Source organism: Prosopis cineraria, unplaced genomic scaffold (genome assembly GCF_029017545.1).
Source record: "Prosopis cineraria cultivar Desert tree isolate PC_DT_omini unplaced genomic scaffold, ASM2901754v1 PC1, whole genome shotgun sequence".
Lineage (NCBI taxonomy): Eukaryota > Viridiplantae > Streptophyta > Magnoliopsida > Fabales > Fabaceae > Prosopis > Prosopis cineraria.
Genome location: NW_026555332.1, coordinates 45,120,081 through 45,191,943, shown reverse-complemented (window position 1 = coordinate 45,191,943; position 71,863 = coordinate 45,120,081). Strand labels below are relative to the sequence as shown.

The 71,863-nt window shown below is 33.0% G+C and overlaps 5 protein-coding genes and 1 pseudogene across 19 annotated transcripts in view; 1 reads left to right on the top strand and 5 right to left on the bottom strand.

The window, feature by feature from the left end:
- The window catches only part of LOC129287432 (rab GTPase-activating protein 22-like), a 7,623-nt gene extending 4,591 nt beyond the window's left edge, over positions 1-3,032 (bottom strand). For 2 of the 9 annotated variants that reach the window (XM_054923582.1, XM_054923639.1), the window contains exons 1-4: positions 2,711-3,032; positions 2,157-2,372; positions 1,762-1,857; positions 171-274 (exon numbers count right to left, since the gene is read on the bottom strand). In XM_054923582.1, coding sequence (XP_054779557.1) covers positions 171-274; positions 1,762-1,857; positions 2,157-2,261 — 305 coding nt within the window. In that variant the 5' untranslated portion in view covers positions 2,262-2,372; positions 2,711-3,032. The other 7 variants (XM_054923614.1, XM_054923632.1, XM_054923590.1 and 4 more) reach the window with 7 other exon arrangements.
- A 5,972-nt stretch (positions 3,033-9,004) lies between these two features.
- LOC129311543 (vacuolar protein sorting-associated protein 2 homolog 3) lies at positions 9,005-12,447 on the top strand. Its single transcript, XM_054953883.1, has 11 exons — positions 9,005-9,222; positions 9,525-9,569; positions 9,654-9,688; positions 9,776-9,826; positions 9,952-10,056; positions 10,142-10,213; positions 10,810-10,881; positions 10,986-11,066; positions 11,530-11,565; positions 11,664-11,719; positions 12,010-12,447. Exons 1-11 carry the CDS (start codon positions 9,189-9,191, stop codon positions 12,059-12,061), a joined length of 639 nt encoding a protein of 212 aa, XP_054809858.1. The 5' UTR covers positions 9,005-9,188; the 3' UTR covers positions 12,062-12,447.
- Positions 12,448-12,897: 450 nt separating this feature from the next.
- On the bottom strand, positions 12,898-20,875 carry LOC129311533 (casein kinase 1-like protein 7). Its single transcript, XM_054953872.1, has 14 exons — positions 20,144-20,875; positions 20,032-20,072; positions 19,333-19,402; positions 18,902-19,050; positions 18,718-18,813; positions 17,938-18,008; positions 15,540-15,601; positions 15,349-15,412; positions 15,174-15,258; positions 14,475-14,601; positions 14,309-14,382; positions 14,170-14,233; positions 13,818-13,945; positions 12,898-13,643 (listed from the first exon to the last, which is right to left on the bottom strand). The coding sequence occupies exons 1-14, from the start codon at positions 20,217-20,219 to the stop codon at positions 13,383-13,385; spliced, it is 1,368 nt and encodes a 455-aa protein (XP_054809847.1). The 5' UTR covers positions 20,220-20,875; the 3' UTR covers positions 12,898-13,382.
- Positions 20,876-35,842: 14,967 nt separating this feature from the next.
- On the bottom strand, positions 35,843-38,223 carry LOC129286457 (protein SCARECROW-like). 3 transcript variants are annotated; one of them, XM_054922420.1, is made up of 2 exons: positions 37,745-38,223; positions 35,843-37,584 (listed from the first exon to the last, which is right to left on the bottom strand). In XM_054922420.1, the coding sequence occupies exons 1-2, from the start codon at positions 37,788-37,790 to the stop codon at positions 36,005-36,007; spliced, it is 1,626 nt and encodes a 541-aa protein (XP_054778395.1). In that variant the 5' UTR covers positions 37,791-38,223; the 3' UTR covers positions 35,843-36,004. The 3 variants fall into 3 exon arrangements, with proteins under 3 accessions (XP_054778395.1, XP_054778407.1, XP_054778403.1); XM_054922432.1 differs by having other exon boundaries at positions 37,692-38,222; XM_054922428.1 differs by having other exon boundaries at positions 35,843-38,221.
- Positions 38,224-42,330: 4,107 nt separating this feature from the next.
- LOC129286421 (uncharacterized) lies at positions 42,331-52,863 on the bottom strand. Of its 5 annotated transcripts, none has more exons than XM_054922384.1 (15): positions 52,708-52,863; positions 52,070-52,403; positions 50,440-50,614; positions 49,096-49,179; positions 48,744-48,985; positions 48,322-48,538; positions 48,058-48,137; positions 47,072-47,156; positions 45,866-45,997; positions 45,659-45,772; positions 45,516-45,563; positions 44,509-44,593; positions 42,984-43,040; positions 42,830-42,892; positions 42,331-42,732 (listed from the first exon to the last, which is right to left on the bottom strand). In XM_054922384.1, exons 2-15 carry the CDS (start codon positions 52,288-52,290, stop codon positions 42,602-42,604), a joined length of 1,734 nt encoding a protein of 577 aa, XP_054778359.1. In that variant the 5' UTR covers positions 52,291-52,403; positions 52,708-52,863; the 3' UTR covers positions 42,331-42,601. The 5 variants fall into 5 exon arrangements, with proteins under 5 accessions (XP_054778359.1, XP_054778365.1, XP_054778379.1 ...); XM_054922390.1 differs by having other exon boundaries at positions 42,331-42,620; XM_054922404.1 differs by having other exon boundaries at positions 42,331-42,609.
- A 2,566-nt stretch (positions 52,864-55,429) lies between these two features.
- On the bottom strand, positions 55,430-58,779 carry LOC129286479 (uncharacterized protein At1g03900-like; annotated as a pseudogene).
- Between the last annotated feature and the right edge of the window lie 13,084 nt (positions 58,780-71,863).

Sequence of the window (71,863 nt, the reverse complement as noted above, 5' to 3'; positions counted from 1 at the left end):
AACTAGTGAGGAGAGTGGAACAGATAATTTCAAACCCTATTAAGAGAGCCAAAGAGAACACTTGTGGAAGTTGTTGATCAAGTCCTCTTAATTAATAACATTCTTAAAAGCTTGGTAAACAACAAAGCACGATAGCATTATACAATCCATGTTGTTATTGTAAGATATACCTCCTTTGCTCCTTAAGTTGATTCCGTTCTTCAAACGTGCTGTTAGGATCATAACAACCTAACAAGAACTCCCACACTACCCCTTTAATTGAAGGATGTATGCCCTGCACAATTTACAAAAATAGAAATGAACATAAATTAAAGAGCGCACATATTTGAAAGAATAAAACATGAAAAAAAGTAAAATACAAATTTTTTAACATGAAAAAAGAGCACCAGCAGTCCAGTTGCAAAATAAAATACACATCGGATTGTCATCTTAAATCACATTATTGTGTGAAAGATACAGGGGAAATGGTTCAATAAAAAACACTTAACCAAGTACACTTTGGGAATTTACAATAACCCGTTATTTTCAGTTCTTACTAACATTTCTATTCTGTTTCTCATTAACTAACAAAAGTTGTCATAGTCCTCCTAACTAACAGAACAGACTTATTATAGAAATCAACACGCAACAACTATTCTACAGTGATATTGTATCCCTATCATAGAGAACAGTATCATAACAGATAAAAAAGGTGGAAAACATTTACATTGATATGCATTCAAATTTCAAACATAGGAAAGGGTCAGCATGGAGTTGCTGGCTCGTTCACATATTTGTGGCAAAGCCACACAGATATACACATACAGAATAGCAACTATAAGAATGTCATCACATATGCAGGGATGGGTGCTAGTTCAATAAGAACCCCTGCATATTTTGAAAAAGAAAAATAACCTTCAATCAACTAACTCTTGCTTGCTTTTCACCAGTGAACTATGAGAAAGAGACTCAAGTTTAAGTGGAGTGCCCATATCAAGATATACTTAAATGCAAGCCATTGTGATGGAAACATCACTGTAAGTGAGGAAAGAGAGACATCATGAATTCAACAGTTGAGTGAAGATTGGCTGAGCGGGCAATTTCCATGGACCCACTGTAGTTTTTCAAAAGGACAACAATTAATGAGTGCATGGCACTGATTATGGTACATTTGTCCACTAAATCCCTTTCTGATGCAGAGAAATGTTCTGAAAGGGCATTTCCAAAGACATCGTCAATATATATATATATATATATCTATAATAAAATCACTAATCACTTTAAATCTGGCAAGGTTTAATGGAACCAAATTATACTGTCAACCCTGAAACTAAGATCTAAATTGCAGAGAAGAGGTAAATAAAGTAGAGATTAAATGTGTTCATGTATCAGATTCCTTACAGAAGGAAAAATGGAAGAAAAAGAGATAAATCATATTTTTTTCCTTAAAATAATGATAATAAAGTGGGACTTAACTGCAACATTAATAACCCAGCCACCCAGCACACAAGAGAGTGAGGAAGGCCGAGAACATATATAAGAGACTTATCTCTTCTAGTTTAGCTTAAGAGCAGCAATTGGGCGCCATTACTACAGACAGAATAATCAGATTCAGATCACTTCATCCAATTTTGTCTTACATAAATAATCTCATATCATGTTGAGATAATTGCAAACAAATCTACCATGACTAAACTCAAATCCAACGCATGTTCACGCATTCATAATATACAATTCCATAAGGACACAGTCGTCTAAATCTGAACAGCATTATAAGATTACCCCCCGTTGGATTCGTCTAAGCACTTTGGCAATATCCAAATGACCATCTTGAGTGAATGATGCATGCCATCTTCTTTCACTTAGAGTTTTGCCAGCCTGCGGAAATAGAGAGCACCAAAGATTGATCACGAGATAATGCTGAAAAATTAAATTAAAAAAATCAACCCACTCGTGTATATATCTGTGATAGTAATGATGAAAAATAAGCATAATTTTTCTCCGAAAATATTGCAAGGTTTTAATGAACGACTCCCTGTTGGATCTTACCAATGCATCAGTTCAGTTCGTTATCACATTGGGGAAAACCTTCCACATAGCCATAATTAATATGCTTTTTCAAACAAATAATATTGACAAGCCACGATAGAGAAAAATTAGAAAGTAGAAAAACGCACCCTTGGTTTAAAATGAGTCTTCGGAACGTCAGCTTTACATTCTGGTCGGATGGGATAGAAGGCATCCAACTCAGTTGTCCCATCTCCCTTGGAATTTCCAAACATTCCCAAACAAAAACAAGTATCAAAGTGCTGTACGCGACCGGAGGTCTGGGATTCGTCGCATCTCGCCAGTTGCTAGGACTTAATGTTTAAATCGCTGCCAAGTGAACAATCCTACCTCAATACATAAAACAAAATAACCAATCTCAATGTTAATGACATCTTTCCAGGAACACAACTCGCATAGTTTCCTTGAAGTCACTCGCAACGGAAAAAAACAAAAATCCAATGCTCCAAAAAATCATTTTCGACCACCCTTTCCCTGCAATCTACGAATTTTGTTATCAAATCTTCATCTGTTAGCGAGAATAACAGAAAATAGGTCCAGCCAATCTGAGTCTGAATATTAACCCAATGTTTAAGTACGGAGAAAAGATGACATGTTCAAGTATCCAATCAAAGGAAAAAGAAAAAAAAGAAAAAAAGAAATGGGCCGAGACAGAATTAAGTACCTTCCCAGTTCTCAGTTCTCAAACGATCATGGAAATTCATATAATTTCAGACCCAAAGCTGAGCAGATTGCAAAATTTCTAGCGGTGCACTGAATCTCTGAGTTATTGAAATGATAATTCCATAATAGTCAATGCCATCCGTCGCGTAAAGCGCTTCGGAAGGTAGGAATGTTGGAGAGTTTGTAGGAAGCAAAAAGAGCACGTCGAAAATGATGCTACGGAAGACAATCGAGGGAAATCATTTGACTGAGTTGGCCAGAGAAAATACATCATGCGGTTTATGCAAACGATTTTCTCTTCTGTTCGCCCGACGAATTGATGCAAACGATTTATTCAAGCTTCTTCGATATTTTTTACCTCATCCAATGTAAAATTAAATATTTATTGATGATTGTTGACGAACTATTTTAAATTTTAAATTTTAATTACGTTAGGTTTTGGCCCAAAAAAAAAAATCATGTGGGGTTTGTTTAGGCTAATCGGGTCAATTATTTTAGAAATTCCCCGCCCTATACTTATTTTAAAAAGTGTCCTGACCTTGAACATTTTCAAGTGAGACAATATTTTTTAAGACAATGATAATAAAAATTTTTAAAACATATAAATAATAATTAATCCCTTAAAATGTCATAATCTCTCTATAATTTTTAAAAAATTTTCTATCATTAATAAATTTATATAAATTATTAAATTATTTTTATTAAAAATAAATAATTTACAATTTTTTTTATATATTCATAATTTTTTTATATTCGTAATAATGTAAAAATAAATTATAAATTTACACGTTAAATTCTTTATTTGTTAATGTATTATTATAAATATAAAAAAAATTATAAATTATTTATTTTTTAATAAGAATAATTTAATAATTTATATAAATTTATTGATGACAGAAAAATTTTAAAAATTTTTAAAGAATTATATTATTTTAAAAAATTAATTTTTTTTTCTGTATTATTTTTTAAAAAAGCAAAATTGACCATTCATCAGTATATCATTTATTCTCCTGTTTAGTGCTGACTTGACATCAAATGTGTGAGCTTTACCCTATGATGTGGCAACCCTATGTATTTTAACATCTAGGTGTGAAAAATCTGAAGAGTCGTGTTGGCTCTTATTTTCTTTGTTCTTCGTTCTTCTTCTCCCTCGAATTCCAACGACACCCGAGTCTTGTCTTGGCTTAAACAAATCTATTTTTAAAAAAAAAATAATAAAAACCTGTCAACTTTGGAGCATTTATTTCTTGGATTTCTGACGGAAAGCTAAAGAATTATCCAGAAACTGAAAGCCAATGAGTCCTGATTTATGCTACGATGGAAATTAAAAAAAAAAATCTGAACAGGAGCTCGAATGTGTTTGATAAGGGTGGAAGTACGCTGGTTCTCCCTGGGTAATCCTTTTGATGTCTGCAAATGTACTGAGTCTTCGGCAACTACATCGCTTCGAATGATTACGATGACGATTTGAAAGTATGGGAGATGGCTCTAGCAGTTCAATAAGAGAGGATTTCTAACGCGGAGAAGATGATGATGAGGCCAGGGACGGATTTGGGGTTTAAGCAGTAAGCACCTTATGTGGCAAATTTTTTGCAAAACTTACTTAGTGTTTCACTTGTAAAAAAATGTTAAAATTAATTTTTTCCCTCCACTATTATGTAATTTTGCATTGTGGCCCCCAGACCATAGTTTCTAAATCAGCCCCTGGAGGAGGGATGAACAAATCGCCTATTTCTGCCCGGTTCGACCACCGAAAGGCTGCCAAGGCTAGTCCCCAAGGTATCTCTCTGTCTCTAAAGCCTCGTTTGATATAATGAAAGAGTTTTTGATGAAATTAGAATCGAAATTGGAATTGAAATCGGAATTGAAATCAGAATAGAATTGAGTTATAAATATATGTTTGGTATGAAGATGGAATCTGAATATAATATTAATAAATATATGTATTTAAAATAAATAAAGACTAAAATGCCCTTATAAAAAAATAAAAAACTCAGCCAACATGATGGAGTGTGTATGTGGAGCACTTATGACAATTCTATGGAATTGTGGTAATTCCATCATGATGGAGATGGAATTAAATTCTAGATATTTTGATAGAATTGAAATTCATAAAGAATTGGATTCATGCATACCAAACAATTGAAAGCATGATTTCAATTCCAATTTCATTTTTCTTGAACCCAATTCTAATGTACCAAACATGACCTAACTTCTCTTGCGTGCGGTAGAAATTGAAATGAATATAATATGCTTTTGGATTTATGCCAAAAAGTTAAAGAATTATCGATAATTAGTTCCAAGGTTGTTTATTCTGTACTAATAAAGTCTAGGACGATAAATCACAAGCTATCAGCCTTACGATTTATTTTTCCTTTACCTAGGAAGTGATTGTCAGCCGTCTTAGAGATTATTGAAATTTTGTCGCAGCAACATTCTTTAGAAAATGTGTAGCTGCACAGAGGACAATCAATATGTTTTAGTTTAGGATCAACTTTTGCGGGCTTGATGAATATCACTGGCTTCACCAAAGTACTTCATTTTTTGCTGAAGACTGCAATCTAAAATAGATTTGTTGCCCACAATTAACTCTTCGCTTGTCACTTTCTCTCCCCGTTTTCTTTAAGTCGCGTGTGTGTAATTTATTGGTGGAGACTGGAGAGCCACGCCATTACAGGGGGAAAAAAGCATAATGTATGCCGTGTCATAGAGTCAAAGAGGGTTAGAGCTTACATACTATATGCTAAGTCAGCATAAAACGAGAGAAAACGGCACATGAACATTAGGGCAATTTGTTTCATCCGAAAAATAGTTTAGCAAAAAAATTGCCACACTTAAAAATTCAAGATGCTCAATACTGCTTAAAAATAAATATAAAAGTAAAATTAAATCTTAACCCAACATAATGTAATGAATTTTGGGAGAGCAACAAATAAATCTCTTTAAAATAGAAAAATAACAATTAGGTCTTATAAAATGTAATAATAATAGTGAGGCTCCAAGGGATTGCTTTAAAATTAAATTTTTATGTGAAATTACTTCAGTGTCTCTCCCTTATTTAAAAAGCTATGATTTTTTAAATCATTTTAGTTATTGATGAAATAAAACTTATAAATATTTATATCAAACTTGTAAATAATATAAACTTGGTTGGAATCTATTAATAGAAAGTTGTGATTTCTTAAATCATTTTACTTATTGGTGGAATCAATTTTATGAATATTCATACCATGCTTATGAATAATACAAAATTAGTTGGACTTGTTTAATGAAGAAAATTGCTAATAAAAAGTCATAGTTTCCTAAATTATTTTAGTCATTAATAGTACCAAACTTGTGAATACTTATATCAAAATTGTGAACCATATAAAATTAGTTGTAGATAGATATTAAAGTAATTTCATAGAAATGTTTAATCTAAAAAAAGTACCCCAAAACCTCACATCATCATTACATTTTGTAGGATCAAATCATCATTTTTCTATTTAAAGGGATTTATTTATCATTCTCCTGTGATTTTTTTTAGTTTTGTTTTATAATTAATATGTTATCAATTCAGCTATTATTTTTAGTTTCAAAATTCAAAAATGATTATTTAATATTTTAATAGCATCGACAAAGATTAATATGGCTATATAAAGGATTGGTACCACATTGAATTTCAACCTAATCTTAAATTCGATCTCTTTTATTAAAAGGATTAAATTAGAAAATCTATAATCTAATCTTATCCAGTGATAACTTGAAAAGTAATAAAATCAGACTTGGTCTATAAGATTGAAAGATTAATTCTGTTAATCCAATACTCACTTGGCTATTTTTTTTCTCTATGAAAGGAAATAATTCATTTTAACCTAATAAACTCAATGAAGATAATAAAAATACTTATAGTCATAATAAAACTATACCAATTTTCAACAACAAAAAAAATATTTTAATTACAGTCTAAATAATTTAAATTTATAATTTCAATAAAAACAACATCCAACAGAATTCAACAACATTACATTATAACAATTTAAAAACAAATTTAATAAATTTTCATGCAATCATCCCTTTAGCGTCAATCATACTTGAAGCATTTGTCAAAAATAAAATAATTATAATTATGTTAAATAAATTACTAGGACTAGATTGGACCACATGGTTTAGATACCTAATATCTTATTCAGTCTAACCTGAAAAAGTAATTTGATTTTTTTTAGCTTTTTAGGTCTTGAAAGACTTGTGTTTATACAAATCGAACATGATAAGACCATCTCGAGTCAAATTATGTTGGATCAAAGGACTTTTGCGCAGCCCTAAAGATTAATATGCTTAGTTTTTTGGGCAAAGATAAAGATTAACATGTTTAGTAATTGTAGCATTTTGGGCCAGAAAGTTTGCAACATTCAAACCATTTGGAGTTTAGTTTGAATAATGGTAACAAACATGTATAATTGTAAGGGTAAGCTTGGATTTCAATTAAAAAAAATTGATCATAGAAAAAATTGATTAACAAAATGCTATGATGTTTGGATAATATTTTTTAAAATTGATTTTGATAATTGAAGATATTTAAATAATTTTTTAAAATCAACTACCGAGGCAAGGAAATGGAAAAATGCTCAAATGTTGAGAAATGAGAATTGATTTTCAAATAGAGAAAAAAAAACTTTTCCAAAATGAAGTATCACAAGTCAAATAAAGTTTTGAAAAATTAAAAATATTTGGATAAGTTTTAGTAAAACTATGATTTTGGTCATGGAATTGATTCCAAATGGACATCGAAACATGCTCTAAGATCGCTCAAGTATTTACATATCTGATGCATTACATTAATATTACAAAAAAAATCAAAATCCTATATCCAGGGGATATAAGATACTCCCTCGATTTTGTATATTAGACACCTTTTAAAAGCATAATTTTAATCTATTTTTAAGTTATTAGTTGATATGATTGTTTTATTTTAAGTTAAAATTTTTAAATTATCCTTAAAAAATAAAAGAGAAAGGGACAGAAAAAATCATATTATATGGTTTGTGTATTTTTTACCTAAATATTATATTTAAAATTTTACTTACTTTTATTTTTTATACTTTTGTTATATTGATATTAATGAGATTAGTAAACATAATTTATAAATAAGATTAAGAGAAGTAGGTTAAGAATATATAAACTTAGAATGTATCACACCAAATAAGCTTTATATATTTTTAATTTATGTTTTAGATATAGGACTTCTTTCTTTATCTATAATATTCACAAGCTAGGTCAAATTGCTATTTGATCCTTAAAAAAACTAGTAAATAAAAATTATAGATATAAAATTTTAAATTTTGACCGCTCAAAATAAATTTAGATAATCTATCCATATCTCACTGAACGAGCATCAAAATTGGACTCCTCATGTTTAAAGGTGACAGTGGGATTTTTATTTTTTATTTTTTTGGGTGATAGAGCGAAGCGGGATTCATTAAAAATTCTTTCAGGTTTCAGGATAAATGAGAAAAACGATTCTTACTGTTACAGTTTAATTAACTGTATCTAGTTTGTTGTCAATTAGGGATTTTTAGCATGAAATTAATATATATTATATCAATACATACACAATATCAAATTTATAAAAACTCAAGCTGTTAATTCATTTTTCTTTAATTCCATCATCAAGCATCGTAAAAATTTTGTAAGCGTTACCACCACTCATTAGACTAATCCGGATTCCAATTGTAAGTGAGATTGTTATTACAACTTCATAAGTATTTTGGATATGCCTTTCCAATTGATTCCTTGTGTACATGGGCACACAAATGTTATAGCCCTTTCTTAACATCAATTCATTCTCATGCCAATGATGAATTGAAATGCCCCATGACACAGGAATGTGTTGGACCGATCAAGCCTCACAGTAAAAAGCATGGCCTAATTCAAACACTCATTTAGGGTTGTCTTGAACAAGTCACATTCAATCATCAAGTTAGATGTGCATCTTCATTTAAGATGCATTGTAGTTCATTGCAATAGAATGATTGAAATGTATACTGTGTAATCTTACACTAATTTAATTTTTTTTTCACTAGTTAAACCAAATGTTCTTGTAGGATTTTTGTCTTTGTAGGGACTAATCAGATGAATAATCTTCGGCTGTGAGCTTTAGAAAACAAACATGATGTTTGAGTGGCCATTTGGGATTCGCAAAATCTTAAAGGGCCATCCATCACCTCAGCCAAAAGGACAAAAGGGCATCACTGAAAAGTGAAAACTGTAAAAAAGGCCACCTAAGTACCTAATAAATTGGATATTGGATGACCAACCCAAGTCCCAGCCTAATATAACAGACGCGGAAGGAAGAGAGATAAAAATACTGCGACGTGAGTTCCAGGATCCTTCTCTCCCACCTTCGGCTTCTGGTTCTCTGGAGCTTCTCTCTAAATATTTGGAATTACCATTGACGAAGACTCCGAGGAGCTCCGGAATTGACCATTCTGTTTGGCGCCATGAACATATTCACCAAGAAACCCACGGCTAAAGGTTTGTGTCCGATCTTTGGTTCTCCTTTTGTTTTGTTCGTATTCATCCCTTGAGCAAATCAACTTAGCATTGCTCGATTATCACTATCTTCTACTTTTTGTTCTTCTTTTGTTTTCTTTATTTGAATAGGTTTTTTGGTTGGTCGTTCACTTTGATGTTAGATCTTCAGATACTTTTTTGATAGCATATAATTATAATTCATTTCTTTTCTGACCCCGGCGCGGCCAAAACTGATATCTCGTGTTAAATCTTAGTGAAAAACTATGCTCTTATGTCACTTGTTCGTCTTTGATTTTATCCAGAGGCTCTTAGGGAGAGTAAGCGAGAAATGGCACACGCTACTAGAGGTAAATTTTCAGTTTCATATTACATTAACAAGCGTTGGTTCGCCCTTATGTTAACATTTTTTCTTGGCCTTCTATATACGTCAGGCATCGAGAAGGAAATTGGAGCATTGCAATTGGAAGTACGTCAAACTGTCGAACTTATTGCGAATGATGATCCTGTTTATGGACTTTTGTTGTCACAGCTAACAACGCTATTACATTGTTAGGAAAAAAAGCTTCTTGCTGAAATAAAGAGAACTGCCAAGACTGGAAACGAGGTATGATCAGCATTATCAATAATTTTGTCCCTTTCTGATTTTCTGCAGATTAACTTAAGATATCGCCATCTTGATCTATTGGTGATGTGCTTCATTTATGTTTCATTTGCCCATGCAATTTGCAGGCAGCAACTAAAGTTCTAGCTCGCCAATTGGTTAGGCTTAGGCAACAAATTGCTAATCTTCAAGGTAGTCGAGCTCAGATGAGAGGCATAGCAACTCACACACAGGTACATTGTTGAATCCTGTTTTTTGTGATATAACAAGCAGCAGGAGATGTTCTGTGCTCTCAGCTATGTTAACAATTCTCTGCAGGCGATGCATGCCCAGTCTTCTGTTGCTGTTGGCATGAAAGGTGCTAATAAGGCAATGGCAGCCATGAACAAGGTAGCATTTTCAATTATATTTGAATATCATGGCATGTCTGTGTATGTAATTGCTCCTACTCCTTTATATTGGGTCATTGTGCATTGCTTTTTGTTTGTTTTTATCATCCCTCCTAAAAATGAATTGAAGAAAGCTTTTTGTGATTTGTGAGTTGCAATGCAATTTCAATGAAGCGGACGAATGCATTTTGTTATTTATCAAAAGAGTGATATGAAAATTCTGTGCTACATTTGAGCTGGTCAGGGTAAGCTTGGAGTTGTCGCACAGGATGTGAGTTTTCATAGAGTAGGATAGGATGATCAGAATATGAATGTAGGGATCGTGCTTTCTTTTTGTCATCCCATACATAGTGGAAGATAGTGTTCCTCCGCAGCCTTCCAATCAGTTGCACACGCACAGGAAAGAAGTAGGACAAAGAAAATGGACACTTTGAGCTGTCCAATTTTGAGGAGAAAATTAAAGGCAACAGGCTGCATCTGGACAGCAGTGATGATAGAAGCTGTTCTTCCAAAGTGGAACATCGACATCAAAGTCCATAAAGTACCTTTTGGATTGCTTTTCACTTCCCATGCTAAAACTAGAATATTCTTTTGCAGCAAATGGAACCTGCAAAGCAAGCAAAAGTTATGCGGGACTTCCAGAAACAATCGGCACAGATGGATATGACTGTAAGATGACTCTTCTTCAGTAGATTCACATGCGAGGAGGAAAACATGGAAAATCATTTTTTTCATTTCTCTTGGCTTATGGACCTTAATGGTTTATCATGCAGACTGAAATGATGTCAGATGCCATAGATGATGCATTGGATGATGATGAAGCTGAAGAGGAGACTGAAGACCTGACAAATCAGGTACCTTCCTTCAAGCATTTTCTTTCATTACATGTTATTCTCTATTATATTCTGTAACTTCTGCAAGGCCTTTTACTGGAATAACTTCCCTAATCATTAAAAGGTTCATGTTATGTACACTTGAGATGGCCAATTTGTCTCACTCTCACATGAAGAAAGAAAACACACTCGTTTTCTCTCATCCTTGTGCTCCCCGCAAAATTGAGGGGGGAAAAAATGAAATAGAAATTGGCATGGCATATCTGCGTCGTGTCTTTATCTTCAGGACTTGAAATGCCAATTTCATTTCTGAAATTAGTATGAATTGTTTCTGGTTTAGTTTCAAAATGTTTAGCGGTAATGGTTGTTGGGTAGAGTCAGGCTGGGCACCAAGTTTAAGATTTTAATTTTCTTTAAGGGGTAACAATGACTTTACTAAAAAGGAAACTGATGGCAATTCTGCTCGCCTCCTCAATTTTGGCAGGTGCTTGATGAAATTGGCGTGGATGTGGCCTCGCAGGTTGGAATCAATTGTTATAAATTTCATGACTCACCTTCTGTCGCTTTCACTTTGTTACTGTGCCCAAACTGATTGGGTTGTTTTTAACTTTACGGCAGTTGTCAGCGGCTCCTAAAGGAAGAATTGCAACGAAGAGTGCTGAAAATGCTAGCAGGTATGTACCATATAACTAATATTTATTGAAGTCATTATTACTGGGTTAAAGAGATTGAGATTCTACGCATGTTGTCAAAGTCGTTAAGAATTTACGGTTGCTCCTTATTTACTAGTACAGACTAGAGTAGGCCTTGTACATCTATGTGAAATCCTATATTAGCAGCACTATTTATTGTTTGTGAATAGCATCATTTCCTACAATTTTTTCTTTTACATTGATATAATTGAACCTCTTTTGCTTGTGAATCAACAAATAATTTGCTTGACCTTGGAAATCTTATGTTTCAGCTCGGGCGTTGATGATCTAGAGAAACGTTTGGCAGCTCTAAGAAACCCATAATTTTCCGTCTTCAGTTCACTTGGTTTTCAAACGCAATGTTGTCTGCAAGAATCCTTGGACTTGATTTGTCCTTTGGGATTTGATGAGTTCAGTGTATATTCCACCTGAAATTACTCTTTTTCATTAAGGAATCTGTTCTTCTGAATGAAATTATTGTAAAGTAGTAGATGGATGTTAGTGCGATAGGCGATTGAAAGAGTAGCTCTACTTGCCAAAACTAACCAGCTGATGAATTTTGTGAAGGCAAGTGGAGACTCGATTGTTTTACGGCTGGCTAAATAAATAGCGCTTCTCGTTTGTATCTACTAAACAAAATGAAATTGTAGAATAATGTTCTAGTATGTAAATTTGTGCCTCGGTAATTGGTAATGACTCTCAATGCTGTATTTCCCCGCTTTTATTGGTAACTTCATAACAATTGGCTTGTAGTTGTATGAGACATGCTGCTTCTCCTACTCCAAGCAACGCTCAAGTTTCTATGATCCGTCAATAGTTCTATCAATCATTGCTTTGAGAAACGTGTTCCAAAAATGAATTACTCCACTTTGAACAAAAAGAATAATACTTATACTTTTCTGTATTCACCCAAAAGAAACATTACAACCAGTCAATTTTACTGATGATGTTAATTTTCTGCCCATCTTTGGGGTGAATAGAAAATATTTACATTTATATGAATCATTGGCAATTGTGATATTTTTTTTATTCCAAAATAATGTTTTATATTGAAAAATAACATATTTGAAATTTTAAATATTTAAATTTAAATCTAAACAGTTAAATTTGATCAAAAGATGAACAAGAAACACTCTTTGAAATGAGTAGAGATGAGCAGAGGATTCAAATCGATGGCATTAAATTTAGTTCGACCAAAACTTGATGGTCAGGAAAATCCATTCAAGCAGAGTCACATAATCGCATGCAGAGCAGCTCCTACTGGTGAGCGAGCCGTATATAATAACCAGTACTGGCTATAGTTCAAGTTTCATCTTCTACATGACCCAGAAAAAGAAAAAGAAAAAAGAAAAGTTCCTTCTTGTAGAAAAGTCAGAAGAAAGAATCCTGCCCGAATTCTCACTCTGACATGTTCCAAACGTTTTGCCGTGGCTGAGAAATCTTGCGAAGACAGTCCTGGGGGCGGAAAACCATTCTGGTCGTGAAATGATTTCATCAGGCAGTAATGTAAATGTGACCACGTACTTCTTCAGTAGCAACCCATGTACATGATAGATTCCACAATTCTTGAGATCTCTCAAAAAGTGATATAGCATTTCAAGTGCACCAGAATTCAGAAAATTTATATGGCAGAAAGGAAGCACTTTTACTTCCTGATAGAGAGAAGCTCAAAGCTCCTAAGAGGATCATCACGATTGCCTCTAGAAGAAGTGTTGCGTGTAAAGCTTGGTTGTTTGCTTTCATACAGAGCACGTGTGGTCGAAGGGCGGCTACTGCTTGTAGTCAGCCGACCAGTACGAGTATCACTGTGGTCAGCTGACGAACTTGGCTTGTTAGATGAGATGAGGGCTTTTCTTGAACTGCTTCCATATCGAGCAGAACTGTGTACCTTCTCTTGTTCACGGTGCTGATGACACCACAAACAAACCACGTAAAAATATGTCAATAAAAAACCTGGAATGCACTATCACGCATCGTGCTCCGCAAGCAATACAAACTAGATATTTAGGTCAATAAAACTTCTCATGGGAAAATTTCAAATGAAGATCCATCTTTTCTATTTGAAAATAAAAAAAATTACCATATCCTTGTGTTGCTGTACATCCTCAAAAATCCTTTGTTTATCATCTCGAGGACTAGAACTTGTGGGGTTTCTCCTGGAGAACGTTTCAACAGTGCCAGAAAATTTCTCTCTAGGATCTTTCCCAACTGAAAGATGCAATTGCAGGAGCAAGAGTTATGCAATTCACAATTCAGAAGAAATAAAGTACTTTCGTGAATGAGATGAACAAAAAGACAAGACAGTTTAATGCTTTCAGGTTACATTCTTTTCGCAAACCAAAAATAACTTTCAGAATTCCACCACACTCATGAATGAACTCAATAGATGTAGTAGGATAACAATATCAAGGTCAATTTGACTCAGAGCAGACCTGACATCTTTTCTGGCTTTTGCACGGATGTTCCTGCATTCATAGCTGCTTTGCCACTGGCATGCTTGATAGAGCAACAAACTACTGTAAGAGACTATTAGAAAGAAAAATCATACAAGTGACATATTAAAGTACCAACCCGTCCTCTAGAGCTAGAACCAATCTGTGGATACTTTAATATAGTCCAATCAAAAACATAGTCAAACTGATAGCCTGCAGTAACAAAGTCAATATAGACCGCACTAAATATTGCAGCAGAATAACTGAAGTACCCAAACTAGAATCACATATCAGTGTAAAAAAACCTTCTCGAATAAATAAGTCTCGAAAAAGTCTCTTTAAATATGAATAATCTGGCTTGTCCTCAAAACGCAATGACCGGCAGTAGTGGAAGTAAGATACAAACTCAGATGGGTATGATTTACAGAGAACCTGTTGACAAATGCACATAAATGACCAACATAGCAACTGGATCATAAAAATTCAGAAAGGAGACAAGAGAAGAGGGGAAAATGTACATGTAATACTCAAATAAACGCAAGGAATATAGGATGAAAACTCAATCAAAGTAAAAGAATCAACCAGAGAGATCATTCAGGTGATCTCAGTAAACTTAGTTCAAGTGCAAAAGATCCATGAAGCGTGCCAGCGTTCACAAGCAAAGGCAAAAATTATTTTATGAGTTGGATGACCCTCAAAGCTTGGCCTATCTTTGCAACCTCTAAGGAAAAGTTTATGTAGGTTCAGACAAATTGATGATGTAAATAAAATATCTAATTGAACTAATCCCATTTTAAAGATATTGGCAAAAATGTAGATAATTCCCTCTATCCTAAACCTTAAAGCAAATTACCATCTGACTTGATTTTAAATTAACTTGCTTAAAATTTAATATGCAGGAATTAGCCAACATCCAACCTAGTTCAAACTCTAATTCTAGAGGAAAATGAAACTTCTTCAGTAAGTCTATAGCAAACAGACACAGATCCAACTAGTCATGGTACCTCTATGGGGGTTGATGCCTTCTTCTCACTGATCTTATCATATTTTTGTTTTTTTGTGCCAGCCTTGAGTCCCTGCCAAGGAAGACTAAAGAAAAAAAAATTTGCACTAAATAAGCAAATAGTAAGATGGTGTAAGTAAATCCAAGGTCCAGTAGGAGGGGTAGATGAGTCCAACCTTCCTCTTAAGAAGTACATGAGAACATAACCAAGAGATTCCAGATCATCCCTTCTGCTTTGTTCTTCCATTAAAGTAAAAATGATTTGAAAAACAGAAAAGGTAAGTCATAATGAAGTAACAATTCAGTTGTATTGTAACATTGGTCATGAAAATGAAAAAGGCAAAAATCAGCAAAAGATATCACTCACCAATTCCGAGATGAGTGTTCACACTTGCATAGCGAGCTGTGCCAGTGAGGTTCTTGTTTTCCCTTCACAATAAAAACAACAGTTTCAAAGAAGAGGGAAAAAATTATAGGGCAAATTTTATGGGGGAATACATAACATGGTTTTGAACTAAAACAAAAATACTGAAGGGAAAGAACAATATAGTTAAGTGTGATATACTAATATGGTCCCAGGATAAAGATTTTGAGGGCAATAAACACTCAAAATAAAGCAATCAAGGAGGATTTGAATTGAAAGCCCAGTGCCAATATAAGGGTAGGGAGTTTAAGGTCAGAAAGAATCTTTAAGAGCCCTATTGAGCAAGAATCTTAACTCAAAACAACCCTAAAGTCTGAGAATCTCCACACAACACAAATATGTTATCAAAAGCTTTCATCAAATGTACTGCCCACCCCCATCTATACAACCAGAACGTAGCCAACATACTGACTGACATGATAACGCAAAGACTAACCATAACTGTACGTTGCTGACACAAATGAACATAAAAAGGCACAAAACACTAAGTATTTATCAATATAATTGACTCTAAACACTGAGCATAATTTGGTCCCGCAAAAAATAAAATAAAATAAAATAAGCATAATGGTGGATGTGGCAATCATGGAGACTCTTAAACAGTTTTTCCTTCATGAACGTCCCAATTTAACACTCTTTTTGCTCTTCTGTTCAGAGCTGTCCAGCATGCTCCCACATTTCCTTCTTCTGCTATACTTCCCCCAAACCATAATATAAGTCATTGTTAATTAATTTACATTTCTCAAAAAAAAGTAAGTTAAAATCTTGATCTTCTAAAAATTTTCACATCTTTCCAATTGCACCTTCAAGTAAAATAAATATAATATTTGACTTGATCAAAAACCCTCATTAATTACTTGAGCAGAATATAATAAAGGGTATAATTGGAAAAAGTATATAAAACCTACCTAAGACCCTATATTTTGGACTAAGTAGAGCTTCTAGAAAACACCCTATATTGTGGTCCAGAGGGAGTAAATCAGAATAGGACATGGTGTGATATCAGCTGAATACTAGATGTTGGCTTAGGATCTGATTTTGCTCCCCTATCGTCTTTAAAGTGTACAGTTTGAAACCTATACCATTTGAGGTTTACCATAAATGTGTGTACACTTCATAAAAACAATGTGCACAACGCTTGCTTATTTGATGATTATAGAGTTGATTATTTGATATTATTCATCTTATGTGCCAGAATCAATGAAAAAAGATAGAATGACCAATTCAAATGATGCGACTGGGTATGAGTTAAAACTAACAAAGTTAGCTAGTGGGAATTGCATGTAAAGCCCGCCAAAGAAACATATTTACACTGCAGGCCCCAATAAATTCTAAAATTCCTCTGCAGGCCCAAAAGCCTCAAGTGCAATTATTTTCAAAGGTGAAAAGACTAAGCTACCCTTAATAAGCAAGGATATTTGCGTTGCACATTAAGCAAAGAAAATTAACAACAAAAGGTCTGCAAAAAACACGAAAAGCTCAACTAGTTACAACAAAAAGTCCATACATTCGCAAGAGTTCATACGGGTTTACACATATATTTAGAAAATTTACAAGTTAACCAAATAAAATTAACAATAGAAGGTCTGTAAATAACAAGAAAAGTTCAATTATTTACAACAAGAAGTTCATTTATTCTTAAGAGTCCATATGAGTTTACACTTGTACTTGAGAAAATGTACAAGTCAACCAAATAAAATTAATAATAGAAAGTTCGTAAATAACAAGAAAAATCCCAATTATTTAAAAGTCCGTTTATTCACAATATTCTATATGTGTTTACACCTGTACCTAAGAAAATTTTCAAGTTAATCGAAAAAAATTATCAACAGAAGGTTTGTAAAACAACAAGAAAAGTCTAATTATTTATAACACGAAGTTTGTTTGTTTACAAAAATTCATGTGGTTTTACACTTTTACTTGAGAAGAATAAAAATTACAAGTTAATCAAAGAAAATTAATTAACAACAAATGATCCGTAAATAACAAGAAAAGTTCAATTATTTAAAAAAAAAAAGGTCCATTTGTTTACATGAGTCCATGTGAGTTTATTTAAGGGCAAGGCAGTTCAGTTTTTTCACCTTAAAAAATAATTGCACTCGAGGCCTTTGGGCTTGTAGAGGAATTTTAGAATCCATTGGGCCTGTAGTGTAAATATGTTCCTTAGGTGGGCTTTAGATGTGATTCTCCCAATCAGTTACCTAAACTTTTTTCTTAGCCAACAATTTGCCTGGACTTGGGGAGACACATATATGCATACATTCACATGCAGACACACACATGTTCACTCAAATACAAAGAGTACACCTTAATACCCTCTAATAAGCAAGGCAAAATTTACCTGTATGGTATGTGCTTATGAGTCTGAAGATCCCTATACTTTTTTGCAAGGCCATAGTCAATTATGTACACCTGAAATTAGATACACGGCAAGATTCCAAGATAGTTAAAACATCTAACATTTGTGTGTTTATCTAAATTTCCTTATCAGAATCTAACAATCAATTTGATTTCATTTTAGTTTTCGTTGTATTACAAAAGAAAATTACATTGAAACAGAATAAAAGGAAGAAAAATATTAAAGAAGACTCTCCTAGAACATCTAAAAGACATGAATGATAAGAAATACATTAGCTAAGAAAGAAACTATTTACAATGACCAACAAGCAGGCTAAAGCAGTCTTTCACAAGGTTTTAATCCCATAATTTGGTTGAGTAGGATGTATTTTTGAAGGATTATACCTTCCAGGCTTGTTTTCAACTCTATGGAGACAAAGGAATATCCCTTCCCCACAATTCTAACATCAGATCCTCCTCTAGTAATTTTATTTTGTTGGTAAATCAAGAATAAATCCAAGGAAAAAAAAAAGAAGGAAAAAGAAACAAGCAAAAAGCAGACGAAATATAACTTCTACCAATTAGAGTATACAATAATTAAAAAATTCTAATTCCAGCCAACCGATCATATGCATTCATCAAATGTAAATTACTATAATGTGTGATTCCTTTCCAATCATATTCCATAAATCAGCATAGCAACAATCACAATCTTTTGTAAAGTGTGAGCAGCAAAGAAAAAGGAAAGGAAGAACAAGCAAGCATCTTCACAAAAATAACATGCCTGGTTTGCTTTACGTCCTAGGCCCATAAGAAAATTGTCTGGCTTTAAATCACGGTGAAGAAAACCTCTTGAGTGCATATATTCAACTCTGTTAATCTGAAAATAAACAACAATATAAAGTAAAATTTAAATGATGGGGTTACTATGTAAGAGCACTAGGTGCACAATTGCCAACTACACTTACTAATTGATCAGCAAGCATTAACACAGTCTTCAATGTGAATTTCCGATTGCAATAGTTGAACAAATCTTCCAGACTTGGTCCAAGAAGGTCAATAACCATGACATTATAGTCTCCCTCGACTCCAAACCATTTGAGGTGGGGAATCCCCGCTTCATTAAGGAAAACAATACTGGATTATTGAAAGGAAAAATCCTATTTGATTACAGAAATTGTCCTCCTTTATTTTTCTTCAAAGGCAAGGTTTATACAAATGATTCTGAATCTGATTTCATTAACATAAGATTCAACACATCAATCAGATTAAACTCCAGAATTAAGAAGAAAAAAATTTGTTTAGAAGAAATTGTTTTCAACATATAGAATACTGAAAATTGATTCCCTTCAAACTTGTATCTTCTAACACTTTAAAGGGTACAGAGTTCCAGACTTACTTCCTCCTTGAAGAACCATATATAATTTTGACTCATAGAAAAGTTGAGGATGCCTGGTCTTCACAGGTTCCTGGAATTTTTTGAAGGAGAAAGATGCAATCAAGAACTAACAGAAGATCAATTCATGACGCATGGATATACTGATGCTAAGAACAGATATAAGAACTTTCTTCTATTGTAAAACAGCAAAAGGAAAATGGGACAAACACTGTAACCAAGATAAAAAGAAGATGCAATGTAGCATTTTGCATTTTACTTCCATCTTTATTGAGATCTCACTCATTTCTTATAAAAATTCCCTGCAATCCAACTAATAGAGAGAGAGAGAGAGAGATTTCATTTGTTTATAAATATAAAAATGAACCATATCTCCATATTTCGTGTAATATTTCAAGAGGACTTCAAATGCAACGATTGAAAAATGAGGATGCCCTTTACTAACCATAACGCCGATGTTTACAGCATCTAAATATAGCACAACAGATATCCACCGGACATGGTAACATGCAGACTAAAAATAAATGCGAGGTTCAACAAAGTAAGATAATGGTGATCTTGATCATATGTGCGCATATTCAAGATAGTCAACATACACTCACAAACAGAAAACTAGTAATCAATCCCTAGAAATTCATAACAGACTCCACTATTGAAGCATTTTTCCCCATATAATCACATAAAAGGTAAAACTTGGCGTACCAGCTTAACGGCCACCTCCTCTCCATTTTGCACATTTACTCCTGGAATATATTTAAAGCTGAATAAGAACACCAAAATAAATTACAAGTGAACAAAAATGAAATATTCATACCTAAATAAAGCTCCCCAAAAGAGCCACTTCCAATTTTCCTTCCCAGTTTAAACTTCCCACCAACCAAATGATCCATGATGAAATGATCTTCAATGCACCGTCCCCACAGCCAACAAATGTAAGGGGATTTTCTGCTCAAATTCGTCCCGAAATCAACACCTAATTGTACACAACCTCATGTAGAGCAACTCTCACTCTCATTGTCCACTGATACGCCGAATTAATGGATTATGCAGTCAAAATTCCTTGCTTTCTTAGAAAGTCCATCAAAATTCTATCAGATTTCCCAATCTAGTCATCCAAGGAGCTGTAAATTGAATTGAATTATGGCGTAAATCCAGAATAAGAGAAAATCAAAATGGACCGAGTTTATAAAAATTTAAACATCCTCCGGCAATGAGGATGAAATCTTTATTCAGAATATCACACCGTCTTCTCCTACATTCTACATCGCACATAACGCAAATCAATCAGCCCAGGCCACGGATTGAAGCCCTAACTTGCAGAGAACAGGAGCGCATTGACCCAAGAAAACAGAATGCGAAGGGTATCACAAATTCTGGAAGAATCAGGATGAAAAGACGAGATTGAGAAGCCTGTGCTCGATCAGATAGGAAGAGATTTTAATAATTCTACACAACAATAGCTGAGAGATGGACAGAGCCCGGAAACTGATGGGAAGAGAGAGAAAGACGGAGAGGGAGAATTGAGAAGCCAACAGCAGCGAGGAGATTTTTCATAATAATAACAATTTTCATAATAATAACAAATCGCCGTCTTTCTTCGGTAATTTTTAAAATTTATCCTTTTTCTAAGATGTTGTTTCTACGAACTAACAATACCAATTTCCATCCGCTTAGCCTTGGCACTTGATTTTTTTTTTTTTTGGCCAGCTTAGACTTGTAAATTAAAAACTTCTCCCCCAAAAACCGATATCCTCTCTCCGTGCCGCTCACGTTTGGGGCTGTCAAATTGCTCTCCGGACGAAATTATTTCTTGTATTTAATTTATTTTTAATTATTTTGTTTTGTTTTGTTTTATCATTACATTTTTAGCTGGAAAATAAATTATGATTTATGTTGAAAGAGAAGACAAACAAAAATATCATGTAAAAATCGTTTTTTTAGAGATACTCACGATTAAACATGATAATATTTAAATTTGACTCAGGGAGATAGCTATATAAAAAATATATTCTCTCTATTTAAAAATATAAAATATTTTTAATAGAATCTCACCCTTCAATAAAGTAATTATTTACTTTTAAACTAACTCTATCTTTTCATATTACTCCTATTAAATATCTTAAAATAAATATAAAGTCATCATCAATAGGGGCATTTAAAAAAAAGATAATGATTACACCTTAAAATAATAAAAATATTTTATATTTTTTAATATTTAACTCTTTAAAAAATGTCTTATATTTTTTAACGGAAGGAGTATTATATACCTTGTCATATATATTTGTACCAAATATATGACATTGTCGTTGGAAAAAAATTTGATATTTTTGATGATTTGTCTTTTTTCTTTGAAAAAATAACAATAAAATTTCTTTAAAATGTGTAAATAATAATTGATCTCTTGAAATATAATAATTTTTCTGAAATTTTTAAGAACTTTTTTATGATTGATGAATTTATATAAATTATCAAATTGTTCTTGGTAAAAATAAATAATTCACAAGTTTTATTTAAATATTCACAACCTTCTTTCTTATATACATAGCAATACAAAAGTAAATAAAAAATTAATATAAAAAATTATGATTTTTTGTTGCATTATTGCTCATATAAGAATGAAGATTGTGAATATTTAAATAAAACTTGTGAATAATTTATTTTCAATAAGAATAATTTAATAATTTATATAAATTTATTAATAATAAAAAAATCTCTAAAAATTTTAAAAAAATTATAATATTTTAAACGATTAAATTATCATTTATATATTTTATAAAAATTTTATTGTCTTTTTTTTTTTTGATAAAATGATTTATCATTTTATTACAAAGCTTCGTTGCTTTCCCCCGTGTGGTTTCCATATTTTGTCCGCGCGCTGTTAAATTGGGCCAATTAAGGAGATTTGGGCTTTCCATTGCCCAATTCTCAAAGCCTTGGGATTGCAGGGGGAATCTGAAGGCGGAATAACGCATGAATGTCGGATGGGAAAATTTTGGTGAGTTCTATTACCAAACTTACGATTATAGTGCTATAATTTATTGAGTGACATAAATTTACTCCCTCGAGTATCTTATATAATATAATAATAATTATTTAATTTAATTAAATGATTTTGAGCGATTTTATTATATAATATTTATTAAGTATCAAATTTCTTTTTTTTTTTGGGCAACATGTGTGAGGAGTTTTTTTATCAAAATGATTATTTTGAATTTTTTTAAAAAATGTATTTTAACAGTTTTCAAATATTAATAAAATTCAACGATTATAATTAAAACACTCATTAAGTGAATAAAATATGACTACTTATTGAATTCAAGTCTGTGTATATGCTAGGAGACCATGTGATTTACCCTATTTCTAACCTTTGATAGTTTGGTACGTGATTAATAAAAGACTCTGATTTATAAAAGGAGAAATTACACTAAGGGTCTTAAAAAATACATCATTGTACTTTGAGTTTGAAAAAGTTTGATATTATACTACAGGTTTTTCTTGAGATCAAAAATATATTTTTACCCTTTGTTTGATTTTAATTTAGAAAACTTGCACGAAATTATGCACAACACAATATTTATTATGTACAAGACAATGCTCATGTATATTTAACTAAAAATTCATGTCTTTCCAATATTTCAGTAGCCTAGGTGTGAACATTGTATTTTTTTCAGGCCTTTAGATGTAAACTAAAAATAAATGAAAATCCCAATAGAATTGAGTAAATTAAATAAATAAAATAAAAAATAAGATTTTATAAAAAAATTAAAATAAAATAATATCTTCATAATTTAAAAAGAATTTTTTTTCCTTTTTTTGGCCTCCAAATCCCTACAATTATGATTCTATCAAATTAAATGTGATAATTTGAATGTAAAATAATTAAGAAAAGTTAAACTAAAATTTGCCTTGACATGCTTGATTTTGTCTTTGAGAGAAAAAAAACTTAATTGGTGTTTATAAAAGAGATAGGAAGGAAGGGGAGAAGGGAGGAAAAATTTTTGGGGAGGAGGCATGAATTGGAGGCCATAAAGGGAGAGAAAAATTGAAGAAAAAGGTGCATGAGAGACAAGAACATTAAGATAAGAAAAGATGCGTGAATAAAAAAAGTGTGAAAGAGCATGTGTGAAATAAAAAGAGTTACCGTATCTGGCCCATAAGACTCCCGAAGAACATTTTGACATGATGTTATTTGATAGACTGTCTAATGATTGTAAGAGCCTTATGGCTTCTGACTTAACCTGATTTTGGTTTTTTTGTACGACTTTAACCGTAGCCTTACATTTTAAAAAAAAGAAAAAAGAGCTATCGTAAGCTACGAAGGGAAGGGTGATAAAATCTCACTTTTGCTTGCCTCTCACCTAATGCGAAGCCACCCCTGAAATTGCCATCCAAGTTTGACAAATTGTGGGATGATATTTTTTTATCTGTCTCCTTTCATTTTGTGATATAATGCTTGTGCTTGTGTTTATTTTTTCCATTTCTTGTTTCCCTTCTCTTTTGCATTTTTTTTCCTTTCTTCTTTTTTCTTTCAATGATTCAATTTCTTAGCCAACGATGATAACATTCTTGCCACTTACTTTCCTTTTTATTTTTTTCCTTCCTTCTTTTCACGTTCTTCTTAGCATTTTTTCATGACAGTCAGAGGCATCCCTATATTTGACTGGCCAACAAATAATTATGCTCAAAACTTATTGATGGATCTATGGTTGATCTTCCTCAATTTCCTTTATTTTATTTTATAAAACAAAACATTATTGTTTATCAGGCTTTCACGAGTGATATGAAATTACCATGGATTTATAAAAGCATTAAATGAAATATCGTGAATGACATTAAGTCATCACAAGTAAAAATAATAAAATTGTTGGCATATTTTAGGTTATATTATAAGTGATGTTAAATCACTGTGGGTCCCTGAAAAAATATCAAATGAGATGCCATGAATGACATTAAGTTATGGGTAAAAATAACAAATTTGTTGACATATTTTGGATTATGTCATGAGTGATACTAAGTCATCTTGGGTCTTTAAAATTGTCTATCAAAATTTTTTCATTGAAATATTTTATAGAAAATTATTCTTCAAAATTTCTTTTATTCCTCTAGGGTTTATCATGAGTGATATTAAATTACTGTGTACACTTAGAGTGTTCATCAGCAGACTATAAGTGATACTAAATCATCATAGGTTTCAATACTAATTATTTTTCTCTTACCTAAAATTACTTCCTTAGAACAAATTGTTATTTAAAAAAATAAGTATAATAATATAACCCAAAATATCAATCCTTTCAATAAAGAAATTAATTAAAAGAATTTAAAAAATAAAAACAATAGTATTTCAAACTATGTAGACTTTGTTCCCCATCACAGGATGTGTAAGTCCTAGACTTTGATGGTAGATTAAACCCTCCTTTGTAAATAAATTTTTTGTTTTCATTTTTATTTGTTTCCTTTTCTTATATAATTATTAAGGGTAATTAAGATATTATTAAAAGGCTGATTAATTTATGCATTCAACTTAGGGTAACCATTTTTATGAATAAATGTCATGAGGTGCCTGACACATTTCCCACATACAATATACTCCTGAACCCTTTTTACAAACCATCTTTTTTTATTATATAGGTTTTCAATGTTTCCTAGAAACTTTAGTCTAGGCGTAACACTAGGTTCAACAAAATGGACAAGCTAGGTGAATTATGCACAACACAACATCTACTATGTGTAAAACAATGCTCACATATGTTCAATTAAAAGTCCATGCCTTTATAGTATTTTCGTAGTCTAAGCTCAATAAAATAGACAAATTAGGTAGACCATGTACAAAATGACATCTATTATGTACAAGACAATGCTAATGTATGTTTAACTGAAAGTCCATGCCTTTCACAACACAACATCCACCATGTACAAAACAATGCTCACGTATACTTAATTTAAAGTCCATGCTTTTTGTAACATCCTGATTTTTATATAATAAAGAAATTGTGGAATTTAGGTTTTGAGGAAAAAAATGATAATAATAGGAATTTATATTATTTGAGGTTATTTAGAAATAATATTATGATTAGGTATTTAATTATGAATTTAAAAATTTAAATTTAAAACCACATAAGCAATATTTAGTTAAGATATAATACATAAATAATTTTTTTTTTTATGTGTGTGTTAAAAAAAGAGAGAAGGTAGAAGGAACAAAAAAAAAGGGGGGGTGGAAGGTTGTTGTTTCTAAGTCCCACATTGGTTAGATGAGGGAAGAGAAGAGGTGCCTTCATGTATAAAAAGGAGGGCTGTTACATAAAAGGCGCCTTTTATGTAACAGCCCTCCTGGGTCACCACTGCCTCTCCAGGGTCTTTTCCCAGGCGCTGGACAACACACATGTCACCACATGATTGCCGGCTTTCCCACTGGTGGTACAGTGGTTATTCCTCACCCCACCCTCACGGGGGTCTTTTGGAACCTCCCCAGACTCGAACCTCCAACCTCTACCACCTTAACAAAGTTGAGGCTAAGTCTGGTACCATTGAGTCAAGTATAAAAAGGAGGGGGTGTGTGCATTAGGAAGCATGAGAGGCTAAGATGCAATTTAGAGAAAATTATAACTTTGGGCCCAAAGGTTTGAATAATTAAATTCAAACCTATAGTTTTTTTTAATATAATTTTGGGACTCACAATCCCATTTTTATATTATTTTTCTCTCTTCCTCTCACGTTGCTCGCGTTTTCTCGCAAGGGGGGATTATTTTCTTTTTTCTTCAGGTATGTTCTAACTTTCCTGTTTAGATTAGCATTTAAAAATTTATTTAATTACAAAATTAATTTTATAGTTATTTTCTAAATAATATTAGCTTTCTAGTGATATGATTATTTTGTAGGATAGAGTAAATATTTTGATTAGGATTTTTCTATAGGATAGTTAATCTGATGATATGATGGATTAAAAATATAGGTTAAAATTCTTAGGGATATAGTAAATATTATAGAATATTTTCTTAAGATTGAAACTCATGTTTAAGAATTTTTGAGTTAAAATCTAGATCTATATGGTTGAATTTATGTGGAATCTGAGATGTAGGGATAAATCTATGATTATTAAATATTTATTTAAGTATGAATAGGTATTTTTGAGGTTATAGAAAGGTGATTTGAGGCTTCAGGATAATTCTAAAATTTTTAATTTATTTTTAGATGAATTTTTAGAATGTAGAAGGATGAAATTGCGATACTAGAAGTGAATTGAGGATAAAAAAAATAGTTCATTAGGGTACGAGAATTTTAGAAAAGAATTTGGGAAGTTAAATAAGGCATAAATCTTAAATTAGTGTTAATATGGACTATAGATTTAAGACTTTCTAACTCTTTAAATTAGAGTTATTTATTTTAATGTAAAATTAATATATAGTATTGTGAAATAATTATGTAGATTATATTGACAAAGATAGTGGTGAAAAAGGAGTTGTGAAGGGGAACTTGTTATTCAAGACACAAGGTAACCATTATTAATGTGTTGTGATGAGTGTGTTTGTGAATGGTTATGTGTTGTTTTGTTGTTTGGAAAAATTATGAATTATTGAAAATAAATACTGTATATACTTGTTTGAAATTATTGCCAAGTGGGTTAAAAATTTATTTTTGTTTATCATGATGAGATATTATTGTTCGGATATATTCCTGTTTGGATATTTGAATGATGCATGACTTGTCAGGGTATTTTAATGTATGGTGTTAATGGGAATTTCTGTTCGGTTAATTATTACCACGTGGTAAGCCCTCATTGGACCCAATGAGTGGCGTGTCGCTTGGTCCAACTCACCTTTGGCCGGGTGATTTGGCGTCCGAGCATGGTGAAAGGAGGATATAAGGTGCAGTCATGCAATTAAATACTTGTTCGGTTTGTTTGAAAATATTGTTCGGTTAAATGTTTTGTGTGCCCACTTAGCAATCGCATGATTAGTTACATCCGCATGCATCATTACATATTAATTTTTGGTTACTGAGACTTTTAAGTCTCATTCCCCGTGGTTAATATTTTTACAGGAGCGAATCCGGCCGAGAAAGCACCAGAGGTGTAATTATGGTGTATGAGACACCATCTTTTACGTTGCCTCTTATTTTGGATTATACAATGTATCTTGTGCCAACTTAGGACATATCTTGTCTATGGAGCATGTAAACTCTAATCCTTTTTATTAAATGCATTTATATGTCCAAGAGGATTATGTCTGTCCCTTTTGATTCATGACCTAATTTAAATAACATGCTATGAGGATCATGTCTGTCCCTCATGGTTCTAATTGCTTTTTGAGATATTTTAAGACCTGTGGTATATTGTCTTGGATGTATCATGGTAGAAATTTTTCTACCATGATAAGGGTATGATAAGGGTTCAATGAAAAAAAAAATGATTTCTTGAATTAATAACTTGCGAAAAATCGGTTTGTAAATTTGAGGGTGTTACATATTGGTATCAGAGCATATAGTCGGTTGGCAATATACATTGTTATGGTGCTTCTCATTGTATGGCCATGATATAGCTAGGCTAATTTTATTATTTATATCTTGTATCCTTTAGGAGGGGAGAGAAAATGCCTGTTACTCGTGGTAACTCAGGATTCCAACATGAGCACCTGCCACCGCCACTGCCAAATGAGGAGCCTGACTTGGCGGAATTAAGAATGCTTGTAAAAACATTAACAGACAAGGTTCAAGGATACGAACAAGAGTTGACGGAGCTAAAGAGGCAAAAGGTAACTGAAAATGGAGATAGGGCTCATGTTGAGAGTCATGTGGGGGAAGGCAGTTCCTCACATCCTGCCACTCTGAGAGATCATGAGTCTAGAAGGAAAGAAATTAGGCAGGAGGAACAGAGAGCCCCACCGACCATTACTGATGTGTGGGAAACTGTTAGGAAGTTTAACCCTCCTACGTTTGATGGTAACCTTAAACCATCCGTGGTAGAGGAATGGGTGAAGAGACTCGAATCCATCTTTCGAGTAGTCACATGCACCAGCAATCAAAAAGTACAAGTAGCATTAGTGCTCCTAGTGAAAGGAGCAAGAGATTGGTGGGAGACAGCAGGGCCCAGGGATGATTCTACACTCACCTGGGAGGAATTCAAGGAAAAATTATTCAGGCATTACTTTCCATCAGAGTTAAGGTCTGAGAAGGAAGCGGAATTCCATGCCTTTAAGCAAGGGAACCTCGATGAGGACACATTCATTGCTAAGTTTCAGGAGTTATCTAGATACTCCACGTACCTGCAGTATAGGGATGATTCCGAATGGAAGGCTAAGCGCTTATTGGAGAAGGCTAGACCAGAATTGAGGGAACCATTGGCTCATCTAGATATCCGAGATTATGATGAAATGTGCATAAAACTACAAGTAGTAGCTCGCAGTAAGAAGGAGGTTGAGAGAGAGAAGAGGGGTTATTCATATAGTAGACCCCCAACCTACCCTCGACCCACCGGAGGCATTATGAAGAAAAACCATCAGGGTTCGAGTAGCTCATGGAACCAAGGAAGGCAGAAGGGTCCATTTCAAAGGGGCCAAGGACAGAGGAGCTATCATAGTAGTTATTACGGGTCACAGAGGAGCCCAACAGTATCTACCCCTGCCCCGAGTACAGCGAGCTCTCAACAGTGCACTAAATGCGGGCGTCGTCATTTCGGACAGTGCTGGATCTGTTACATTTGTGGGAAACCCGGTCACATTGCAAAGTTTTGTGGGGACAACCAGGGCTCAAATATGAAGAACCCTTCCCAACATCCTACTGTCTCTGGTCGTGTGTTTGCTCTTACTCAGGACACCATGAACTCCCCAGATGCCATTAGAGGTAACATCAAAATCCTTCATCATGATATTGTTGCACTATTTGATTCGGGTGCTACACACTCTTTTATTTCTGAAACTTGTGTAAAGAACCTTGATTTGCCTGTGTGTATTTTACCGTTTGATATGAATGTGTCTACTCCTGCGGGAGAATCTGTGAGGACCGCTAAGGCATGCCTTAACCTAGTAGTCGAGTTTAAAAATAGGAAAACAACTATGGACTTAATTATCCTACCACTGAGAGGTATGGATGTAATTGTGGGAATGAATTGGATGGCTGCAAATGGTGCTATCCTAGATTGTAGAGAGAGGAGTGTGTCTTTATCTTCTTTGTCGGTGACCCCAGTCGAGACTCAAGATCATGTTTTCTTGTCGGCGGCGCAAGTTGATAGATGTATGAAGAAGGGTTGCCAGGCCTACATGGTTTTCTTCTCTATCCAAGCTGAGATTGATGAAGGCGTGAAGAATATCCCAATTGTCAAAGAATTTGCGGATGTATTTCCAGACGAAGTCTCCGGTTTACCCCAAAGCGCGAGGTAGAGTTCTCAATTGAATTGGTACCCGGTACAGGGCCAATTTCTAAGGCTCCTTATCGGATGTCCCCTTCAGAGTTAGCGGAACTGAAAAAGCAAATCGAAGAGCTACTTGAGAAGGGTTTCATCAGACCGAGTGTTTCACCTTGGGGATCTCCAGTCCTTTTTGTAAAGAAGAAGGACGGAAGCCTCCGATTGTGCATTGATTATAGACAATTGAACAAAGTAACCATCAAGAACAAATATCCACTTCCGAGAATCGATGATTTGCTGGATCAGCTTGTGGGATCCGCAGTTTTCTCAAAGATTGACTTAAGGTCAGGGTACCACCAATTGAGAGTGAGAGCAGAGGATATACCTAAGACAGCATTTCGGACGAGATATGGGCATTATGAATTCATGGTGATGCCGTTTGGACTTACGAATGCTCCTGCGGTATTCATGGATTACATGAATAGGATCTTTCGACCCTATTTAGATAAGTTTGTAGTAGTGTTTATTGATGACATTCTTATTTATTCAAAGGATGAGGAGGCTCATGGTGAACATTTAAGAATCGTCTTGCAAGTTTTGAGGGAACATAAGCTTTATGCCAAATTAAGCAAGTGTGAATTTTGGCTCCAAGAAGTAAAGTTTTTGGGCCATGTTGTGTCCAGAGATGGAGTTGCGGTGGATCCTAGTAAGATTGATGCAGTGATGAAGTGGGAACAGCCAAAATCTGTTACAGAGATACGAAGCTTTTTAGGTCTAGCAGGTTATTATCGTCGCTTTATTAAGGGATTTTCGCAAATTGCGATGCCCTTAACTAAGCTAACTAAGAAGGATGCCCCATTTATTTGGACTGACAAATGTGAAGCTGCTTTCCAAGAATTGAAAAAGAGGTTAACCACTACTCCAGTATTGACTATTCCTGACCCTGTGGTGCCGTACACTCTGTACACTGATGCTTCTTTAAAGGGTTTAGGATGTGTTTTGATGCAAAATGACCGAGTGGTTGCCTATTCCTCCAGACAGTTGAGACCACACGAGGAAAATTACCCTACTCATGATTTGGAGTTAGCTGCAGTTGTGTTTGCTCTAAAGATATGGAGACACTACTTGTATGGATCTAAGTTTCAAATCTTCAGTGACCATAAGAGCCTGAAGTATTTATTTGATCAAAAAGAGCTTAATATGAGGCAGCGACGATGGATGGAATTTCTAAAGGATTATGACTTTGAATTACATTACCATCCGGGTAAGGCTAACGTGGTAGCTGATGCCTTAAGTAGAAAGACTATTCATGCTGCACATTTGATGGTTCATGAATATCATTTATGGAACAGTTTTCATGATGTTCCAGTAGATGTGATTGAACATCAAATGGCCGCACTCCAGGTAGCAGACTTTGAGAGCAAATTCTGGGAAGATCTCAGAGTCTCACAGCAAAGTGATGACTACTTAAGGAATATAAGGAAGGAGATAGTGGTAGGTAAGGCCCCAAATTTTACCATCTCTGAGGACACAGTGATGAAGTATAAAGGTAGAGTTTGTGTACCTAATGATCCAAGATTGAGGAATATCCTTTTAGAAGAAGCTCATAGGAGCAAATATACAATTCATCCTGGTATAACTAAAATGTACCATGATTTGAAGCGAGGTTGGTGGTGGCCAGGAATGAAGAAAGATGTAACTGAATTTGTTTCTAGATGTTTAACGTGTCAGAAGATAAAGATAGAACATCAGAAGCCAGCTGGAACACTGCAACCGTTAGATATTCCAAAGTGGAAATGGGATGATATTTCTATGGATTTCATCACTGGACTGCCAAGAACACCCTCGAGTAAGGATGCTATTTGGGTGATAGTAGACCGACTCACCAAATCAGCTCACTTTTTGGCGATCAAGTTTACCTCTACATTAGAGAAATTTGCTGAGATATACATTAAGGAGATAGTTAGACTTCATGGTATACCCTCTAGAATTGTGTCAGATCGTGACCCAAGGTTCACTTCAAACTTTTGGGGTGCGCTACAGAAGGCTATGGGTACCAGACTGAGTTTTAGCACCGCATACCACCCCCAAACAGATGGACAAACAGAGAGGACGATCCAAAATTTGGAGGACATGTTGAGAGCTTGTGCCATTGAACTACCAGGTAGTTGGGATAATCATTTGCCATTAGCTGAATTTGCTTATAATAACAGCTATCATTCTAGTATTGGGATGGCGCCTTATGAGGCCTTGTATGGAAGGAAGTGTAGATCGCCTTTATGTTGGACAGAATTAAGTGAGAGGAGTATCATTGGTCCAGAAATTGTAGAGCAAACCACCCAGAAGATTGCAATGATTAAGCAAAAATTGCTAACCGCTCAGAGCCGACAGAAGAGCTATGCTGATAAGAGGAGACGGCCGTTAGAGTTTGAAGTAGGAGATCATGTATTTTTGAAGGTTTCTCCAGTGACAGGCATTGGTAGATCCATTAAGGCAAAGAAATTGACACCTAGATTTATGGGCCCGTATGAGATCTTGGAGCGAATTGGATCTACTGCATATAGAGTTGCATTACCTCCACAGATTGCAGGTATCCATAATGTGTTCCACGTATCACAGTTGAAGAAGTACAACCCGGATCCCTCCCATGTTATTGAACCTGAAGAAGTAGAATTGAGGGAGAATTTGACCTTTAGATCCGAACCGGAGCGAATTGAGGACTTTAAGGACAAACAACTACGCAATAAGACCATCCGACTCGTGAAGGTGATTTGGAAGGGTGGAGCCCTAGGTGATGCTACTTGGGAGACCGAGGAGAGTATGAGGCGAGATTATCCACATTTATTTGCTTAGGTACATAGTTTCTAAGCTTATCTATTAAATTTTGAGGACAAAATTTCTAAAAGGAGGGGAGAATTGTAACATCCTGATTTTTATATAATAAAGAAATTGTGGAATTTAGGTTTTGAGGAAAAAAATGATAATAATAGGAATTTATATTATTTGAGGTTATTTAGAAATAATATTATGATTAGGTATTTAATTATGAATTTAAAAATTTAAATTTAAAACCACATAAGCAATATTTAGTTAAGATATAATACATAAATAATTTTTTTTTATGTGTGTGTTAAAAAAAAAAAGAGAAGGTAGAAGGAACAAAAAAAAAGGGGGGGTGGAAGGTTATTGTTTCTAAGTCCCACATTGGTTAGATGAGGGAAGAGAAGAGGTGCCTTCATGTATAAAAAGGAGGGCTGTTACATAAAAGGCGCCTTTTATGTAACAGCCCTCCTGGGTCACCACTGCCTCTCCAGGGTCTTTTCCCAGGCGCTGGACAACACACATGTCACCACATGATTGCCGGCTTTCCCACTGGTGGTACAGTGGTTATTCCTCACCCCACCCTCACGGGGGTCTTTTGGAACCTCCCCAGACTCGAACCTCCAACCTCTACCACCTTAACAAAGTTGAGGCTAAGTCTGGTACCATTGAGACTCAATGGTACCAGACTTAGCCTCAACTTTGTTAAGGTGGTAGAGGTTGGAGGTTCGAGTCTGGGGAGGTTCCAAAAGACCCCCGTGAGGGTGGGGTGAGGAATAACCACTGTACCACCAGTGGGAAAGCCGGCAATCATGTGGTGACATGTGTGTTGTCCAGCGCCTGGGAAAAGACCCTGGAGAGGCAGTGGTGACCCAGGAGGGCTGTTACACTTTTTTAATATTTTAGTAATTTAGACTCAACAAAATGGATAAATTAGGCAGGTCATGCATAACACAATGTCCACTATACACAAAACAATGCTCACACATGCTCAACTAAAAGTTCATACCTTTCAATGAAATTTTAATAGATATTGTGTGCACAATACAATATTCATTATGCATAAGACGATGCATCAACACCATGAATATCACAAACGACTTCGCCAATGATGTCAAGAACAAAGACAAATCCATATTAAAGGCCTTAATTCACTTTCTTTAACGGGACGATTCAAACATAGGTCATCGAGTAAGAAATCAATCACAAGTGGCGAAGAAGCAGCACTTTCCTAGAGACAAACTAGAAGGAAAAAAAAAATATACGATTGAATGTGGATAAGCAATGTAGTTGTTGTGGGATGGTATAGCCTTTTAAGTTTGAGAACTCTATTTTGATGCGTTTTTTAGGAAATCCTCCGTGCTTGCACCTTTTTTAGTTTCCAAATCTAATACCAAGAGAGAGAAAGAGTGTGCATGCGTGAGATAGTGAGCGTGAAATATGGATTGGAAAGCGCAAAATTATATTTTTAATCTTAAAAAAATTGCAATAAGGGCCCAAGACCTGCAGTGCAACATCATATTTTTTTTTCAAGCCTAAAGTACAATAATGTGTTTTTTAGGGCTCCTAATGCGATTTTTCCTTTATAAAATTGATAAATGAGCAAATTACTTTCTAAACTTTAGATTCAATGGCACCATGTACTTTGAACTTATTTATTGTATAAATTATTTTTTCAACTTTTAAAAATGATGCATTCTAATTCTTGCCATTAACATAAGTTCACTTTAACAATTAGTTAACTAGAAAATTACATAAAAGGGCATTAAAAATTATAAAAAATGACAAAAATAATTTTGATCCTTTTTCTGTAATTTTCTAGGTCATTGTTTGTAATTTTTGATTATTTTTTATAATTTTTATGTCATTTTTTAGTTAATTGATAGTTAAAGTTAATTTTTATTAGTAGCAGGGGTCAAATTACACCGTTTTTAAAAATTAAAAAAATAATTTATAAAATAAATAAGTTTAAAATTTATAGTGCTACAATATTTTAATGAAAAGTGAAAAGAAAAATTTATAATAAAAATTTAATGATATGTGATAAAAAATATTTTTAATTTTTATAAATAAAATTAGAGAAAGTAAGGATTAAATAAAGAAGATGATTTTATGATTCAAAAAGGGGACTAATTATGAGCGGAATAAGAGGGAAACGTGCGATCCATTATTATAAATTGGACGAGACATGACCCCACCCCGCAACAATGCTTCGTCCCCTTCACGTAACAACGAAGTCTTTCATGACCATCCACCATACTATTTATTTTCACGATTGCATATTTTTTATTTAATTAAAAACATGAACTCTACGGTCATAAAAATACGAATTTAATTATCTATAAATTCCATGCTCTATAAAAATAATAGAATAAAAAATATTTAAAAAATATGTCATAAATTTATGAATCTCGAATTCATAAGATTTAATTTCCAAAAATATGTTTATACTTTTTTTTTTTTTAGAAGAGAAGAAAAAGAAGATGGTGGTATGTTGGATACTAGAGTCTGTGACGTGGAAGGAACATGGATGTGGTTTCGTAGGAGCTTTTAGAGACAGATGGGCCTCATAGTTTGATACGCTCAGATTTAGAGACACCAACTATGACGCAGAGTTGATCCCAATATATGAATCTGATCAATTATTAAGCTCAAACAAGCAAAGCCAACGTGACGTCCACGGTCCACCAGTAGTCCGCTACCATCACGTTTCTTCCCTCTCATCTGCAGATTATTTCTTCAAGTTTATCAATTCGCAAGCACATAATGTTATCAAGTTTTACATAAAATTAACATGCATGCTGTTTTACTTTTTCGCTATACCCAGATAAGATAGAAAATAAGCGGTTTTGTATTTAAAAAGTGTCTTTTATATATAATCAAATAAAAGTAATTAATATAAAAATTAGGAATATATATATATAATGCAACCGCGCCCAAAGCCAATTCATTTCCTCACCGAAATAACTGAAGAGAATGATAGAGAATGGAGAGGGATATGATCTGCTGGTCTGTTACATTAGGATATCGTTTTTTTTTTTTTTTCTAAGCCTGACGTTGGATCCATCAAATATCTATCGAGCAATATAACTTATAAAAATATTACTGATGATCTTTGTAATTCCATGATTGGTCATGTACAAGAGAGACAAGCAGAAGAATATCAAGAAGATTCCATTTTTCCATATATATCTTCTTACCCGGAAAGTTGTGGAGGAAAAAAAAAAAAAACACATGAATTATAAAGTTTCGTCCCCATGAATTCAACATCTTTATTTCTTTCTACGCACAGAAAAAAGCGCACCAGACTTCAGAGAAATCATGCATCGTCAAAAGAATCACGCAAGTGTCAACTTGCCAGCTAACCAAGTAATTCCCATTTCCATTTCCCAACCACATACAAGGCATGAAATCAAATCTCCAGCTTTTCAGTAACGTGCCAAAAAACAAGAATCTTAAACGAAGACCATATTATCTTAAAGATTACGAGCGCATACATATCAGGGCACAATTAAGCTAGTGTTTATTATTAGTGGAATTGTAACATGTCCATGCGGAAGCTGTATACAGGCCAGTGTTCTTCCATCCAAGCCTGAGAGTGCCATCGACTTGAGCAAGAGTATAGCCATGGACATGATGAGGAGGTGAGAACATGTTCAATATCAATTGAGCTTGAGCCATAGAGTTAGGGCTCATTGGAACCTGCAGAAAACCAATCCTCGCAAGCTCACTTCTCCACTGTCTGCACTTGTCTTCTCCACTTCTTGCTGGTCCTCCTATGGCCAATATGTTATTTATCTCTCTGGACAGAAGCCCGTGTTCAACCTTGTGCCTGTTAAGGTCCTCGCTGGCCATATAAGCTCCCAGAGAATCAAACACGGTGGAATAATAGTGTAAAGACCCGACAAAACGATCCAAAAACGACCCGCCGCTTGAAACATCTTGTTCCACAAGAGTTATGATTCTCGGCTCTAGTTCTTCAAGAAGTCTCAGAGTTTTCCAGTCTGGTCCTGTGGCGTCGTACAGCGAGTGTTGCAGCCAGTGGACGGCGATTGTCTCGCCGGGTCTTACTTGCACCTTAGAGACATCTTCGATTTCCCCGAACTTCCTCGCGATTGGTTGGAAATGAAACGACATTCCGAGCCTTTTTGCGAAGTTCGTGAGCTGCTTGCCTGTCTCGACGAGGATGTCCATTGAAGCTCCCATGCCTGTCATTCGAAGGCGTGGTCGTCCCTCCATTCTGTTGGCGAGGATGTGGAAGAAAGCCGGCCATTGAAGACCCTGCATGATGTCTAAGTCTATGATATGAATACTATCACAGCAATGCACTGCTTCAAGAATGGCTTGATTGGAAGTGAAATGTGCGAACTTGATGAAAGGCGAAATATTGTTGAACACCTGGAGCGAAGAGTGGATGCTTCTGTGGTCAATCAAAGGGGAAAATACTCCGAGCCACGAGTTCATTACTCTGCTAGTCATGGCTTTAGCGAAATACGCCACAATACGCTCTCCACAGGATGGCTTGTACGGTGAGGCCAGTTGGGTTAGCTCCACCAACATTCTGTGTGCCTCACTGAGGTTGTCTACTGAGATTGCCACTGCACACTCCATTAGAAGTGTTAAGAGGTGTAACACATCATTGCTTTGATCGTGATCTACTGATGATGGGTTCGTTTGAGTTTGAATTTGAATTTGCAGGTCATCATTGTTGAAGGGACCCTTATTCCTAGGGTATAGAACAGGTGAAACTACTGGTGTGGGTACGAGGTTGTCATGAGAAGTAGACCCTGTTTGGCAGTGGTTATAAGGATGAAGCAAGTTATGATCAGATGTGGTTTCAGCTGCGGGTAAGTCGTCCACAAGGTGTTTGGTAATATGCTCCACCCAATCTGAAAACTCGTTGGTTGCCAAGTTTACAGTACTGTTGGTGGTGGTGTCAATGGCTGGTGGCTTTGAAAATGGGATTAATATTGATGATGATGATGATGTTGCAGCTGACGAGGATAGCCCAACATTATTATTCGGATAGTCCCAAGATTCATGCACATGTGGTCTGATCATGTTGAAACAATCGCCATGAATAACCTTGAATCCCACTTTCATCATAGAACAAAAAGGTTAATTCATCGATCAGAGACATGTACACACACACACACACGGATAGGAAGAGGGAGGGTTTAATGCAGAGTCAGATGTTACTTACTATAAAAGAAGAAGCTAAGGAGACAACTTCAAAATAGAATTAAAAAAAAAAACCTGGGGGAATTTCTGGCTCATGGGAAGGCCGGCATAGCCAAGACATCTGGAAAAAGATGAGGAACTAGAAGCTAAGCATTACACGTCGGTCTGGTAGAGATTTTTGTTATAAATTAACGTCATTTGTTAATAGTGAATGATTTTTCAAGTGCGTGTTCGTCACATGAACATCAAGCTGGGCTTACAAGTTTGAGGGATGCTACAAAACTGGTGTTTTAATGTGAGGAGAGGGACGTTTTGTTTTGTCTTGACTACGTATGGCGACAGGGAAGGAGCAACTGCCACAATATTTATTATAATAAAATAATAATGATTGATGTCAATAATTCAAAAACTGATTGATAGGGAAATTGTTGCTTTTAATCGATCACATGAAGTCTATATGTTAATGCTCTCTGACTATGCAGCCAGGAACTTCAATAATTAAATTTTCCAGGTCATGGATTACGTTATGGTGATCGCGGACGACAATGCCGGTAAATGTTTTTGACGGTTGACGGGATCGTGATTCACCAGAATTGTACATTTTCAACTTTAATTTATTATTATTATTTTTGGCATTAACATTATTATTTTTATTTCTCCATTGATTCTCTTCGCTAAATTTTTATTGTAGTTTTGATTAATTTATGCTTTTAAAAACAATTAAGTTTTAGGACCCATTTGTCTAAGTTTCTTTTAAGGGAAAAAAAAACACTTTTTATTAAAAAGAGATCACTCATACAAAATTTTAAAGTGTTCGTTTGTATCAATTCATAATTGTAGAGGCTAAACTATTACGTTTTTGAAAATTGAAAAAATAATTTATATAATATATGAGTTTAAAATTTATAGTTCTGTTAACTTATAGCTTAGCAGTAATTTACTCATCTATTCATTTTGAAATAGAATATATCGAAATATTTTATCTATACTGTTTGTCTGTTTCAGCATTTAGATTACTTCTATTCCAAATATTCACAGTTTTTATAATATTTAGTTGATGCAAGAAATTTCATTAATATATATAGGCTTGAATATATAATTAATATCAGCTTATAATTGCATCCTACACACACACACATTTCATTAATATCTGGGTTATTATATAGTCATGGAGCTTTGACAGTTATATTTAATTATTACATCTCTGTTACCTGTAATGCAAATGCCTATCCAATATTTAATTTTTAAATCGAATCGATGTTTGTCTTGCCGTGAGTAATACATTAATTCAGTTTTTAAACACCCTTTTCACGTGAAAGTGATGTCTCCAGTATAGTTTATTCCAGTTAATGGTGGCAGATACCAGATAGCAACCCTCCAAATGGCTTTAATTAGTACCAAGCCACCACCCCAGCTTGATATATAAAACTCAATTCCTATTTTTAAAGCTAAATTTAAAGTACTAAAAACTCCACTAATTATTAAAACAATCAAAGCATTGTTGGCAAAAATAATAATAATAATAAAGCATTGACAGTTAATAGTATTTATTAAATTGATTAAAATATTAATCTATTTAACCGTTTAGATGAACTCAATTTTCAATAATATGATTAAATTACTTATAATAAATAGAGTTTAAGTATTATTAATTTGAATGAATAGTTTAGGTTTTAAGCATGCAACTAAAACTTTCTCGGCAGATTCACTCTATATCTGCCCATATTAAAGGGTATTACTTGCATACAAATGAAATTTGAAAAATAAAAAATCATCATTATTTTCTTATTATATTTCATCAATAAAATAACAGACTAATTAAATTAATAGCCTGTTTGGATTAGGCTACAAATTAATTATTGAACTAAAATAATCAATTTTTGCAAAATTTATCCAAACAGCCGCCAAAATTAATAATTAATTATTGAGCTAAAATTACTTTTTGAAATAAACTTTAAAACGTTGCTCATAAATTTAATTTTATTATTAAATAATATATTTTATTTTCTATATAAATTTTAACAAATTTAATAATATTAAATATAATTTTATCAATAATTTAATTTTAAAAAGTAATATCCTTTATAGTAATTTGTCCAACTAAAATTAATTTTAATATTTAAATGAATTGCATTATAATATAGTCAATTATAATTAAAATCAATGATATTAATTAATTGTTTTTATAATTAATTATATCTAATTAAATTGAAACGGGCCCTACATTATTTTCCTTAACAAGTAATTATCCTCATAAGCTTGCCGACAGACAATGTGGAGAGGTCAATTGTGGGTCAGGTGCTCAGTTTTCCTGCTCGCACGATGCAAGACACTGATAGAGATTTTGGAGGGCAGGGGAAAAAAATAATCTAAATATTGATATTTATTTATTTTATACTCATTTTTGTTTTGACGGCTTCAAAATCTTTGGGACTATTGATGACATTTTTTATTAACTAGCTGGTGGCGACATAATAAACGCTCATTTATGTTAAATTTACATATTTTAATTGTTTTTCTTTTTTGGAAAGCATGTGAAATAGATTTTATTGACATTTGACAGTAGACGCTAGAGACAGAGTTTTCCCAATATACTAAAGAAAAATGATAGATCCATTATACCACGTTAACATGAGTGGTAAGGATTTCATTGTTTAAACAAGTTGTTGCAGTTCCAATTATAGTCCCTGTATGTATATAGCACTTTAGTTGGGAAATGTATACCTTTTACCTTTTATATCTTGAAGGAGATAATTTCTGTCATAGGCAGAATATACTCATGCCACCAAAAAGAAAAAAAATAATAATAATAGATCCATTGTAAGACATATGAGGGTTGGAATTCAAACTCATATTTATTTTAATTTTGAACAATGAATAAAATAGTGGGACTAATTGAATCTAGAGATAGAAATAGGCTAGACTGAATTAGACTTTAGTTAAATTGGTCTGAGTTTGTGTGGTAAATGAAAAGCCTGCTGGCCTGAAGTCTATATAAAATTTTTTTCTGAAGCTATATAAGATTTTTTTCAAAACTCAAGGCTGAGTCTACTTAAAATTTGATTTGACTTAAAAACCTATTTAAAAGTAAGTCTTTTAAATAGACTTGTATTTTAGTTTTAAATGTTTCAAATATACTTTAGAACATTATAGATCTGATTTATCAATTACAATATATATATAATAATTGAAAAGATTTACCAATTACAATACAATATAATAATAAAGTAATAACATTAAAATTAATATTAAGTCCAATATGATTGAAAATATAACTAAAAATAAAAAAATAAATTGATTAAAAATCAAATGGTGAAACTTATGTATTTGTGATATATTATATTGTGTGTGTGTAAATAAGTCGGCCTGTTAAACTTATAAGTTAGGCTTTAAAAAAATAAGTTTGGCCTATTTAATTAAATAGGTTTAATTAAAAAGTTTGAATTTAACTTGAGTCTATTTAGTAAATAGATTATGCTGAACTTGAAATAGGTCAAGCTATATGTTTTTATTAGAGGCCTGATTTATTCTCACCCTAATTGAATCCCAAAGCAAATTGTTTTGTGAAGAGGGCAAGTGTTGAAAAGCAGCTTAAAAACTGCAATTTCGTCCCAGAAGAATAGCTTAAAAGACTGAAACTGGTTGTTTTTTTAGGTCCAGTCAATTACATGAAAATTTATACTCAGGTAGCATTCATTTGAAAATCAAGTAGTTAATGAACGTGTTTATCCAATTCGCTTGCTTTTCCCACTTACAAAATTATTTTTAAAGAAGGAAATCTTATAATTGATCTTATTTTTTATTTCAATTCAAGAGAGCAATATCCGCAAAACCGAACAGGAATCCAAGGCAATGCAAGCCCTGAGACTTAAGCAGCCGAATATTCCATGAGGAATACCATACTATCACTTTTTGCAGTCTACATCATCAACGTCATGCAAACGTCACCCACACAGTCCTCTCTGCTTTGCCTGCCTATGTTTTAACCCTTTTTTTTTTTAAGGCTAATAATAATTGATCACACGCTGGAGAAAAGGACTCTGGAGTTAGGAAAATAATTCGACTATATGCTCCAAAATAAGCATCGGGTCAACGTAGAACCTTCTTATTAGTTGATATTACGCAATAACAAGTTGTTTAAAGGCGAATGGATCTAACAGGCAGAAACGGCCTAATATGATCACAAGTGTCACCTAGATAGCATTCCAATCCGGACTGGGCTGAACCAATGCTAAGTTGCTAACTAAACTTCGCATGAGTGAGACAAAACGGCCACCTAGAAAATAATCGAAAGAATGAATTTATATATGTAGCTTGCATATAAGTGACATACTCTCTTATCTTATTTATAAATTATCTTTATTAACCTCATCAATACTAATACAACAAAAATATGGAAAAATAAGAATGAGTAAAATTTCAAATATAACCCATCAAATGAAAAACAAAAAGTAAACAAATAATATAATACTATTTTTTCCATCTCCCTCTCTTACTTTTTAAAGGTAATTTGAGGATTTTAATTTAAAATAAAATTATTCCATCAACTAGTGACTTATAAAGAAATCAAATTATACTTTTAAAAGGTGACTAATATGCAGAAACGAAGGAGTACTTGAATAATATAGTAATACTACATGCAAGTATATTGAGTAACCGTATGCTACAAAAATTTAGCTCTTTTGACCAAAGACATTATAAGACAAACATGATTCTTTTCAAAAAAAAAAATTTAATAAATAAAACTAATCAGGAAGAGTTTGCTAAAATATGTTTCACAAACCAAGTCAATCGAAAGATTCTTAATTTGACAAATTCAGTAATCTTTCTTCCTTTCTTTCTTTCTTTTTCTGGCCACTGATTCAACATGGGTTGAAGAGATCAAGTCAAATGCTGCTCCCACGCAAAACTTAGTAGTGCAAGTAGCGCTTTCTATCTGCCTGCCAAATAACTAGAAATGTAGCCATGAACACGTCCAAGCACAAAATAGCTTAAAAAAGTTGCATCAATGGAGCAAGTCAAAATGCTGTTAGCTGGCTTGAGTTTATGGCTCCTAAAACTGTCTGAGTGGATCCATCAAAAGATTGTTAACGTTACGAGGAGGAATAACTCTTGCCACGTTAAAGACTCTAAACCGGGTTAGTAATAAGAGCTTCTAACCTGAACCTGGTTCATTGCTTGCAGAAGGCTCAGAGGCTTCTGATGCTTCAGCGATCTCATCATCTATCATGTGCCAACCCCGTTTAGTATTTCAAACGAAACAAAGGAAAACAAGTCATAAATAAAACGACTAAAAAAAGTGCTAAAGGCTTACCAAAAAGGGACTTGATGGACGGCCTCTTAACTTTGGAGGTTTTCTTTTTCAATTCAGCTGCAAGGCAAGAGGACAGAAAAATTAGCATAACTATGAATATAAAATTCAACATCCTTAGATTAATACACGACATAATCAGCACACCAACATAAAAAAATCAGGATTTTTTTCGAGTGAAAAAAGAATTCATTCCAAAAAATCAACTGTGCATCAGGTAAGGATGGGGATTAAAAGCATCCAGCAAACATCAATGCAAAAGCAAAATAAACTAAGTGCTAGAAGGGTTTATCAAAAACTGATGAATATCCTTCACCTTAGCGGTGTGATTGGCTAAGGCAAGGACTTCATTAACAACGCAAAAAACATTGATGTTCTCTTGTTGGAATAGCCTTCTGTTTCTCCAAAAAGAAATCAGATTTTGATTTTCAACATCCCTCGCCAGTTTAGGTTCTACGCTGCCCCTTTGCAAATTCCAAAGACAAGTTACCCCACTGGTCTAAACCAAAAATTTGATATATTGTTCAGACCATCTATTTTGGACATCTGACATCTGACAAAGGATAGATTGAATAAAGGAAGTGCAAGACCGGTCTACTGTGGCAATATCTGAAAATTAACCTATTGACACATCTTTTTTAGACAAGTAACGTTTTTCTGATGTTGATGTAGAGATAGGAAAGAAGGAATACCAAATAGGGGTGCAAATCAAATTCTTTAATTAAGAGTAGATAAAGAAATTCTTTTTTTTTTTTTTGGGTTAAACAGAAGCATAGATTAGAAGGAAACTGATAAGATTTTACTTTCATTTTTGTTCACATGACAGCCTATATTCATGAAACGTTATTTGATAATTGAGAGCAAAATGAAGGAAGCCCTTTATCCCACGGTCTCCTTGAAATCTTATCCACCGTCTTCTGTCAAACCAAACAGGCTGTAACTGGATTAGGGAGCATAGCTGTCCAAACCAGAAGGCTGTTTGTACTAATTGGAGTTAACCAAACATGGGCTTTCTGGGCAGTATTGGTAAGTCAGGAATCTCCTTACACAGGAATAATAGCTGCACTAAAATGAAAAGGACCAAAGCGGAAAAGAAAAAGAAGAAGAAGATAAATGAGAAGTGTAATCAGTTGAACTGACCGTGAAATGCTTCATTAACATTACCTGTTTAATTTCCTTCAAGTCTTGACAAATACGTGCGTGCATGTGTGGTGTTTTAACGAAAATAAAACTCAATATCTATTATTGTTTCAAAAGAAAAGGAGCTATGATATATCTTACGAGCAGATCCTAAAATGGCATGATATCCGTACGAGGACGTTAAATCTAAAACAAACTACGGTTAAAGTAAGGATATGTTCTTCGAAATGAATTTTTCAGTATTTGGGGGGAAAATCTGTACTAAATAAAGACATACCTGTCAGATATGCTTAATAGTTAAAACCACAGCCAAATTATGACCTCATAGAGAAGATTATCAATAATAAACAAGTATAACATAAACTATAAGATAGAAAAAGAGATGTACCCATGCCAGCAACTTGATAGTCATTCACAATTTCAAAGTTCTTATACGTGTATCCGACAAAATTCATGTCTTTAGATGAGAGCATCTGTAAAATATTCCAATTGAAAGGAAAAGAATAATGAGGGGGGGAAAAAAAGGTACGGACAAGCCAATAGCTGAAACAAATTGAAAACTTGAATATAAAAAATTTTATCACATGGGAAGATATCACCTAAGCTAAAATGATCGTCAGAGACAATGGCTCATTAAGACAACTAACTACTGGGACTTAAAAGGACATGTTTGTTTATTTTCTTGAGCAAAAAACTTTTCACTAAAGAGCAGACAAGACTTCCCTTTCTTCCAGATCAAGCACATGTTAACAACCGTAAGTCATGGAAGCCAATGCTCAACCTAGCATAAATTATTTCCATCATTAAACTAGCAAAAGCTCAAGGCAACCCCAGTAGAAGCTTTCTAAAACTCCAAGAAAAGATACATGTTACAATCCAAAGTTTCAGCAATTATAATTGTAACATTTTGACGTGGTCCGTATTTGAAACCTAAGAAGGGACTGCCTGTTTAACACTTTGCTGGTAATTTTCAATACCAAAATTTGCCTTAAAGTGGATAGAACAAAATGAAAAAGTTTAATTTGGGAATTCCAAACAAGCTTGGTAGCCTGTGGCAGATTTACTACCATTCTCCTGCCTTCAAAAAATAGTCCCTTAAGTCTTATCTATCCAACTTTTCCAAGCTAAAACACATCCTAAGCAATGGAAGTTAGAAGGAAAATTGCTTTCCAGAAAAGAAGAACTGCACAAGAATTGACATTTAAGTGATCCAAACAATGGTATGTGATTGATTTTGCTTGTTCCTCCTTAACTTGCCAAAAGGGCCTACTAATATAACAGAAACAAAACAATTGTTCCATGAACAAATCAGCAAACAGAAAGTTGTGCTGATGTGAGATCTGCAGATAACATGGTAAAACAATTTGCAACAGCGAAGCAAACAATTTAAGTTACCTTCCTCCATGGACCACTTCTTGAAGATGGTTGACTGCAGTTGTCGGACTGCAGGTGTGAAAGGCACAATTGGTAATGAATGACACTGATGGCTTCAGAATGTGGCCATTCAAAATAAGTAAGAATTTGAAGCAGTAAAATACCTCATCAAACTTCTCAAAATTTTGAGTATCCAAGTCATCATTAACCTCAGGAATAAATGCAGCTTCCATTTGGTATAGCTTATCCCATTCAATACCTTCGAAAAATGAATGAGCCTGAAGAACAATAGAACAGGAAGTTAACCTTTATATCCATCTATAAAACGGAACAAAATCTAAGAATTTAGAATAGGACACACCATACAACACCTTTATTTCACCTGCGCCTTTTGATCCCAGCCTCTCATTCACATTACACAATAGCTTACTGATCAAATCTTTAGCTTCAGGAGATAGCATGGCTTCTTCAGGAAATTTCAAGTGAGTTTTCCAGTTTACTATCTGTGCGAAACAGGTAGCTGGGGTAAAATAGCATGCACTGCAAAATTTTAGAAAACTTTAAACTATTCAAATATAAAAGTCAAAATGTACACAAAACGTAGTAGAAAATTGTAAGGACTGAAAAGCTGCTGATGCAAGGAGGGAAGGACTCAAATGAGATAATAAACTTTGACTTGTACTTCAAATCTCAATAACATCCCGGACCTTCGGAGTCCCAATACAAGCTTTAGCAAACAAGGCACAGTAGGGTAACCCTAAGAGGACATAAATTTCATTCCTGAAAGCTTGCTTTGGAATGAGAAGAAAATGGGAAAGAAAGAAAACTAGAGGAAAAAGACATCTTTAACCCTTGTTTTACCCTAATTTCCCCCTGGAGAGGAAAAAACTAAAGGAAAAACTTTATGCAAGGAAAATGTCTTTTTCCTCAACTTTTCTCGCCTAGTTTTCTCTATTCCCTATTTTCTTCCATTCCAAATGGAGAGTAGGAGTTAAAACATTAATCCCTTACCCACCAACATTCACTCAGTTGAGGCTATATTCAGTGGCTTAGACTCATCTTACACAAGATGAATCATGTTTACTAGCCAATCGATGACAAAGCCAAAACCCAAGCAGTCTGTATAAGGAAATTAAGTATTGAGCACTCCAAGAATAAGTTATGCAGAAGGGAGACATAAAATGCTGAGTAAGAAGCAATAATTCTATTAAGGAAAGGACATAAATTTGAATTGTTAGTTCACAAGCTAAAATGACAAGAACGAATGTTCCAGCCTCATCTCTGCCGATCATAAGTCGAAATGGTTCACAAATTTCCTCTACTTAGTCTGGGAAGAAAACTTGGGTAAATTTTAACACAAAACATGCAGCAACAACAACAACAAACCTTATCCCACTAGGTAGGGTCTAATACAAAATATATGAACCAAAATTTATCAAGAACAAGCATCCTAGCCATCCAATAGACATTAGGGAAAAAATTGAAGAAAATTACAGAAGACATAAACAAATAGTTATACTGAAATTTGATCAGAAACTAATTTCATACAAATGTTCGTATCAGTTGATATTTTTTACCTTCCTGCATGTTGTCATTGGATCGTCAGAATAAAAAGGAGGATATCCTACCAACATTTCATACATAATAGCTCCAAGAGACCACCTGTGAATTTTACAAGAACCAGATTTGTGTCAATAAATTTTACAACTCTGAACTTATAATAATCTTTCCATGCAGTCCACACAAATGAATCAAAACCTGATATGCTTCATACAAATTTGAAGGATGTTAGGCTATGAGTTAACATCTTGTGAGCGTATTCTAGTGTTGGCCCTTCTTATGGTTATAGATGACACAAGGGAACCAACAATGACAATTTAGTCATCTCAATCTCTTCTCCAACTTTATCTTTACCCGTTCCCTAATCAGGTTACAGAGGAGAAAGAGAAATAGATGAAAATGTGTCTTCGATAGGAACCCCCAATTAACACAACATATGTACCACACAAAGGAAGGCAAAATAGTTGAGTGCTGATAATATGCTCCGCAACACACCCGCTACAAGTCAATCTCTCCCTTTGGATCACGTAACCAAAAGCACTCACTCAAGTACCTTACTGCAGAAACAACCACTACAAGCACAACAAAATACAACATCGTAACTTTCTAAGAGAAGCTGACTTTTCTGAGTTGGGCTCTCACTGCAAAAAAAAAAAAAAAGGGACCAAATTTTTACTTAATCCCTTCTCAGTTTTTCTGTTTATATCTCCTATCAACTACTGTTTTAATTTTTAAATGCTCCCTCCTACCTCTTCATCACTACTCCCCTATCTTCTCTATTTTCCCATCTTATTTCAACTACTCTATTAAGTTTTCCCTTAATACAGCATTATTCCATTGTTCTTAACTAGATGCTGTTGTGAACTTGAGCTGTACCTCAGGAGGACCATCAGTCTCTTGACTATAAAATAAACTTGACTCTCAAACTAAATTGCAAAGTTTTGAAAAGATCAAAAAGAATTGAATGAACAGAATATTAACAAATCAAATGCACAGAACTCACCAATCACATTCCATCCCATAACCTTTCTTCAATAGAACTTCTGGAGCAATATAATCTGGTGTACCAACAGTAGAATAAGCCTGCAACATTTACACAATTACAATAATAAGCACAATCATGGTAAAAAAGGAATATATTTATCTAAAACAAATTGAGGTAGAAGTGTGTCACCCTTTTGGTTTTTTGACATGTACATTATGAGTTAATTTTACACGCAACATCATATAAAAGAGAGAACAGCACATAAAACAGCAGCATACTTACGAGTGTCCTCCTGTTCTTTTGCCAGTGTTGCAATTGTTCTTGTTGTGTGCGATTTGAAGATCCACGTTCATCATTCTGTGTAGAACCATTCACACACTGACCTACGGAAAAGTCTTCTTCTTGAAGTATGCTGCAATCTAATGGTTTACAAAGACCAAAATCTGACAGTCTTAAATGTCCGTATCTATCCAATAACAAATTGTCAGGTTTAATATCCCTGCAACAAAAGATACTGAAAAGATCAATTTATATAGCCTAAAACTAACTAAGTTGCTTTATTGCAAACAAAAATATACAGATAAATAAATCTGACTCCATGTATCAAACAGATTAAGCATGTGATCATTTCAAATTAATGTGGATAGCAATCATGCAAACACTTGTAATTCTACACAGGGTTATGTATTTTATTTTGTGCATACCTATGGATATAATTGTGTTTATGTATAGATTCAATCGCCAAAACTGTTTCTCCAACATAAAATCTAGCCTCATCTTCAGACAAGATATCCTTTCTCATAAGTAAAGTCATCATATCCCCACCAGGTAGATACTCCATAATCAGGTACAGGTAGTCATCATCCTGGAAAGAACAGTAAAGTTTGACTATGCAATTGCTGTCAACCTCTGCAAGGAGGTTCCTTTCAGCTCTGACATGTTCTACCTGGAGATATTACAAGCTTTGGAATAAGTATTACAATCTCATTAGACTTGGACAATGAAAATGCTCTTGACCAAAACAACAAAATCAGGGCAAGACAAATAAGTGTAAACCTGGCCTCTGCGAAGCATCTCTGATTTCTTTAGCTTTTTCATCGCAAATACATGGCCTGTTGTCTTTTCCCTGCAGATTCTAACCTACACAAATTTCCATGTTTTAGGAAGCATTCAAGCTTGTAGCAGAAAACAAAAAACTTTTTATTCCAAGCATCCAATTATGTAATCAGGGATGAAGAATGAGGTGCGACATCCACAAACACAATCATATACTAATTTCAGACAAAGGGTTAACCTTTTTTTAACACACACAGACCACCCCTTTTCTATATGTCAGCACAAATAAACCAGATGTAATTGGACTTTATTTTTTTTCTTGGGGGCCATAATGGACATGAAGGAAAAGGTGAAAGTTTTATTAACAAACTGATGCAGTTAGCCCAGCCCAGCAAAGCAGCAGTGTAGTTTTTATAAAACAGGCTCCTCCTTGATTAAGACCAGAATATGAACTTCGACAGAACATCATGATTGCAAAAGGTTGGCATTTGTAGCAACTAAAAAAGTGATATGCAGTTAAGCAAAGGAGAGGTAGAATTAGCATCAAACCCTTGAATCAAAAGCACATCAAAGTTGAGGGACTAGATGTGAAAGGAAGGATGCCCACATAGATGGAGGCATGAAACAGAGAAAGAGATGTGAAAAATAGAGAGAAGGATAAAAGAAAGAGAAATAAGAGACAAATGGGTGAACAGAATCAATATTTTGACTACACATTCATGCAGCATAGACCATGTGCCCGAAAAAATTAGTGCATCCGAAGTTTGCCACATCACACAACCAAGAGTGTTGCATGGCATTGTGTCACATGCTGTATGTAACGGCATGCCAATTATAACTGTGTATTAGAGTGGAGAAAAATCAAGGAACTTGAGTTTAAATATGCATTGAGTTATTTAAAAATGCTAATTTCTACGATTCCAATTTGTATTAACTTCTATAACCCTAAAAATCATGTTAGTTTATTTCACTAATATTTGCATTAATAAGGATACTTTTAATTAAAACCAAGAAGCAAAAAAGTGAGGGTACGGAAACTTCGTTATTATTCATGGAAGAGAATAAGTGAAAATGCCAATTATCCAAACTATCACCCAAGATTATTACATCCATGTGAAAGATATAAAGAAAGAACGAAAGCGACATTGTGTCATGAATACAATGGGCTCTTTTTCTGCTTGCATTTTTCCTATTAAAACTCTCTGCTGTATACTCTAAAAGCACCTCAAGAGTACATAAGAACATATATATATTACATGATACATACATGAGTAGAGAATTACAAATTAATTTGATTCCATGCTTTAAGTAAATTACACGTATCATGCTCAAGCATGTACATACCTCTCCGAATGCACCCTTTCCAATCATAGTCAACAATTCAAAATCATCAACACCCATCTTATGCCTCTGAAGCCGCATGTATTCAGTTTCCTTTTTCTCCAAAAACTTGAAAAGGTTGTTTTGGTCTTCCTCAGAGACATCAGCATCAGCCAACTTCTTTTCCAAGATAGTTCGACTGTTATAAAAAAAATGAAACTAAACAGAAGATTAACACATATTACCACATAAACGATTTGTTTACACAACTGGCATTATACACATTAACAAGAATAGAGAGATAACTTCAGACCCACAAGATTCATACATTTACCATTTAAAAGAAAAAGAAGCATGTCCTTTTTCCATCTATATTCTTCCAAAGGACGTATGAATCCTGATATATAAAATAATAGCACGAATTACAGACAAGAGTTACAAATATAAACGGTCTCAAATGACTGATCTTAATGCAACTTGGACATAAACAATAAACACTCTTGTTCTGCATAATCATCCAAATTGAATATCCACCCAAGATGACAATCCAAACTTGCAAGCCAAAAATAGTAGTTTGGATCAAATGAAAAGCATTCTTCTTCTGCATGATCATTGCCAATTGAATTGGAAAATGTCAGATAAAGCAGTATCTCAAAATGCAACTTCTCTTGCACTATGACTTGTACAATAAAAAATATATGATGTGATAAAGATAAAGTGTTATGGTTAAAAAAATGTAAGATTCGTAGAATTAACGTGAAAAATATACAAAACGTGGGACAGATATTCATAAAAACTATCACTCTCCACCTACACCCAAAATTGAAAGAGATTTGCTCCAACTTTTTCCGATCTATTGTTTCTCACTGCTCCTATCTTAACGATGGGGCTAAATTTCAAAGTTTTTCATTCATTATACTCAAAACAGGTCACTCTGTATTCAAAAGAAGGTTAACATATGAGCCCATGCAGTCAGTTTCTAGAACTTGCAACTAATCCACATATTTTGCCCAGACGACTAAAAATGGATACTATTAAGATTCCAATATCCCTATTTTTAGCAAAACTGTGGGACTAACACAAGAAACATGTCCATCTTATAGTAAGAGATGGTTACAGCCAAAGAATGAACACTTCTACAAGCTTTTATCAAGATATGGGTGGCCATGATCATTGACAACTATTGGACCAACAAGGTGATATTTAGTTATGCATTCAAAATTTTAAAATTTAATGAAAATATTAACATTATATGTTTTGAACAAACATAGGCACATTTTGGGTAAAGATTAACCATTTGGTGAATAATATGATAATAACAGTATACGAGTATAATAAACAGAAATAGAAATTTTCTTGATAAAAAATTCTGCTGTCAAATTATTTTAGTATAACAATGACGCTCCTCGGAAGAAATGTGCAGCTTAATCTAGCATCATATGATGCAAAAGGAATGGGGAAACAAAGGAATGCAGTCCAGAAGGTAGCATTGACATGCTTAAATATTTCTTCTACTGGCTATAAGGATTCCAGAAGATGCTGGAATTTATTTATTTTTTTGAAAATTTGGAGATAAGTTACATTACTTAATGTTTTCGTACAAAAATAATTATAATAACGTCAAACCGTTTGGCATTCATGAAATAAATCATACCGCTCCTTTCTTTCCTGAAGGCTCTTCATTTGCTCCTTATAATGGTTCTCTATATACTGCTTTGCCGCCGCAACTTTCTGTTTCGTTACATTGGAAAGAGCTTCTTCATCCAGCTGTGAATCTGAATCTTCGATTCCCCCAGAACCCTCTTTCTTCTTCGAAGAAGACCTCATTTTATCCCTTGGATGAAACTTGTGAAACCAACCCCTGGCAGAATCCATATCGTTTCCCGAGCTCAGCAGGTACCTTGATGACCAAGAATCATCCTACTTTGTGCTATATACAAGCCAAGTTCCCTCTGAGAAACACTCGCTTCACATCCCAGAAAACCGAACTGCAAGAAAACTTCGTAAGAGTGAAAGTCACGCAAACAAATTTTATATTTCCATCTAAATCCCTAAAAAGAAAGTTCTGGTCTCCCTTCAAAACGTGCATGTAGCCCATGTCCCAAAATTCAAGCCAGAAGTTTCAAGCATTTTCGAAGCAAATTTCGTGTCATTGATGCCGGCAAGAAGCAGGAGTCAAAATATGTGAACCCAGAACCATTCAGAATCCAATGGCGATCACAACGACAAGGAATTACATTTCGATAACGCAAAAAAAAAAAAAATACTAATAAGGCTAAGAATTCGGATTACCGGGTAATTAGTAGTAGGCCAAAACAGATAATGATCCCGCGAAACTCTTGAAAGAGAAACGAGAAAGTTGGCAGTGAATCCAGTAATGTCGGTGTATGATGGCTTTATCTTGGTTCCGGCTGTGAGAAAATTAGACGACGATTCCGCGCGATTCTCTCGAACGGACATGGCAATGCCAGCAGCCAGTACTCTTCCCGCGGCCGTTAAATACCGGTTTTTTTTTTTTTTTCGCGGTCGAATTACCGTGTATTTTAAGATTATTTTTAACGCCTATTATAATTTGTAATTTTCAATAGTTTCAACTAAAAAAAATATCAGTTAAGAAGAAGTTTATATCAGTTAAATATTACTTATTATCAAAACTTAAATATATACTTATTGATTCGGGTAGTCTTTTATTAATAAGTATTTATTAAAATTTTAACAACACATTTTAAATTAACAATTCATTCAAGCTTTTTTCATTTATATTTTGACAATAATTAGTATTTAATTGATATAATTTTTTTTAGTGGTCCTTCATAGTTATTTTCCCTTCAAGTAATTGGCTAAGAAATACATACTTAAGAAATTTATTTATTTTGTCATTAAATTTAAATTTTTTAATGATATTGATTTAATTTTAAAAGCTTGTTGTTATCGAATCTATTTACGTATTTAACCCTCACTATATAATTTAATTTAATAGTAAAATTAAGTTAAAGGCATAATTTACATACTTAATTTAAAATATATTTTTAAAGTTAAATTCTCCAATCACCTATAGAATGCTGATAATCCTATCAATTTATAAGAATGTTTCGGAAAGATTATATTTGAATTGCTAAAATTATAATTAGACCATGATTTTTAATGACAAAATGTAACTCTTAAAATGATTTTCTGATGCCGTTTTGAAGAAGTTCATCTCGAAGGCAACATTCCATGAAGAATAATAGAGACTATCCATCCATCTATTCTATGCATTCATATAGAAGGCGTAAACTTGAAAAAGCTTGCAAATGAATAGATGAAAAGATGGTTTTAATGAGAATGGTGATAAAAAGAAGAAATCTGATCACGTGCCCAGGCGAATATAACGTGGCAGCCACTTTTACAAGTATTGGCCACCAAACCATCAAAACGAAGGATTCTGATTCGCTTGGGCTATTGAGAGACAGTTAACCCCGCTCCTGCTGGACTGCATAAAGTGGTGAATATCTTATATTAGCTTACAATTAAGTTGAGATCATCTGAATTAAGTTGCCCTGAAACAGTTCAAGCATTGCCATCAAAATGTCACCAAAATTTGTCTCCTCCTGTCTCTCCCTCCCCTTGTTTTGTATGTGGGATCATGCTTAATTATTTTATGCCCAAAATTATTGCACTCACTACTCGTTTCTTCTAAATTCAAAACAAAATAGTTGTAATTTTTCAGTCATCCTCCTCTAGTTGTTATAAAGTAATTAATGCTGGATGTTGAAGAGACGACAAAATCAAAAATTTGGTCCAGTGGAGATGATCCATGTTTTGATGAATATACAATCACACCCTAAAAAAAAAAAAAGATGGAAGAATGAAAGATTGGTTTCAACGAAATTAATTAATTCAAATTAAATTTTAAGTATCAAACTTCAAGAATTTGTAAGTTTATCTCAATTTTATAACTTTTTTATGATGAATTTGTAATTTATTTTTTAAATTTTAACATTATTTAAATTAATAGAGTAAAGGAAAACCAAGAAAAATACTCAAGAAAATTTTTAAATGGGACCTTTGATGAATAGCATGTCTAAAGAGTTTATTGTTGATAAAACACAAATGTGTAACATGATTTATGCTGTGGGTCTAGCCTAATGAGATGACACTTATTGTATCCTTCTCTAATTTACCTTTTGAACTCCTAATTTCGTTATTGACACAATATTTTTAAAGATTCAAAATTAAAACTACGGTGTCTGAATAGTCCAAATGTCTATTTATATTTTATTATGGCCTCGAACTATTTTTGTTTGATAAGCTCAAGAAGTAGAACCATTGTTTCATCAATTTAATTCTTGCCCTATTCGATTATTTAGTTCAAGCTTACTTTTATCTGCCATCTCCAACGCCCCACATGTCATAAGAGTGTCTCTAAATTGCACTTTTCAATACCGTTGCTCTCATTGGCATATAAAGAGTCTACGGTGGAAAACAAAATATCACGAAGGATCATTTCCCCATGAAAGTTTGAATACATTATTTCGGTTATTTGCAAATGACCAAAATTTAAAAAGAATTTATCTACATTTTCTCTATTTATATTTTTTTCATCTCAAAATATAAAATATTTTTTAAAAAAATTAAATATTTTAAAATATAAAACATGTTGAATAAAATAAAATTTTATTAATACTATTTCCATTATATTCTTCCTCTCTTCAATATTCTTTTACAAATTAAATAGTAAATTAAATATTTTTAAAAGTTTACTTTTATTTTAAAAACATAAAGTTATAAAATATATTTAATTAATTTTATTGATATGCATAAGTTTATCCAATAAGATTGAAGGAGTAAATGCTAAAGTTAGATAATTGAAACATAATAGAATTATTTCGCATGAGAAGGGAACCAAAAGTCCAAAACATCAGTCATAATGTAATCTAACTTTGAGAGCCTTTGATAAAAGATAAAATACCATAAAAAAAATACCCGTTCATCGATCAGAACTTCAGAAATACAGCTTAAAAAAGAGACATACTGGGATGAAGAATAGTATTTTTATAGTATAAAATTATAAATACAATTCATATAAAAAAAATAGCATAAAGAAATTACAGGATATTTCTGTCGAATCACTTGGCAACTTCCGCTAAGTACACTTGAAACAAACTCCCTCCGTTTCATCATGAGTTCCATTGTTTCTTTTGTCAGAGTACATACAAAGAAAAAATTCAAGGAATAATAAAAGCCTCACAGTTAAATTGCCCATATTAATATAATCAGAAGGCTGCCCATCCTGATGCAGTGGTCGAATCTGAAGCAGCTGTTGAGGGAAGATTCTTCTGTAACACAAAGAAGAAACACGTTTCGTTAAAAATGCTAAGGAAGAAATTATCAAGTCGAAGCTTTAGCGTACAAGGGCGCTCGTGCTTATCCAACTACGGAGGAATATATACGCATTTGCCCAAAAAAAAAAAATTAAATACAAGCAGGACAAGTCAGACTCGAGCACGAGGCACCATCACAAAAGAACATATTCAATTAATACTCTACAGACATTATCCAATGAAAAACCAAGCAATAAAGCAGAAAGAAAATGAACTAGACAGGTGCGTAAAAGCCTGCTTACAATAACAAAGTGGGTAAATTTTTCAACGCATCAAAATACCCAGTATTGTGTCTCAACTTCTCTGTTTCCATTATCAACAAGGTGTGCCTCTTTGTTACCTCACCTATCCGTTATAACTTTTAGTAGTCCACCTTCACCTGAGCAGGAAGCAGAATCATATATCTTAAATTTTCGACTTGTGAGCTTGGAAGCAATACATTTCATATTGAGGTTTTGTATCAGGTCACACAGAACACACGGCTTATTTTTGCAAAAAAGTCTCATTCAGCACAGCACTAAGGTTAATATAATGCTGTACTGCTGTGAAGGAGAAGTTGAGGTTATAAATATAATTCACAAAAATAAGAGCCAAACATCAATGCGATTCACGGCCACAAATCTAGGACTGAAAAATATATTAACTCATGCTACATCCTTATTACTCCAATGGAGAAAACAAATGAGCAAACATTGTCTAAAAAATCACTCTACCTTTAAATTAGCCTTTTAGGCTCCACCTTAAGGATAAGGATAGAAAAAAGGTAATGAACCAAAATGCTTCAGCAAATCACTTGGTTGTTCACATGGATTACCAAGAATATTTCCATTTCAAATCACTATGATCATAAAACATACTACATAAGAATCTACATTAAAACCAAGGACTTAAAAACAAGCAAAATAATCAAAATAAATTGTCACAAGCTTCATATTGTGATTAGCAAGTAAAGAAGAATCATGATTACTTTTATCAGTGCAAATATCATGACTAGAAGGAGCATATATGGCAATAGAGCAAAGTAGTATCCTAATACCTTTTGGTCAAATGAAATTTTGAATGAGAAGTAACCATGAATAAATAATTTGTTTTAACCTTGACTATGGTAATAGAAATGGAAATATAGTGCATGTAATCTTCCAGTTTTATACATAATGGCATTACTATTCGGGTCATACAGAACTATTACCTTTAATTGAGAGAGATCTAAAGAAGTGTCATTAGAATTTCTTCCACTTCCATTCATCTCCTTAAGACCAGTTATGCCACTGGTAGAAGTCAATCGAGCAGCAACAGGATCATTTGGCGGGGGAGGAAGAGGAGACCTGATTTTTCCTAAACCAGTGGGTGGGAAAGCAAGGCCCAAGGCCTTAGGCTTAGTATTTCCAGAAAGCCCAGCTGTTAAACCTGCAGCTGAAAGCATGCCAGTTCCAGTTGATGGTTTAGGCTTAACGTTAATCCGGATGGTCTCACCCTCCTATAATTTGAAACATGGAAGTCAACGTCAAACAAATGAGAGAAGAGAGATGACATAACCTGACCAAGAGGCAGAGAGATAAAACACTTGTGTTAGAGCAGAAAGTACAGGATCCTCGGTTTTAATAATTAGGGGCCGAGAGGAGGTAAAATATTCCACAGCGGAAACCACGTCAAGGGATAATAAAAAAAAAAAAAAACATCGGACATGCATCTTCAGACTCAGACAAACTCAGAGATGTTTGCATATTATGCGGGTCACAAGCAGGATGCATTCTCCACGGCTCAATGATCGGAAAATACGTGCATATTCATATATGCTCATTTGCACATGCTCGTACATTGCCACGTAAAAGCGATCCACTAAAGAAGTCGTGTAGGAACCAAGGTAAACAATGCAAGTGAAGACAAATAGCCAGAGATCCCATGATAAACCTCTGAACCCAAAAATCACAGCTGCGAATTATACGTTAGTTATTCAAGTTCAACGAATAAAGCAATCAGAGAACACACATTTCGAGATTGAAAAAAGTGTTGTAAAGCCAATAACAGTTCTTGTAGTGTACCTTCAACCTGTGATTTACAGCCGGATGAATATCAATCTGAGACTCCTCACTCGGCTCGCCAGGCTCTTTCTCATGTTCTCTCTTCACATATTTGTCGTGATCCGATAATGCCACATTGAAATCAAAAGCTTCGTTCCGCTCCGCAAACCCTAAACCAATAAAGCGTGTTTCCCCAGACCATCCTCAATCTTCAGCACGAAGTACCTGGACGAGTCGAGCACAGACTCGACCGAGTTCTCGCGCTGGCCCGGGTAAACAAAGCACGCGGCGAAGAGCTCCCCGGTGTTCGGATCCTCCAGTCGGATCTCGCACCGATCCTTGCGCGAAACAACCCTAAGTCGACCCGACCATATTTTATCGGACTGAAGCCACTCCCCACACTTGTACCCACCAGATGTAGTTCGGGGCGGAATCTTGTACACTGAAACCTCGCGGACTACTAGGAGGGTGTGCTCCAATGCCTCCTCCTCAAACGACATGGTCTTTAATCTGGAGAAGAGAGATTTAGAATTCAGAATCAAACGGCGGTCGAGGGTGTGTTGTTAAAATTTGATGAAGCAAATGATCAAGGGAACATGTGAGGACGATAATGGGGCTTCTATCAGAAGCAGTTGCAATGATTTCAGGCGAATGTGATGCGAATTTGAGAACCTGAGAGAGAAGCGATAATAGATGAGGAAATAGTTAAAAAAAAGGCACAATGGGAAGCAAAATCAAACAACATTTAGGTTTGCTGACAAAATCTGATGAATCAAACGATCGAAGGAATGTGATAACGATGATGATGGGATTCAATTAGAAGGTGGAGAAGACATTTTTAGGTAGATTTGAGGGCTGAAGATGGGCGTGCGCATGGAAGAAAAGTGGAGGGAGAAATCTATTTTTTCAGACTTCATAGCTGGCTTTAGACGTGGGTTTCAGCTTTGAAGTGGCTCCAGTGTCAGCTGCGCCCGGACGATTGTTTTACCCTGCTTTTTTTTTTTTTGGAAAATCACTATCAATCGCACCCAACAAATTCAATTGCACCAAAATCCCACAAAATGTGCAAATAACTGTCAAGTCCCAAATGCTTGTGTAATAACAAAAATACCATCGCATTAGTTATCTTTAAAAAAAAAATGTAATTCGTCCACCACCATCATTGAAACTCTGGCCGCCGAGCCAAATCGTCGGCCAACCTTAGCCAGGAACATCTTGGGCGACCTCCATCAACCAACAGGGCTCAGGTGATTTTTTTTGTTTGGGGGAGGGGGTGGGAAATGGGTGAGGATTTTGTAACATCCTGATTTTTTTATAAAAAAATTATAAAATTTAAGTTTTAAAAAAAAATAATAATAAAAATTTATATTATTTAAGGTTATTTAGAAATAATATTATGGTTAGGTATTTAATTATGAATTAAAAAATTTAAATTTAAAACCACATAAATAATATTTAGTTAAATATAATACATAAATAATTTTTTATGTGTGTGTTAAAAAAAAAGAAAAGGTAGAAGGAACAAAAAAGGAGGGGAGGAAGGTTGTTGTTTCTAAGTCCACATTGGTTAGATGAGGGAAGAGAAGAGATGCCTTCATGTATAAAAAAGAGGGGGTGTGTGCATTAGGAAGCATGAGAGGCTAAGATGCAATTTAAAGAAATTGCAACTTATGGCACAAAGGTTTGAATAATTAAATTCAGACCTATAGTTTTTTTTAATATAATTTTGGAACCACAATCTCATTTTTATATTATTTTTCTCTCTTCCTCTCACGTTGCTCAGCATTTTCTCGCAAGGGGGGATTATTTTCTTTTTCTTCAGGTATGTTCTAACTTTCCTATTTAGATTAGCATTTAAAAATTTATTTAATTATAAAATTAATTTTATAGTTATTTTCTAAATAATATTAGCTTTTAATGATATAATTATTTTGTAGGATAGAGTAAATATTATAATTAAGATTTTTCTATATGATAGTTAATCTAATGATATGATAGATTAAAAATATAGGTTAAAACTTTTAGGGATATAATAAATATTATAGAATATTTTTTTGGGGTTGAAACTCATGTTTAAGAATTTTTGAGTTAAAATCTAGATCTATATGGTTAAATTTATGTGGAATCTGAGATGTAGGGATAAACCTATAATTATTAAATATTTATTTAAGTATGAATAGGTATTTTTGAGGTTATAGAAAGGTGATTTGAGGCTTCAGGATAATTCTAAAATTTTTAATTTATTTTTTGATGAATTTTTAGAATATAGAAGGATAAAATTATGATACAAGAAGTGATTTGAGATAAAAAAATAATTTATTAGGGTACGAGAATTTTGAAAAAAGAATTTGGAAAGTTAAATGATGCATAAATCTTAAATTAGTATTAATATGGATTATAGATCTAAGACTTTCTAACTCTTTAAATTAGAGTTATTTATTTTAATGTAAAATTAATATATAGTATTGTGAAATAATTATGTAGATTATATTGACAAAGATAGTGGTGAAAAAGGAGTTGTGAAAGGGAACTTGTTATTCAAGACACAAGGTAATCATTATTAATGTGTTGTGATGGGTGTGTTTGTGAATGGTTATGTGTTGTTTTATTGTTTGAAAAAAATTATGAATTAATAAAAATAAATACTATAAATATATACTTGTTTGAAATTACTGCCAAGTGGGTCAAAAAAATTATTTTTGTTTATCATCATGAAATATTATTGTTCGGATATATTCCTGTTTGGATATTTAAATGATGCATGACTTGTCAGGGTATTTTAATATATGGTGTTAATAGGAATTTCTGTTCGGTTAATTATTACCACGTGGTAAGCCCTCATTGGACCCAATGAGTGGCGTGTCGCTGGGTCCAACTCACCTTTGGCCGGGTGATTTGGCGTCCGAGCATGGCGAAAGGAGGATATAAGGTGCAGTCATGCAAATTAAATACTTATTCAGTTTGTTTGAAAGTATTGTTCGGTTAAATGTTTTGTGTGCCCACTTAACAATCGCATGATTAGTTACATCCGCATGCATCATTACATATTAATTTTTGGTTACTGGGACTTTTAAGTCTCATTCCCCGTGGTTAATATTTTTACAGGAGCGAGTCCGGCCGAGAAAGCACCAGAGGTGTAACTATGATATATGAGACACCATCTTTTACGTTGCCTCTTATTTTGGATTATACAATGTATCTTGTGCCAACTTAGGACATATCTTCTTTGTGAAGTATGTAAACTCTAATTCTTTTTATTAAAAGTATTTATATGACTAAGGGGATTATGTCTGTCCCTCTTGATGCATGATCTGATTTTAATATCATGCCATGAGGATTATGTCTGTCCCTCATGGTTTTAATTGTTTTTTTTTGGATATTTTAAGACTTGTGTTATGTCTTGGATGTATCATGGTAAGAAAATTTTCTACCACAATAATGGTTTTAATAATTTACGAAAAATTAGTATGTAAATTTTAGGGTGTTACAGATTTAGTGTACATTTAAATTTCAGTTGAATATAATAAATTATAAAAATAATTTATTAAATAATAGATTTTAATTATAATTAATTATATTATAATTTTTGGATAATATTTTTTAAAATTAATTTTAACAGGATTAATTAAATTGATTTTTCTCCACTACTTAATATTTTTTAAATTAGTTTTATAACAAGTGCTAAATAGAGAGTGGGGTTGACAGGAACTTATATTAGTAACTTTTTTAAAAATTAAAAATTTAAATTTTATTGAAGAAAAAAAGCAGAAGAAAATAGAATCCAATACCACATAATCCAAAAAACTAGTAGGCTATTAAAAGCCATTGGGAGGTGGTGCGCGCGCGCGCGTACGTGTGTGAGTGATAATATAGTTATCATTCATGTTAGGTGAGAAAAATATGATCCATGTTAGGTGACTTATCAATGAAAAATATACACATTTAATAGTCTCTATGCGTGCGGGTGTGTGTGTGTCTTGTCAATGAAAAATATACACATTTAATAGTCAAATAGTCAATGATGTACAACGTATTTATTAATCAAGTTGTGTGACTTGTTAATAGATAATATGCACATCTAGTAATCGCTAATGTATAAGGTACTTATTCTTTATGCTGGGTGACTTGTTAATAAAAAATATGCACATTTAGCAATCATGGAAGTATTAGGTACTTGTTATTCATACCACATTACTTATAAATAACCATATATTTCATTAACAAAGTCACCTGTTATAAATAACAAGTACCTTTTACATTGTTAATTGCTAAATATACATATTTTAATTAACAAGTCACCCAGTGTAAACAAAAAGTACCTTATATATCATTAACCACTAAATGTTTATATTCTCCATTGTCAAGTCATCCAAAATGAATAACAAATGTCTTATACATCAATAACTATTAAATGTACTTATTCTCTGTTGACAAATTATCCAATGTAATTAACAAGTATATTATGCATCACTGATTATTAAATGTGCATATTCTCCTTTAACAAGTCACCCAACTTAATTAACAACTATCTTATATATTATTGACTATTACTTATATATATTCTTCATTGACAAGTCACCCAATGACTGGCGAAGGCTGGCCAGGAGGTCTTCGACAAAGGCCGGTCAAAGTTCTGATGGTAGTGGTAGATGAATTATATATATTTTTTAAATAATTAACATGAAGATATTTATGTAATTGCACAAACATTTGAGACTTGATAGTTATTTAATCATTTTATAGGATTTTGGTGTAACTGAATTTGTTGGGTGGGATTTGATAGTGCTTTTTCCTTGTATTTTTGTTTGCTCGTACTAAAATAACATTCTCTCTAGTGTGCCATATATCTACAATGTAGTCTATTTTATTATTTTAAAATAGTTAAATTAAAATTTTAATTTTTTTAAATTTATAATTTTTAATTATGTTCTTATTAAATATTCTATACAAATATCTTAATAATAATAATAATAATAATAATAATAATTGAAATTATAATGAATATTTTTTAATGAAGTAGATACAAAAAAATTGTAAGTGCTAGTTAATGTTCTATATCTTAAATCAAGCAAGATTTATAGAAAATGTCTTATACTTTTCAAACTATATGCTTGATTAAGATGTAGTATAATTTTTTCCTTCAACATTTGAAAACGGTATCATAGCTATCCGGTTGTTTAAAAAAGTTAATTTTGACTATTTGTCTTGAAAAGTAACCTTAAAAATTATAGAAAATGAAAAGTGCGTCAATACCCCCCAAAAAATTTTTTTCCCGAGCAAAATTACTCTTCTATCAGAGATGCATAATCTTCTCAATTGTATGCTAATATGGAATAGTTACAAAACCCACACAGAGTGGTAGTAGGGTATTTTGACCCACTTTGACCATCTGACATAGGCCAAAGAGGTTGGAAACGGTAGTGGCAAGAACCACGCTTGATATTAGCAACAAAATGATGGCAAAATAGGTCAAAATGCCTTACTATCAGTGTGTAGGCCCTACAACTATTTTTCGTTAGCAGATAATGAAGAAGATGAAATATCTCTTATGAAAAGGCAATTTTGCTCTCGAAAAAATTATTGAGAAAGGATATTACCCCATCTTTAGTATAGGGTGCCCAACATTCCTAAAACGAAAAGTTTAAGGGGGAGTGATGTTTAACTAAAAAATTTACAACTAATGTAAAAAAAAAAACGTGTTCATTTGTAAATAACAAATATACTAGTTAAATTGTAAATTTTTAGAGCATTTGTATATTCAAAAAGTTAACTTGTGTAAAATCTCCTAATTGCTCCACAAACTTAATCATACTAAACACAATTTATCATGGTAATTAGGGAATGACCCATCCCTAAGTAACTGTCCTATGGAAGATTCTTTAATTGCAGTTGTTAAAATAACTAATCATAGTAGAAAGGAAAAGATTTGATTTAAAAGTCAGCTATGACTAATTAAAATTGAACTTATGCAAATTAATCACCAGATGATCACTGCCATGGTAGAATGGATTCTACCATGATAGAATAGCTTTAACCAAGTAACTTTACCTCTTAAAATATAAAAGATTAAAGCTCTATTATTAATAAAATATTCTTTAATAAAACCATTTAATTAATGAGATCCTAAGTTTAAGTATGCCTAAAACCCTTTTTAATCAATATAACAATTAAATATCAAAGTTTGCAACTGTTTGGATGCATAGAATACCAACTAACCAAAAATTTTTAAAAAATATAATTAAAAGTCAAACTTTAACAAACATAGTTGTCCACCAAGACCAAGACAAGGTGAGCCGCGCCCAACATTTTGTGATGTGCACCGTGGCATAGGTGCCATTCACAATGATGCACTACATATTTCAAATAGCCTATTATTGTCAAATTATAAATCCAAGGGTTGAACTTTCGGTGAGTCTCAAATTTCTATTTGATATCCAATTAAGGTGATTTAGATATTCACAAAAGGCTTATTCAAACAACTAACTAATGGCACCAGTTTCGTTTTCAAATAAGATCATATTACAAATTGGACACCCGAAATCACAATGATAACATTTTCACATTTTTAACCCTCCAAGTGTTTACAACCCAACTAAAGTGCTAAAAGCCTAATAATAGCCTTAGACCATACTCAAGAAACTTATAATGACCTATACAATGCATCACATTAATCACATTCAGTATAGAACGCATCCATTCATACACCTATAATCTAACCAGCCTATACACAAGTTACCTTACCAATAATCAAGGGCCCTATACTCAACAGCCACAAGTAATATGTATTTAGTGCAAGCATGATTAAACTCAACCGAATTGGCAATATTGTATTAAATTAGACCTATACAAACTAAGATGCTAAATGAGGCATTACAGTATGATTCATATCCTAAGCCTCAGATCTTTTCCTTTTTGTCTTGATTGAAGTTAGTACTTGTAAAATGTTAAATGAAAGGTAACTACAACCACTTGGTAACATTTAACCTATACAAATGCAAATTAATTAATTATAGCAATGCAAGTGGTGTAGTTTGAAACATATTATAACCACAATAGTCAATACACAACCACGGGCACAATACTAGCAATCATGTAACTATAAAATGCCATGATATGCAAATGCCATGATAACAATAACCATGTAACCATGAAGATGACATGTATGATCAACTCTATCCTTATATCCTCTTAATACCTCCAACTGAAACTATAGGTTATATAATCAATGTGTTTGTCACTACTTAAGCTTTCCAATTGTGAGAAACTGCCAAGCCAAAGCTACTACATTCACTCTTAGACTAGAGTTTTCCCCACTTCACACACTATAGAGTGTTGTGCCTCTAAGCTAGCCTCCTCGCTGAATAAGTAGAAACTAGTTAAGTTTGAGTCTTATGATAAACCATGAGATAGTCTCTCATAGAATAAGTGAGATAATAATTAATTGGCAAACCACCAAGCTCTAATGGTGAGCTTATGATGTGGGTTCAATTCTCTACTTCTCCACCTATGTGAACTTCCACCTCATATAATCATGCTATGCAACACATACTCACTCATAACATGTATATTCTCAATCTTCACACACTTTGCATGCAAATCTCAATCATCGTGTACATAACATGTAATTTCTTAAATTATCAACTAGTCAATTCTCAAGTACATATACTTTCTCAAGGTAATTTATCAAATCACAATAATAGCTTAAATATTGTATTTAGTATTTTAGCATCATGACACTTCACGTTTCTCTTACATCTCCTCATAATCATGCTTAACGTTATATTAATCACATCATCACACAATCAAATTCATTTTTGCCAATAATCACTTGAAACATCAATTTCATGTCACACTTGTATTTTGTGCATATTTCAAAAGAATATTCACATTTTTAAAACAAATCATAAACATATATAATTAAGTAAACAAGCAAAAGCATAAACTACATTTTCTCCTATTACCTAAAACTTTTAAGAGATCAAAAGTTACTCCTTACTAAACCTATTTACTAAGCTTACATTTAAGCTCAAATGGTAAGGCACATGGTTAATCTATAATCCATAACAATAATTAATAAACTTATCACTTTCAACTTTCAATTACACACTTTAAATACCAAAATTCCAACCCATGAGTGTAAGTTCATATTCAATGAGTTTATTAATTTCATTAAACTCCTAACAACAACAATAAAAATTTATAACACTCTACAATCAAATTTCTTCATCAAAGAGTCTAAGATTTGCCTAAACTAAATAAATTCAAATTCAATGATCAAATCACCAGTACCCTTTATTCTATAAGCAAAAACGAACTACCAACAACTCCATTCCACCTATTTAATTCGACCATGGTCAAATAAAGCTTAGAAATGCCACCAAGAACTAAGGTCAAGAGAGGAATTATAAACCCTAACCTTGAAGAGTAACTAGGATGAAAGAGAAACGATGGGGGGACTTACTTCAAGTGATTCGTAGACAAAAAAAGCCCCAAAATGCTGGAAAAGCCAAGCCATAGTAGAGCTCCACCATCTCCTCTGACCTCCCTCTCTATTTCTTTTATGTTCTACATTTTTGGGCATTTAAATGCTATTCTAATTTTAAATTCACGAACGGTCATGCATGTTTAAAAACATAACCCTTCACGTCTGCAACTACTAAACAGGATTTATCCTCACAATTCAAAACTGTTGATGGTTTTGTCTAGTGTAAAACACACATGTGGATGGCTTTAATCAGAGAGCATGCTCCACTTAGAGTAGAGAAAATGGGTTGAGCCCACGGGTTAACTCGTTTAACCAGCAAAAATTGACGAGTTAAATTAAAAAAATTAGCTCATTTTTTAAAATGGGCTGGGCTAACCCAACCCGTAAAACTAGTAGGCTAAAACAGGCTGGCTCGTAGGCCAGCATATTTTTTTAAAAAATAATTTTTTATTTTTAATCATATTATATCTTTTTATAAATTTACAATAATGATAATATTTCTTAAATATATAATTTATGACTCTCAAATATATTTTTTATATTTAAAAAATAGTGTAAATATTTTTTACAATTTGTAAATAAATTTTTTATTATAGTTTATGAAGATAATTTATTAGTTTTTATAGAAATATTTTAAATATATATTATTTATTAATCTCATAAGATCTATCGATTGAAATCATAAATATGAATTTGCTAAGAAAAATAATATAAATTTATATTTAAATTTTTTCTCAATGTTAATGATAGCACACCTAAGCGAGAAGATGATTGATATTAAAAATCTAGCAAAATGAATTTGCTTGGTTGAATTATATGTTTATTTTATTTATTTACAAGTTTTTTAATTGCTAATTTATTTTAAAATATGAAATAAATATATATTTATATTATATAAATTTTAAATTATTAAAAAAATTTGATATTTTTTTGCGGGCCAGCCCGCGGGTTGGCTAGCCTGCTAGAAAACAGTTGGATTAGGTTTTCTAGCCCATTTTATCTGGTAAGCTAGCCCAATCCAACCAGCAAAAATTGACATCTCGAGCGAGTTAGCCTGTAACTCGTTTGCTTAGTGCTAGCTCCACTCCAAGGGTGCTCAGTTGTGATCGATCATCACCAACAGAGGAGTCAATCGTGGATGGTTTTAATCAAATATTCCATTGTTTCCTCAAAACTAAATTTTAAGTCCCAATCACGTTTTACTTTGTTTAATGCTCTTAATAAAAGTTTTTGGGCCGTTACAACTTATATATTGTGAATGAAAATTTGTAAATAATAATATTTAAATTATTATATATAAATTATTATTATTTTAATAAGATAATATTAAAATAAATGTAATACTTTTTATTATTTATTGGCGTTGCTGCTAAGCAATAGTGATCTATTAATTACTAGGTAGCTAATTAAAATGATCAATCAAGATCATATTTTAATCTTTTTTATGTTAAGAAATAACATTTATATTTTGGTATTTATATGGAATTGATTGAAGGGACTTAATTTGTGTTAATTTTCTTATAGGATATTTATGGGTGATTGTATGAGTTATTTGCTATAATTTTTTATGTTCTTTACTATAAATTTTAAGTCAACTAATAGTTAATATTAACTTTTTAAGTTCTAATGTTCAGCATATTATTTTTAAATATTGAAGAGAAAATTTACATCACATATAAATTTAAAATACTATACACTTATGAATAAATAATTGAGAGGCAAGATTGCCTTTAATCCTTAATTAATTTAATATGTTGATATTAATTTGTCAAATCAGTAAATGGCAATAAGCCAAAGTTATTAATGAAATATGGGAAGCAAAGCGCAAAATGATGGAACGTCTTAACCGACTTCATAAATGAGGAATTCACATATAGTTTTTTTTCCCCATTCGTCCCTGGAGCGATTTGATATCCCACCTTTCCTTTTATAAAACTATAAATATAAACTCTTTTTTTTTTCGCCAACGATTATGAACTATATTTTACATCTTGGGATATGAAAGAATTTTGGAAGGAGGAATTAGAAGATGGAGTCGTGAAAATAGGCTTGCCTGCCAATCTTGAAATACGTTGGGCTGAAAAAAATAGGAAGAATTTCAATAAGAATTCCTTGACCATATTTAATTATATTTAAACCTTAAAAATTTTTAAAATTTCATTACAGTTCAAGGATACCACTGATTTGATATTAAATTTTTGAAAAAAAATGATAAAATTACTTTTTCTTTAAAAGAATATCAGAACTGTCCTATTTTACTTGTTCATTTTCTTATCGAATATTGTTAATTACCCTACTCACTTGTTTATTTTCTTGAAATAAAATCAAGTAAAAGTTTGATAATGAATAAGTGAAACAACGCAATGAACAAGTAAGTAAAGAAATTAACAATACTCTATAAGTATATGAAAAACATACAATATGGAATCAACAAATTGTCTTAAAATGATTAAAATACCTAAAATGAAAACAGATTAAGTAGGGCAATTAATAACATTCCGTAAGTAAATAAATAAGTAAAGGAAAAAAGTTTTGATATTAATTTAAATGAGGGATAATTTGGTCATTTTTTCATAAATTTAGTGTCAAATCATCACCCCTGGATTGTAGTGAAATTTTAAAAATTTAGAACCTTTGAATGTAAATAAGTTTAGTCAAAAGTCCTTATTGAAATTCTCTTGAAAAAATAAGCTCCTTTTCTATAATGGGCTAGGCCAACTCGCACCACATGTTGAACTTAAATGGTCAAGTTTTTATCATCAATATTCAAGTCAAGCTCTACTCAACCACTTTCAATTCTACTGTCTACTTAACTAAAATAAGAAATTGGCAATTATAATCCTATTTTTTCCTCACTTTTTCCAAGTTTAAGAATAAGAAACCATGGCCAAGTGAATGTAACAAGAACTATAGTGATCCAAGAGTTTTAAACATCATTCTAAGATTTGATTCTTGAAAGTATGTATGGAGTGTATTAGTTGGTAGTAATGGAAATAAGTTAGACTGAGTTAGGCTTTGGTCATATAAATTCAAGCCTAACTTGAAGCCTATATAAAATTTTTTTACAGTTTAGGCTCGAGTTTATTTAAAGATTGGCTTGGTATGAAAGTCTATTTAAAAACCAGCTTAAAGTAGCCTTTTAAATAAGCTCACATAATAAGTTTTAAAGGTCTTGTATAAGTTTTAGGATCATTAAAGCATACATATATACAACTGGTTTATTACTTAAAATATATAATAAGCAATTGAACTTATTAACCATGATAAAATACAACAATATAGTAATAACATTAAAATTAATACTTACATAAGTCCAATTTAATTGAAAGACATAATCAAAAAATTAGAAATGAAAAACGAAAAAAAAAACATTTGATTGAAAATCAAACGGTGACACTAATATATCAGAGTTTGTCATACAAGAGATAATAAAAAGGAACATGGGCAATGAAGAACCATTTAGTGCTTTTGATTTTGATCTAGAAGAACTAAAAGGGACTAAAGAAAGGGAGTGGCGTTGATTATATCTAAATTTCTAAATTAAATAGTATACGTTATATATTACATATTATAATAATATACATGTACATGTATTGGCTTGTGAGGCTCATGGGTTAGGCATTATAAAAATAGACGCGACCTATTTATCTAAATAGGCCAGGTCAAATATCTAAACTTAGCCTAACCTAACCTATTTAATGAATGGGTTTAGCCTGGCGTGAAGTAGGGCAACCTGTAGGTCCTCCGTTTTTATCAGTTAGGAGAGGACAATTCCTATAAGCCCTTACGTTCCTCAAGAATTAATATGATGACTTACTTACATTGTTCAATGCTCACTTATGGTGTGTCATCTTAAATGTCACTGTGATTATAGCATATTGAGGTTAACTTAAAATTATTCCTGATTGCTAGAAATTCTCTAGGTAAAATGCTTTGTTTGATGCCATCTCAAGAGCTGTACTTGTGACTTGATTCAGAATTCTCAATTACTCTGGACAATTTATTTAAGAACTTATGTTAAAGGCATTATATTAAATAAAAAAATTAATTATTACTAGGAGAACTTGTTTAACCACATAATACATATTAAATACCACTCTTAAGAATTAAGGCCCCATTTAACATGATGAAAGAGTTTTTTATGAAATCAAAATCAAAAATAGAATTGGAATCGAAATAGAATTTAGTTTTAAAAATATGCTGGGTGTGATGAAGAAATCTTGATATAATTTTAATAAATATTTGTATTTAAATTAGGAAGAAAGTATTTCTCTCAAAATTAAAGACCTCATTTGTCCCTTGCCTTCTTCCCTTTTCTTTGACAACAACACACAGACTCATCACAAAAAAAAAAATCAAAATCACCCAAATGATAAAAAACAAATTAGCAAAAAACCATATAAATTCAAGACAAATTCAAGTGTGTATCGAATAAAAATCAATGGTTAAATCTAGCATGCACACATGAAACAAGGTACCATTGGATTCTTGACTGGAGATGGCATTATCGTCGTTGACACCTTATGCCTCTATGTCAGTTCCAACAGTGCCCTTATCTTAAAGCACGATCTCCACCTCTAGGTTGTCATTACCATGGATGTTGTACTTGAGTTTTTGCTAGAACATAAGTAGAGAAGCTCAAACCTAGAGGACCCTGAGATGCTATTAGCGAAGATTAAAACTAAGGTAGCGGCTATTGATTTGAAGCTCAATGATGAGTTGATTGGAGAGGGCAAGATGAGATTCCATGAAAAAGAATCCGATTCTTTAAAGGTGAGGAAAGAATCTAATTTTAAGGATTTTTGACAGAATCAAGATTCTTAAAAATCTTAAATATGTCATACCAAACAGGCATAGACTAGGTGTGCGTTTGGTTTTCAGTTTGTCAAAAGTTCATTTGGTGAAAGTCAATTTAGCGAAAGTCAGTTGTTGTAACGAAATTTGTGTTTGAATATATTTTTTCAAAAGTCAGTTTGATACATTGAAAGTTGTTTGGTTTGTGATAGTAAAATGTGCTTTTGAGTGTACAATTACCAAAAAGGACATTAATTTATAATGATTTATAATTTTTATTATACAAATGTAATATATTTAAAATATTTAAAAAATATAATAAAGATTTTAAATAACATAAATTTTGATCTATAATGCTAAAAATTTGATCCCTAGTTCTTTGTATTTTTTAATTTGTAATTTTAAAAGATGTAATAAAGATTTGTAATTTTTAAGATACATTAATGCTAAAAATTAATATGATTAATTATTCAATTTATAATATTTAAAAAATTGATACCTAATTATTATTATTAAAATAATAATTATATTTTTAATGAATTAACTATTTTTTAAATAAAAGAATAAGAGATTAAACTTAGGATAGTATGGTCAAATAACATCCTATTTTTCAAATACACTTTTCAAAAGCTTCAAATAGTTACATTTTAGAAATCCACTTTCAGCTACTGTTTGAATGTACTTTCAGGATGTGCTTTTCTGTGAAATATTCTACCCAAACAACTTTTAACTTTCTAAAAGTAAAATTTTGCTTTCAGAAAGTGAAACGGAGGAAAACCAAACGA

What these genes read in the sequence shown, in the direction of transcription:
- LOC129311543 (XM_054953883.1), top strand. Translation starts at nt 9,189, where the DNA reads ATGAACATATTCACCAAGAAACCCACGGCTAAAG. An exon ending in GCATAGCAACTCACACACAG is followed by an intron (nt 10,057 to 10,141) that starts GTACATTGTTGA and finishes AATTCTCTGCAG; the next exon opens with GCGATGCATGCCCAGTCTTC. An exon ending in CAATGGCAGCCATGAACAAG is followed by an intron (nt 10,214 to 10,809) that starts GTAGCATTTTCA and finishes ATTCTTTTGCAG; the next exon opens with CAAATGGAACCTGCAAAGCA.
- LOC129311533 (XM_054953872.1), bottom strand. Translation starts at nt 20,219, where the DNA reads ATGGATCATTTGGTTGGTGGGAAGTTTAAACTGGGAAGGAAAATTGGA. An exon ending in GAACACTCATCTCGGAATTG is followed by an intron (nt 15,413 to 15,539) that starts GTGAGTGATATC and finishes CTTTAATGGAAG; the next exon opens with AACAAAGCAGAAGGGATGAT. An exon ending in AGACTTATTTATTCGAGAAG is followed by an intron (nt 14,383 to 14,474) that starts GTTTTTTTACAC and finishes TTGTTACTGCAG; the next exon opens with GCTATCAGTTTGACTATGTT.
- LOC129286457 (XM_054922420.1), bottom strand. Translation starts at nt 37,790, where the DNA reads ATGTCTTGGCTATGCCGGCCTTCCCATGAGCCAGAAATTCCCCCAG. An exon ending in TGAGCCAGAAATTCCCCCAG is followed by an intron (nt 37,585 to 37,744) that starts GTTTTTTTTTTT and finishes CTATGATGAAAG; the next exon opens with TGGGATTCAAGGTTATTCAT.
- LOC129286421 (XM_054922384.1), bottom strand. Translation starts at nt 52,290, where the DNA reads ATGGATTCTGCCAGGGGTTGGTTTCACAAGTTTCATCCAAGGGATAAA. An exon ending in AAACACAATTATATCCATAG is followed by an intron (nt 48,539 to 48,743) that starts GTATGCACAAAA and finishes CTTTTGTTGCAG; the next exon opens with GGATATTAAACCTGACAATT. An exon ending in GTCCATCAAGTCCCTTTTTG is followed by an intron (nt 42,893 to 42,983) that starts GTAAGCCTTTAG and finishes GGCACATGATAG; the next exon opens with ATGATGAGATCGCTGAAGCA.